A 72,089-nucleotide genomic window follows, 5' to 3' on the forward strand; every position below is an offset into this window, starting at 1 on the left:
TAAAAATTTCATGAGTATTGGGTGAAGTATGAGTGAGCTATTGGTTTATCTCGCTCTCACATGAATTCTTGCTTTAGCAACTTGTTCTTTTCATAGAGGTTGCTATACATATTCAAATGGAGTAAAATTTGTACATTAGACTATTGAGAGTATATGTGAGCCACTGTAATTTTTGTAGAAGTTATTGTGCACTTTTGGTATATGTTCATTAAGTCACCTTGTTATCTAAAATAAATTAAGAAATACATTAAAAGAATTTATTTGGTCATGGACACTAGGTTTTCTGGTGTTCTTTAGTCATGTGTGAAATGTTGGTAAAGTTGGTATTGCCCAATTATGTATTTGCAACATAAGTTAATAATTATTTTCTTGCCGATGTGATTTATGGACAGATCTGGGAACTTAGCAAAGTTCTTCATGACAATGTGCTTTGTTGTGAAACTTGTTTATACAAAAGTTGTAGATAATTCATGTATCTAGATTCTATTAAAATTTGGTGTTATTTGGCCAAGTAGTTTAAGAGTTACAGCTGTTTAAAGTTGGGTTTCAGAAATGGCTGCTTTCTGTCAATTGTGGACCAGTTTCTGTAAATGGATATATTTGACTTAGTTAACTTGAGAATCATGCTAATATGATTAAAGATGAATTGTAGAAAATTCCATAAGCTTTCCAGATTGTCTTGTTGCATGTCTTTTGGATTAGTACAACTCCTGTCATGAGTAAAATTAGCTGCTGCTGTTTGTAGCCTTGACTCTATGATTGCCGTGAATAACTGGTTTGTCTTGAATGCTTATGTGATGCATCTTGTGTTACCATTCATCACATTCATACACTTGCATATTGCATCTCATCTAGGCATGCTAGATGCACCACGTGAAGGATGAGATGTTGGAGCCAAACCCGAAGACAGTGTTTAATGGATCTATCCCGAAGATGGAAGGACTAAGCGAATGCTAGGACCTAAGACGTCACCAGGACGGTGCAAGCTAACTGAACTGACTTGTGTCGGATCCCAGGCAAGCTCCGGAGCATTCTAAGTCTCCTACTTTATAAAAGCAATTCTTTCTATATATATATATATATATATATATATATATATATATATATATATATATATATATATATATATATATATATTGTTGCATTAAGTTGTAGGAGTTGATTGAAACCGTTGATGCATTTATTACTATCCATGCCTACCTTATTACCTTATTACCTTATTACCCTGTTAGGTCGGGATCGAATAACTGCTTAGCCTTGCTTAGACCGGTAGCGATCGGTGATATCCGGTCACCTACATTATAGGTGGTTACTAGAAGAATTTAGCTATGGAAAGAATGATATCCTGGAATTAACCATGTGTGATGGATAATTGGAGACCGGACGGAAAAAGTTGGAGGCAACAAGACAGGGTTTTGGGGTGCTGTTAGTTTCTGTCTGTGTCGATTAAGGACCGACCGTTGTTGGGCCTTGAGTCATGTTGAATGCATGCCTTACATTTAGCTGGCCGAATAAAGTACCTTTCGACCACGAAGCTGGGAGATTATTCGGGCCGAGTAGATTGCCCGCAGCGCACTATGCCGAAGCAGGTGTGGTAGGACACGGGGGCACGAAGATAAGACCAAAGAGCAGTCGGTCGGCCCCCGGGTACATGTAGTTCCTGGCAAACTCAAGATTCATGGATAGTTGACTCGGTGATCAATATCTCATTTTAGCGGGTGAGTGAGGTTTGTGTAAGGAATAAATCACCAGCTGGTTAGGAATCGATTCGAATCGCCATCGCTCCTGGATAGTGAGCACTTGACTCGAGTTACGGCATCGTAGTAATTATTATGGAACAAGGATGGTTATCTGGATGATATGGGATATGCTAAATCTAAGTTGGTAACTGGATGTTATTGGTTAATCAAGTGATTGCTATAGTACAGGTGCTTACCTAGATGGATAGGTCATAATAAAGATGATGCAAAGTACTTAAAATGGTTTCTTCATGATAGCTTATGCTTTTCGCAAACGAGTCAGCTAGCCCACTAAAGAAAGTCTTGCATAATCCTTGGTGTCGCTTTATTTTAGTTTAAGACGGGTAAGTCTGGCTGAGTATATTCGAGTACTCAGGGTTTATCCCACCTTGTTGCAGGTGATGTTCTCAACCTATTGATGATGGTGGCTAACCACCGGTGGGCTCGGTGATTCTATACTTACTTCTCATCTATATGCTTTTGTCGGATAATGTCACTATGCTAGCAATATATTTGGAACTTATATTAATGTAATCATTTGAAAGCTATGTTGTTTTCACTAAGCGGTTTTGAAACCCAAACTTGTACTATTATTTGTTAACCCCTTTGTAATATTATTTCCGCTGCAACGCGGTGTATGTGATGTGTATTTGCTTGATCATGTGATCTTGGTTGTGATGTTGATTTACCGAGGTCTTTTGGGGACACTCGGCGGACTACCGGGTTTATATGAGTGAAAGTATGGGTGTGTCAACGTGTTAGCGGGGACAACCGTACTTGATCTTGTATAAATTGGGCGGTTCTGTCACAGCTGGTATCAGAGCGAGATTAAGCATAATACTGTCAGGTACATAGTTTTAAAAGCCAAGTTTTGATTTTAAAAAGACTATTTTAACTAAAACTTTAGCTATAGACAAATTTGTCAAAACTTATTTGTAAAACTATGCTAGCGACATCTTCCTTTATGCCCAGTTAAGGACTATTAGGTGGCTATCTAAGTACTAACTTTAAGGGATGTACTTTATTGCAATTTTTCTTTCATCATCCATACGGCGTGCTATTGTATGGATGCCATTCGCTTGAATGGTAATGTATGGATCAATTGCCTCTACGTCTAGGTAAGTGTGAGTTGTGAGAGCATGACCATCCAACTGTCGGTCTAAGGGAGAGTTAGCTGTGACTACTAGAATATTTACATGTTACACATATGTATATATGAAGGTACTTAATTGCGGGTATATTTATCGGGTAGCTATGGATATCGAAGTATATACATCTAGGGATGTATATATGGAGAGTATCTTAGTTCACTGTTTTCATTGTGCGCTTATTTATCTCTTGTGTGGATGGGCTGCAATGAATTTGCCTACAAGTACGCTAACCACGAATGCGTAGATTGAATGTAGCTGACGACTAGCTATATATCGAGAGAGTACGTGTTATGCCACCGACATAGAACGTGATTGCCACCTTAGGCTGGCAATTTCATGAGGACGAATAGGACAAGCATGCATCATGATTGTGCTTGTGCATAAATATGCTTCCCTTCCTTTGTTCTAAGTACTAAGTAACTTGTGATCGATGTATTGCACTATCTTCCTTGTGTGGAGTTAAACAAAAATGCCTTATTCCATGTTGCTTGAATAGGAAGTGCTTGAGAAAAGTGTGTGCTTAGCCTTGCTAGAAATAATTGTGGTTACATGCTTAACCTATAATGTCCTCTAGTTTAGCCAAGTGGTGGGTATGTATGCTTGTTATCTAATTAGTGCCATAGTTATCACCCCTTTTATCCTCGGTAAGCATACGAGTGTTGAAGAGCGTTATCCTAGAACCATGTCCAAGTTTTGGTAATCTCATGGTTGTCATTTTCAATTAAGTTCTCTCTTAGGAGCCTGAGCCTGTACATGTGGTTGCTAGCCCTTGAACGTTGCGCTACGAAGACCTTTATCCCAGCCTTTGCTTGACCTTCGACCCATGCACTTGCATGTGTCGTGGTTGTCCCACTCTTGTGTGGAAGGACCTTGCTCAAAAATCCTTGTTAGATCTCATTGCTCCTTCTTCTACTGATGAGCTGGTGCAACGCTAATCACTATCTACCCTGCTTTGGAACCTTTTCCTCGTAGATCATGTCGTTGCTTTCTCAACTGAATCCTTAGTCAGTGCCTTGGCTCTGTCCCTTGAATCTTGTTTATCTTGTCTCCAACCTTCCCATGTCTCGGGACGTCTATCAGTCTTGGTCTCATGTTGTTGCTCAACATGACCGGATCTTATGATAATCTTTCATCTGGTAATCACCTTGGTAGACATGAGGCGTGCGTGGAATTTAATCAAGAATATCATACTTAGTTGTCTTTGGCAATTAAGCTATGTTCTCTTGCACTGTGTTTTGATCTTTAGATCACCTCCTTGTTGATTCCTAACCTTGTGACTATCCTTGTTTGCTATCCCTCTTTTGCACAATGCTTGTTCTTACAATCTAATTGGTGCCACTAAAAATTTCACTTTGGTTGTCAGTTCAGTAATGGTGCCATGATTAGTGATCTATGGTGCTGCGACGAAACCAAGAGCCCCTGTGGGTGCACACACAAGGCTATGCTGCTCGGCACGCGCTGGTATCAAGGTTTCTAGTCATAATCCATTATAGAACTACACCGATATGTTATTCTCACTTGAGCTCTTCCTTGGTTATCTCTCCTTATCATGTCAAGAGATCTATATGTCAAACTAGATGCAATAGGACTTCCTTCTAGAGTAGTCCAACGGTTAACCTTTGAAGAACAGGTCACTAACAGGAACATAAACAGACTGCAAGAGGGTAGACAAGTGACTCTACTCGATGTGACTGTCCCTGTAATGACATCGATCATCTAGTGAGCAACTTATGTCATTTTCATTGGATCAAAAAGGTGCACCACACTTAAGGTTGAACAAGTTATCAGTCGGATGATAAATGGACCAGGAGATTATGTGCTGTAATAGGTCACCTGGTATATATGAGATTCCTGTCCAAGTTCTCAATCTTTAGGTGCATAAGGATGACGTAGATGAACCGACCTTCTTTGGTGTGACCCCTTTCTACTGACTTCAATGGCGACCATCTGTAGGCTTCGACCAAAATTTTTATTATCAAGAGTGAAGATTTGGAACCTTTTTAAGTGTTGAGGGACAACTGATTTGTTACCAGTAGGAAAGTTAGTCTTCAGTTAGGTAACGACTATTTGGTAACTATGAAGGCCAGATCTCACAAAACAATGTTGATCAAGGAAACAGCAAACCTGGCCCCACAATGCAAGTGCTACTTCTTCTCCAAATGTGCTATCAAGTCAATTCCATCTTGGACAATCACGTATATAGTACAAGACGTGGTATCGGCTAGGTAGGAGCTAGCAAAAGCACGTCCCTAGTTTTTAGGCAGCATCTTTGTGCCCCAAGGTGCCCCTAACACATGTGTCCAGACTCTATTGGATGAAGTGCCGAAGGATATATAGGAATGGTTCCTTGTCAATGTAGAAATGCCCTACATGTGGAATAATGTTTTGTGCCCTGCGAAAACAGCCCACAAGTCCAATGCTTGTGCACAGTCAAGTTGGTGTCTAGAACGATGGTTGAAGTGTTACTAGAGAAGCATGTAAGGAAAACTCTAGCCTCCATCCTCAGCTAGAGAAAGACTGCTGCTGCTATGAGAAAGGTTAGAGAGTGCCAAACACACACCTCAACGTGTGGAGCGAAGAAAAGGGAGGACACGAAATCTGTCCAGATTTTGTGGCACTAAACCGGTTATCTTCAAGCCGGCGATTAGTGACTCAAACGAAGTTGAATTGACCCCAAACTTGGTGATCTCATTCTTTGCTTAGGACCCTTCAATGTCCTAAGTTGGTTTGAGTATTGGTTGAGTAAAACATCGGATTTGAGAGATACCTTGTCGGCTCGGTTGCTGCCATTTTAGAACACAACAGTTTTGGTAGATGAATTATTTGGATGGTCAAACAGTGTCCGTTTGAGTTGATTTTTGGTGAGTAGTTAGAAGACCCATGGATCTATAAGCCCACCAAATTTTGTGCATATTGGAGCAGTAGTTTGTGAGATATGAATAGAAAACAAAAGGGTATAGAATCTGCAATTTCGCTGTGACTGCGATCATCATTTGCGTTAGACGGTTGTGTTTGTCATTCCTGCCAAGAAATTACAACTTGTAGGTTTATCGCTGTTAGACAACCCTCCATGCCCTAGAGAAGACTCCTTGCACCCATGTTTGTGCTGTACCTTTGTCCTCTCGTATCGATAATAGTTGAGTAGTCAAGATGTTCTACAAGTCAACTTGTGCCGTTGCAAGTCAAAAATAGATTGGAAGGGTGTCAAACCACAGATTTTTGGATTATGGGTTTTGAGATATTGATTGGCCTTAGAATGGAAGCCTCAACGACAAATGTAGTAAGAAAGCTGGTTTTGCTATGATGCAAGTCAACCCAACTTGCTGTGCAACTGCACCATGAAGGCAAATTGTACTCAACCTGCTTGGTAGTGAACTAGTCCCTAGTTTTGCGATTACTTGCAACTTGTGTTGTCCTCCAAGCCTCGCTAACATCCTTCTACGTCAATGGTTCTCCAATGCTGATATGCCTTTGGTACCTTATAGGTGTTTTTACCCAAGAGGTTGCATTAGATTCAACCCAGATCACTGTTGCAACTTAGATACAAAAGCTCCCTAAGGAATGATCATCGAGAACGTTGAGCCGACAGAGTCAGCTACTACATTTACCACTCCCTCAGCAGACTCAAACCATACAATATTGTTATCAAAGAAAGAGCACTGCGCACATGGAACATTATGTAGCTTTCCATCAGTTGACATTTGAGTGATTGCACCGCTACAACCAGTTTGGATATTGGTTAACTAGCTTCTCATACCCTCAAAGGACATTTACCCATTTATGATCACATTCTTTACGAAAAGTTGTGCTCAAGCCACTTTAATAGAGAACTGCTTTTCAAACCTTGGGAGCAAATATAGCACCGTTGCAAGGAATATCCATCAAACCGACTGCGGTCTAGTGCAAAGTCCATAAGGTCTGTGCTATATCCACTAGGGAAGTAGATGCTACAAGTATTTAGTCTATGTTTGTATCGCTCTTCGTACATCAAGGACGAAGTACGTAGGGCATTGCTATCTTGGATTCCTCCCAAAGTAACAATACTTCATGAAGACCAACGAAGGAAATTCTTCAGACAAAACTTACTACAAAGGACAAGTATCAGAAAGTGTCTTGACCAAATTAGCCTCTCTTATGCTTGAAGCTATGTAGCCTAAAGCTCTGGTTGATATTGGAAACTGGTAGCATGTCTCTCTTCCATTAAAGTCTTTTGTCCTGAATCTCGGGACGCAATTCTTTTAAGGGGGGAGGGCTATAACACCCCAGGTGTTTGCCACCAGTTAAGCAATGGGTTTGAGCTAAAACATGATATATTAAGTGATGATGAAGATGTCAAGGTCAAACCTATAGAAACGAGCCCCAACCTAAACTTGGAGATTGCACCTTTGCTCGCCTATAGACCCCTTTTCAAGATATATGCTTGGGTGGTGTGATTGGGATATCTTCATGTGTCTCACATCAATACCCATCTATATTGGACACTCAAAAAGTTTCATGAAGTTTAGAATCAAAAAGTCACATGAAATGATAAGTTATATCCTTGTTGGAATGATTTTACTAAGTGCTTGAATTGCACTATTAAGTGAATGAGAACATGAGATGTCAACCAAACCTTGCAACCTTGCCAAAATGACTCTAGATGAACTCTACAACAAAAGTCATGAAAGGTTCATGTTGGGCAAATGCCAAGAAAATGCTCCAATGGATCAAAAAGGATAATTTAAGCTTCATCGTGATCCTACTTTGGTCAAAGTAGAATAGCAGGTTCTATACCAGTTTTGAGGTTGGACCTTAAATAAAAGTTGTAGTCCATATCATGTAGAACAAACTTTGTTTTTCGACTAAGAGCTAGATCAGCTTGGAAGTAAGTCAAATCAAGGTCACAAGATCGAATTTGCTGTTGTTTTCAGCACAGAAATATTCTAAGTCTGGAGTTTCGCTAAGCAATGATGTTGGCATTCCGCGTTCTCCGAAATTCGTTAAGCAACTTGAGTTGGTCCAAAAATAAAAGTTGAAGGTTATATTATGGAGAAGAGCATGCAAAAGGTTGCACTGAGTTTGACCGAGTTTTGACTTCCGAAAGTGAATTTCCGTGACCGTTATCAAGGCGCTGACACTGATAGTTTGTGGCTTAATTACCTGCTATTGAGGAGCTCTAATGACCTTGGTCTCTAAATGAAAAATGTAGAGCAGCTCGCGGGCTTCAAACTTTGTTTTGGGCCCGAGGTCTAAATCAGCCCAGATCTGGCCCAATCCGACGTCCACCTCGCCCACTCCGGCGCCTATCACCTATTCGACGGAACGCCAACGTGGTCGCCATGCAGCAGTTCGCGCCCCACCATTGCTTGCCCTGCTGCCACGCGCCCCTGTGCCTTGCTCGACGTAGTGGAGCACCAGAGCACTCGCCGAGCTTCTCTCCCACTCGCCCTCACTCCCTCTGGCACTCTCTCGCGCTGCCTCTCCCTCTCGCTCGGAGCTGCTGCCATGGCCGCCATGGAAGCTCCATGGCCACCGCTCGTTCCTTCACTACAGCTCAGCGCATAGCCCGCCGCCACCACCGAACCTTCCTTGACCCATCCTGAACCTTACCGCACCCTTTCCCAGTCTTGTCTGCCGTCGGCTGGCTCCGCCGATGGAGCAGCCATGAGCAGCGCTGCCTCAGCACGTGGCCGGGCCGCCTTGGACCGTCTCCAGCCGGGATGTGTAGCTCGGTGGGTGTGCACGACTCCCCTGGCCATTCCACGCCACTCCGTCGCCGCCGACGAGCAGCCTCCGGCCACAACAGCAAGCTCCGACGACCTCCCCTGCTCTGATTCACGTGAGGGGCTGCGTGCAACAATTAGAAGAAAGGGGAGGGCCTAAGTGCATAACCACTGACTCATATGAATAGTGCCGTAAGGACTGGTTTGTAATTATTTTGTAGGAAATTTGGAAATTCATAGTAAATCGTATAAAATTCGTAAAATAGTAAATGAGGACTTTTTGGAATCCTTGTGAAATTGTCTATGCAGTGGATCTATAATATGGCATGTTTTAGTTTAAATATTTTGTGGTAAAAATAGATTTGTGCAGTAAGATTGTAATGCTAGTTGAATTTGTTATTTTTCATAACTGTAGATCTAGGGCTCCAAATAAAGTGAAATTTTTGTGGCATGCTACTCATGTGATAGTTGATATGTGATAAAAATTTCATGAGTATTGGGTGAAGTATGAGTGAGTTATTGGTTTATCTCGCTCTCACATGAATTCTTGCTTTAGCAACTTGTTCTTTTCATAGAGGTTTCTATACATATTCAAATGGAGTAAAATTTATACATTAGACTATTGAGAGTATATGTGAGCCACTGTAATTTTTGTAGAAGTTATTGTGCACTTTTGGTATACGTTCATTAAGTCACCTTGTTATCTAAAATAAATTAAGAAATGCATTAAAAGAATTTATTTGGTTATGGACACTAGGTTTTCTGGTGTTCTTTAGTCATGTGTGAAATGTTGGTAAAGTTGGTATTGCCCAATTATGTATTTGCAACATAAGTTAATAATTATTTTTTTGCCGATGTGGTTTATGGACATATCTGAGAACTTAGCAAAGTTCTTCATGATAATGTGCTTTGTTGTGAAACTTGTTTATACAAAAGTTGTAGATAATTCATGTATCTAGCTTCTATTAAAATTGGGTGTTATTTTGCCAAGTAGTTTAAGAGTTACAGCTGTTTAAAGTTGGGTTTCAGAAATGGCTGCTTTCTGTCAATTGTGGACCAGTTTCTGTAAATGGATATATTTGACTTAGTTAACTTGAGAATCATGCTAATATGATTAAAGATGAATTGTAGAAAATTCCATAAGCTTTCTAGATTGTCTTGTTGCATGTCTTTTGGATTAGTACAACTCCTGTCATGAGTAAAATTAGCTGCTGCTGTTTGCAGCCTTGACTCTATGATTGCCGTGAATAACTGGTTTGTCTTGAATGCTTATGTGATGTATCTTGTGTTACCATTCATCACATTCATACACTTACATATTGTATCTCATCTAGGCACGCTAGATGCACCACGTGAAGGATGAGATGTTGGAGCCAAACCCGAAGACAGTGTTTAATGGATCTATCCCGAAGATGGAAGGACTAAGCGAATGCTAGGACCTGAGACGTCACCAGGACGGTGCAAGCTAACTGAACTGACTTGTGTCGGATCCCAGGCAAGCCCCGGAGCATTCTAAGTCTCCTACTTTATAAAAGCAATTCTTTATATATATATATATATATATATATATATATATATATATATATATTGTTGCATTAAGTTGTAGGAGTTGATTGAAACCGTTGATGCATTTATTACTGTCATTGCCTACCTTATTACCTTATTACCCTGTTAGGTCGGGATCAAATAACTGCTTAGCCTTGCTTAGACCGGTAGCGATCGGTGATATCCGGTCACCTACATTATAGGTGGTTACTGGAAGAATTTAGCTATGGAAAGAATGATATCATGGAATTAACCATGTGTGATGGATAATTGGAGACCGGACGAAAAAAGTTGGAGGCAACAAGACAGGGTTCTGGGGTGCTGTTAGTTTCTGTCTGTGTCGATTAAGGACCGACCGTTGTTGGGCCTCGAGTCATGTTGAACGCATGCCTTACATTTAGCTGGCCGAATAAAGTACCTTTCGACCGCGAAGCTAGGAGATTATTCGGGCCGAGTAGATTGCCCGCAGCGCACTGTGCCGAAGCAGGTGTGGTAGGACACGGGGGCCCGAAGATAAGACCAAAGAGCAGTCGGTCGGCCCCCGGTACATGTAGTTCCTGGCAAACTCAAGATTCCTAGATAGTTGACTCAGTGATCAATATCTCACTTTAGCGGGTGAGTGAGGTTTGTGTAAGGAATAAATCACCAGCTGGTTAGGAATCGATTCGAATCGCCATCGCTCCTGGATAGTGAGCACTTGACTCGAGTTACGGCATCGTAGTAATTATTATGGAACAAGGATGGTTATCTGGATGATATGGGATATGCTAAATCTAAGTTGGTAACTGGATGTTATTGGTTAATCAAGTGATTGCTATAGTACAGATGCTTACCTAGATGGATAGGTCATAATAAAGATGATGCAAAGTACTTAAAATGGTTTCTTCATGATAGCTTATGCTTTTCACAAACGAGTCAGCTAGCACACTAAAGAAAGTCTTGCATAATCCTTGGTGTCGCTTTATTTTAGTTTAAGACGGGTAAGTCTGGTTGAGTACATTCGAGTACTCAGGGTTTATCCCACCTTGTTGCAGGTGATGTTCTCAACCTGTTGATGATGGTGGCTAACCACCGGTGGGCTCGGTGATTCTATACTTACTTCTCATCTATATGCTTTTGTCGGATGATGTCACTATGCTAGCAATATATTTGGAACTTATATTAATGTAATCATTTGAAAGCTATGTTGTTTTCACTAAGCGGTTTTAAAACCCAAACTTGTACTATTATTTGTTAACCCCTTTGTAATATTATTTCCGCTGCAACGCGGTGTATGTGATGTGTATTTGCTTGATCACGCGATCTTGGTTGTGATGTTGATTTACCGAGGTCTTTTGGGGACACTCGGCGGACTACCGAGTTTATATGAGTGAAAGTATGGGTGTGTCAACGTGTTAGCGGGGACAACCGTACTTGATCTTGTATAAATTTGGCGGTTCTGTCACACCCCCTTCTTCCTTCGTTCCCCACGTCTCCTCTCCCAACTTCGGCGAGCTCCTCCCCGGTGTCCGCACCCGCGCTCGCGCCTGCCCTACCCCCTTCTTCCCCAACTCCAGCGGCTTAGAAGAGAAGGGGCTCGAAGGGAGGCAGGCCAACCAGGTGGGGGGGGGAGGGGGGGTCCCTAGCGGCGGTGGAGGCGACTGGGTCAGGTCGGGGCAGGGGCATCGCGGCGTGCTTGCTAGCATGCTGCCCTAGGGTTAGGGTGTGTGGAGTCAAGGGGTGGGGGCAGGTTGTGGGTGGTGCGGCGTGGCAGCTCGCCATCGGGCGTCAGTGTGTGGGGGCGGGGTGGGGCGAGGACGAGGTTCGCCACCAGGGTGAGGCGAGGACGGCAGGTGGGCGTGCCGGCCGGCGGGGGAGGAGGCGGAGGTGGGAGAGGAGGGGCTCGGAGAAGAAGACGACTGGGAGGAGGGGGTGGCGGCGGAGCAAGAAGTTGAAGATGACTAAAACATAGGGAAAATGTCACGCAGCTGCCCTTCAATTTATGGGATCTAAACGTGTCAAGATTTGTTGCACACCCCCACGCTTCCGCAGACAACAGCACTCCGTTCACGAGCCGTACGCTACGAATGCAGGGACCGGGGTCCAGGGAGGACGGAGGACCCAACCATCACTGCGCCCAAGCGCGCGGCCGCGCCTTGCCGACAGCCCAGGCGCCGATGCACCACGGCACCAGTTCGCGACCGCGAGAAGTCAACCAAGCCCTCGTTTAGTTCAGCGCGGAATCGGCGCCGTCAGGTTTACTGTAGCCACAGCAGCTACTGTAGCATTTCGTTTGTATTTGGTAATAATTGTCCAAACGTTGACTAATTAGGCTCAAAACGTTCGTCTCGTAAAGTACAACCAAACTGTGCAATTAGTTTTTGATTTCGTCAACATTTAGTACTCCATGCATGTACCGCAAGTTTGATGTGACGGGGAATCTTCTTTTTACATAGTGCCAAATTCTGGAAATTGGGGGAACCAACACCCCCCCACCCCCCCCCCCCCCCCCCCCCCCCCCCCCCCCCCCCCCCCCAAATGAGCCCAAGGTAGACCTGAAGCCGAAAGGGAGCTCGGATGCGGCGGCGCGCGGATGTGGCCGTAGTGGGCGCGGTCCCGGCGGGGCTGGTGGTCGCGCGCGAGCTGCTCCGCGAGGGCCACGCCGTGGCCGTCTTCGAGAAGTCAGGCCGCGTGGGGGGCACCTGGGCGTACGACCCGCGCGCGGACGCTGACCCGCTAGGCCACGACCCGGGCGCCCCCGGCGCCGTGGTGCACAGCAGCCTCTACGCGTCGCTGCGCACCAACCTGCCGCGCGAGCTCATGGGCTTCTCGGGCTTCCCGCTGGCGGGGCGGGTCTTCGCCGGCGATCCGCGCACGTTCCCGGGCCACCGGGAGGTGCTCGCCTTCCTAAACGCCTTCGCCGTGGATACCGGCGTCGCCGCGCACGTTAGGCTCCGAGCCGAAGTGCTGCGGGTGCGGCCGCTCGGGTGGGGACAGGGGCAGCAGTGGGCGGTGGCGTGGCGCGGGGAGGACGGCGAGGTGGTGGAGGAGGCATTCGACGCCGTCGTCGTCTGCAGCGGCCACTGCTCGGTGCCTCTGCTGCCCAAGATCCGAGGTGCCTTCTTCTACTTTCCCTTTTCCAAGAAGTGATATCAGATAACAAGATAATCTAGCAATGCCTGTGTGTTACAGGAATTAACAAGTGGCGGGGAAAGTAAATGCACAGCCACAATTATCGCATCCCGGAACCATTTCAAGATGTGGTACTTGTCGTCTGCCTCCTTTTCTTGCAAGTTGTCCTCACCAGTTCCAGTCTGATACACACTCGTTGCAGAGTGTCGTAGTTGTAGGAGGAGCCAGCGGAATTGATATTGCTAGAGAAATCTCACATGTAGCCAAGGAAGTGCACATCGCAGCTAGATATTCCGAGGACAGGCTTGGAAAGATTGAACTCTACCATAACGCTCGGATGCATGGCGAGGTTCAACTCTGAACTTTCTTAGCTCCTCTGCTTCAAATGAACTTTCTTGCACATGTGGCAGTCTCTGTTAATGTACTAATATGAATTTATGATAAAGCAGATAGAGTGCATCCAAGATGATGGCCAGGTGCGCTTTGCCGAAGGTTCATCTGTAGCTGCAGATACCATTCTTTACTGCACAGGGTACGATTGCACACAAACTATGGTACTCTATGTTTTCTCCTTTGTAAAGCCTCTATTTCAAATTACAAGACGTTTTGGTATTTCTAGGTACATTGATTTTGCTATGTATTTAGATATGTCCTTATGTCTACATACATATTAAAATCAATGGATCTAGAAAAACCAAAACATCTTATAATTTGAAATGGAGGAAATACATTTAATTACCACGCATGAAACTGCAATGCATGAAATCACCTTCAGGTACCGCTACCATTTCCCGCTCCTCGACCTGGATGGGTTCACCGTTGACGACAACCGCGTCGGGCCACTGTACAAGCACATCTTCCCACCCACGTACGCACCCAATCTCTCTTTCGTTGGGCTGCCATATAAGGTACAAAACCCAAATGGATATGAAAATTCAAATACCTTTTAAGAGCATCGTTGTTTATATAGCACATTGAAGTCATCTATGTCGACAATTCACACAAAACTTCTTACATGTGTTTTTCCAGAGCATCATCTTCTCGGCACTTGAGCTGGAATCCAAGTGGGTCGCCGCTGTCCTGTCGGGGCGTGCCAAGCTGCCGAGCGAGAAGGGCATGATGGCTGACGTGGAGGAGGACTACCAGCGTATGGAGGATGCCGGGAAGCCGAAGCGCCACACCCACACACTTTGGCCTCAATGGGTAAGAGTCGCTCATTGAACTCTCGGCCTAAACCTCGACTGGGCAGTGTGACTGAGCTTGCGCGAGCATGTCTTGCTACGGGCAGGTGGAGTACCTGAACTGGCTGGCGGACCAGGTCGGCGAGCCACACCTGGAGCCGCGGAGGTGCGAGATGTACGAGAAGGCGCTCAAGTGCATCTGGTCCCTGGACGAGGGCTACCGTGATCGATGGGAAGAAGAAAGCATCGGCAGCAGCTCACCCTAGCCAGGATCAACACGAATCAAGCGTAATCCCGTCATTATTCTAGATGACTACGGAGAATACCCTACGCATTATTGTGGGGATTCTAGATAATTTAAAAATAAATTAGACTATTTATATTTATAGTTATATGAATGAAACTATCTTAAATTAATTTTGGTGATTGGTTTGACACATCGATGTGGACAGCTAAATGCATGTTAGTGGATGAAAAGATAACTATCATAATTACATGTGCTAGTTGGCTATAATTGCAAGTTTTAGTGGATTGTTGATGTGGATAACTTACATGTTGAGAGAAATCTCTAGTGGGGTTTAGCTTTATAAGAGTACAGGATTACTTCACTGTAAAACTGCGCACTACTCGCATACTATTATTGGTTTTGTGTCTAATAGGTACTGGCTGTAGCAAAATAAAATTTTGAAAAAAAATATATAACGCCCAATATTCCCAAAGGAGAAATGCTACTTGTCAGACGCTTGAAGTTTTCGATTAAACATGCGACGACGTGGAACCTTACTGTCAGGACACAGAAGGAAGAAGGCGCACAGGTTACTATTGGGCGTCCGACAACAGGCTGAAAGTAGTATCGGCGGTATGTTTGCCTGACGGTGGACCCTGTTGTATCGGTCATTAGTGGAGTCGGTTAGCCTTGTGGGCCCGTGAGATTAGCTGCCGATGGTTGTCTTGTAACCGCTAGCGGGTATATAAGCCAGGCGGAGCGTATCGGAGGGGCATGGAACATTACTCTGAACATCTGAATCCTCCCTCTGTGTTCCCAAACTACTTGTTGTTCATGCTATCAATCCTGAATTCCATGCTATTCTCCCTTTGATTCTTTCCAATTCTTCAATTATCATTATAACTGGTATCAAAGCCGCCGTGATTTGGTTCTCCTTAATCGCGCTTGTAATCCCCGTCGGCTGAACTCGCTATTCCTTATTTCGGTGGGGAATCGTTTGAGTTTGTAGGCCCGAGCCGAGGTTGAGCGGGTCGGTGATCGATCACGGTTTGTATCGCGATTTCGTCGGACGAATGGACAAGGCTGGCGCCGAAGCGTGGACCGAGTATGTTGCAGCAGGATATGGCGAAGACGGTGGAGGAGTTGGCGATGCAGTTTGAGACCATAATGAAGCAGTTGGCGGGATTCCAGAATATGATGCAGAACTCGTTGGACTCCTTGAACGCGATGGGATCATGGCAGACGAGTGCAGACCAAGCGTTTGGTGATTTGCGTCAGCGGGCGGAAGGAACGGCTACATCCCTGATGCCATTTTGATGCGGGTTGATCTCGCCGCGTCGCGCGTGGATGCTCTGGAGGCACGGCTGATGATGGCTCCCGCACCGATCCTGACTACGCACGCGACACCAGGTCCGAAGCTCGTCGACCTCAACCTAGCTCCGGGTTCGTTTTCGAGCGGCCATGCTCGAGACGAGGAGCAGCCCACGGGGCCTGGTGAGCACTGCGGCGGGCTCCTCGGACCCCAGCCGCAGGACAGCGCCAAGGGTACGTCCCATGATCCACCTCCCGTGTTCGTTCCACCTGACGATGTTCCTTATCCGCGTTCCCCACCCTTCCCTCAAATGGATTTTCCGAAGTTTGATGGTGAATTTCCCCGTTTATGGCGGGATCAATGCGAGGTATACTTCAAAGTCTATGCGGTTCACCCATCTCTGAAGACTCGTTTTGCCACGCTTAACTTGAAAGGGGCTGCTGCGACTTGGCTTCAAACGGCTCAAAGGATAGAAAGAATCATGGATTGGGAAAGGCTCTGTGAGTTGGTGATGGAGAAATTTGACAAGCATTGGTACCAGCACTTACTGAAGAAGTTTGAAGCATTAAGGCAGAAGTGGTCCGTTGAAGAATATCAGACTGAGTTTGAGAGATTTGCTCACAGACTCGTTCTGTACAACAGTGGTTATGATGATACATATTTTGTGACTCATTTTGTGGTCGGGCTCAAGGATGAGATTCGTTCTGCTATTACGCTGCATCGTCCAAAGGATGTGGACACCTAGTGCTTTGGCTTTGATTCAGGAGGAAGAGTTGTCCCTGAATAGATCTCGTTCAGGTGGTAGAGAGTTCAGTAAGGGCTCATGGAGGCATGGTTTGGAGAAGCCAAAAGCCAGGGATGTGGAGAAAGGCAAGCAGAATCAGCAGAAGACTGAATTTGAGGATAAACTATCTGCACTCAGAGACTTTAGGAAAAAAAATGGGCTCTATTTCAAGTGTGGGGTAAATGGAGTAACACCCATAAGTGTCCAGCCCAGGTGCCAATACATGTTATTGAGGAACTGTTGGAGGCCCTGGAAGAGGATGAAGAGTCTACTATTGAGGAGGGTGAGGTTGAAGAAGATGAGCAGGATGAGACAGTGTTAGCAGTTGGTCATGCTGTCCCAGTTGGAGCTCCCAAAAGAAGAACCATGAAACTGTGTGGCAAGATAGGTAAAACTGAGGTGTTGATTTTGGTTGACTTAGGGAGTGTTGGCACTTTCATTAGCCAGCAGTTGGCATCTATGATTCCCAATAAACCCATTCAATGTCAGCCCACCAATTTTTTGCAGCAGATGGAGGGCCAATGACATGCTCTCAAAAGACTGAGGACTTGCAATGGACTATGCAAGGTTATGTGTTCATGTCAACAGTAGGCATCCTACCCTTGAAATGCTATGATATGATTTTGGGTCAGGATTGGCCGGAAGAATGCAATCCTATGTGGATTCATTGGGCTAAGAAGGTGATGAGGTTTAACTTGCATGGACAGAGTTATTTTGAGAGGAGTATCTCCTAATCTGGGCAGTTGTACTCCAGTCAGTGGAGCTGGGTTGAAAGCGTTGTTGAGCAGGAAGGCTGTCACTCAATGTATTCAGTTTCATACCACTGATAGTCTTTTATACCCTATCTAGGTGCAGCAGTCTGTCAGTGCTATCATTAGTCCTTCTGGACAGAATGTGCTACCTGACATTCAGTAGATGCTTGATGTGTATGCAGATCTTTTTCAAGAACCTAAGTCATTGCCACCTCCAAGGCAATTTGACCATCACATTCAGTTGGTACCTGGTACTCAACCAATTCATGTCAGGCCATACAGTGTCAGCCCATATGCTTCTCCTGTGTTACTTGTTAAAAAGAAAGATGGCAGTTGGAGATTTTGTGTTGATTATAGGCAGCTTAATGCTCAGACTGTTAAAAACAAACACCCAATGCCTATTGTGGAGGAGCTTATTGATGAATTAGCTGGAGATAGGTGGTTTTCAAAACTGGATTTTAGGGTTGGTTATCATCAAATTTGCATCCAACGTTCTGATACTTATAAGACTGTATTCAAGACACACAATGGGCTTTATGAGTTTCTAGTGATGCCATTTGGTTTAACAAATGCTCCAGCAACCTTTCAAAATATCATGAACACTATCTTTGCAAAATTGCTGAGAAAGGGTGTATTGGTATTTATGGATGATATATTGATCTATTCATCTACTTTTGAGGAGCACATGCAACTGTTGCACCAGGTCTTTGATATCCTCCGAGCCCATCAGTTTTACATCAAACTGTCAAAGTGTTGTTTTGCCCAATCTGAAGTGGAATATTTGGGGTCATTGCATTTCAGCTAAGGGAGTTTCTACTGAGCTTTCTAAGATAACAGCTGTTCAATAGTGGCCTCAGTCTAAGAATCTCAAAGAGCTGAGGGGCTTTCTTGGTCTCACTGGCTATTACTGGAAATTTATTAGGTATTATGGTATGATCAGTAGACCATTGTCTGATTTGTTGAAAAAGGGAGTGCCCTTTGTCTGGACTTCAGTTACTGCTATAGCTTTTGAGCAGCTCAAACAGGCATTGACCCAAGCACCAGTGTTGGCTATACCATATTTCAACAAGCAGTTTGTTCTTGAAACTGATGCCATTGATCAAGGTTTTGGAGCTGTTCTGATGCAGGAAGGTCATCCTGTGGCTTATTTGAGCAAGGCCGTTACTAGTAGAAATCAAGGATTATCTACCTATGAGAAGGAATACATGGCCATCTTGTTAGCTGTGGAGAAGTGGAGGCCATATCTTCAGAATCAGGAATTCTTGATTAAGACTGATCACAAAAGCTTATTCCATTTGTCTGCGCAAAGGATTTTGACCAAGCTGCAACAAAAAGCATTACTCAAATTAATGGATTTGCAATTCAAAATTATATACAAGCAGGGAATGCATAATCAAGCAGCTGATGCTCTGTCCAGGTATCCTGCTGACAATTCTGTGATGGCTTTGGCCTCTTGCAGTCCTCTTTAGTTGGAGAGAGTTAAGTATAGTTATGTTGATAATGCTGAAGCTCAGGAGCTTATCCAAAAATTGCAATCCTCTGATCCTAGTGATTCATCATTTTCATTGCATAATGGTCTTATCAGATATAAAGGCAAGGTTTGGTTGGGAAACAATGTTGTAGCTCAACAGCGTGTGTTGCAAGTTATTCATTAGTCTGGTGTTGGAGGTCATTCTAGTGTTTTGGCCACTTATCACAGAATTGAGCAATTGTTTCATTGGCATAGGCTCAAACAAGCTGTTAAAGAATTTGTGGCTGCTTGTGCTATCTGTCAGCAAGTCAAAGTTGAGCATATTAGGTAGCCTGGCTTTCTACAGCCCTTGCCTGTTTCTGATCAGGCTTGGAAGACTGTGTGCATGGATTTCATTAAAGGCTTACCTAAATCTCAGAGATTTAACACTATTCTAGTGGTGGTTGACAAGTTCAACGAGTATGGACATTTCATTCCTCTACTCATCCATTCACAGCTCAGCAGGTGGCTCAGGTATTCATGAATCAAGTGTACATATTACATGGATTTCCTGAGAATATTGTCTCAGATAAAGTTTTTACAAGTGCTTTTGAAGGGAGCTGTTCAAACTTACTGATGCACAGCTATTGATGTCTTCCTCTTACCATCCACAGTCTGATGGTCAGACTGAACGTCTGAATCAGTGTCTTGAGAATTTTCTTCGTTGTGCAGTGCACTCTTGTCCCAGGCAGTGGCACCAGTGGCTTCCAGTGGCTGAGTATTGGTATAACACAAGTTACCATTCTGCTTTGGGCTATACTCCATTTGAGATACTATATGGGCATCATCCAAGGCATTTTGGGATATCCAATAATGTACTGTTCATGCTCCAGATTTGGATCAGTGGCTTACTGAGCGTTCCTTGTTGGAAGATGTGGTGAAACATCATTTGCACCGAGCGCAACAAAGTATGAAGCTGTATGCTGATCAACACCGCTGTGAGCGTGAGTTTGCAGTGGGTGATATGGTGTATCTAAAGTTACAACCATACATTCCGTCATCTGTTGCTCCTCGAACCAATGCTAAACTAAGCTTCAGGTTCTATGGACCATTCAAGGTGCCGGAACGAGTTGGGCAGGTAGTGTATCGGCTTGAGCTCCCACTGCAGTGTCGTATACATCCCGTGGTTCATGTCTCCCAGCTTAAGATGCATGTGCCATCAACTGCAATTCTGGAACCTGATATCACTGAGGTTCCGATGGACTATGATGATACTGTCAGTCCAGTCCAGTTTCAGAGTACTCGAGTTATTCAAAAAGGGGCTACATCTATAGCTCAGATTCATGTACGGTGGTCGGGGTGCTCGCCTACCTTACTTACTTGGGAGGAGGTTCATGATATTCGGCGACGGTTTCCAGATAGTCCAGCTTGGGGACAAGCTGGATTCCAAGTGGGAGGGAATGTCAGGATACAGAAGGAAGAAGGTGCACAGGTTACTATTGGGCGTCCGACAACAGGCTGAAAGTATCGGCGGTATGTTTGCCTGACAGATGGACCCTGTTGTATCGGTCATTAGTGGAGTCGGTTAGCCTTGTGGGCCTGTGAGATTAGCTGGCGATGGTTGTCTTGTAACCGCTGGTGGGTATATAAGCCAGGTGGAGCGTATCGGAGGGGCATGGAAAAATACTCTGAACTCTGAACATCTGAATCGTCCCTCTGTATTCCCAAACTACTTGTTGTTAATGCTATCAATCCCGAATTCCGTGCTATTCTCCCTTTGATTCTTTCCAATTCTTCAATTATCGTTACACTTACATGGAGATAGCACCATTGCCATTGTGTCTTCTTTCTTCCTCCGCAGTGCTGCAAACTGTTCCCGCCCAGGCACCCACCAACACTTCGGCATCGCCCACGAGACTTGAGTAGCAAACATATCCATATATGTTCATATGTTATAAAGAAACTTTCACGTATTACTGCTCTAATTTTATAGTTACTAGTGAACATGCACGTCCGACACGCACGTGTCTAGAAAAATTCATACACAAGAGAATAAGTACATATTTTATTAAATAATTTTTGAAAATTTTAAAAATTAACTATACAGCTAATAAACAGTATTGAGGGCAACTTCAGCGAGGGGTTTTCAAGAGGTCACAAAAACTTATTTGATTTCTATTTTCATATATAGTACAATAAGTTACCACATGCCTTGTCAGGATTTGGACATCCTTTTTTTTTAAACTGACATCCTATAGTTCTTGGTCAGCATTCAATATTAGCTGCGGTGATCAGCGGAAAACACCACCTCCCCCCTCTATTCTTATAAACTCGTTAATATTTAAAATTTAATTTCTGTAGCTAAAATTTGTGCTGACTAAAAGCAATGTTGCTACTTAGCTTATTGGGTAACAACTAACAACCAATGAAAATGAACATACATATATCATTTATACTACATGAATATATCATTTCAGTCACAAGTGAGCATGCTTTTCTAACAATGCATCCAAATATAAATATTACTTTATAAGCAGGCTAAATCTTTGCTAACATAGGCTCCTCTGATCTATATTCCAAGAGATGTAGAAGAAACAGCTTCGCGGGGAAGTTTGTTGTCCTGCATATTTTTTTTGGCGCAAGAAATTAGTAATTACAGAATAAAGCATACATATTGTGTCAAGGCCAAACCCGAAGACCTGGAAAGCATATTTCAAAACTGCCCTGTAGATGAAACTAATCCATCTTCTTGGATTCTGGTGCCTTTTCATATCAACGAAGAATACAGCCTATATTCGTTGCAATCATAGTGTTTTCCTATAAAACATAACAAGCGAGTTAGTAAATGGCAAGTGTAGAGTATCATAGCTGCAAAGTGGAAAGATAAAGTAATTTGTTTTACGGTTTTTAATCTGAAAGTCTACTCCATTGACTACATTAGATCATAATAATTAAATAAAAACTTTACCAGCTTATCCCCATCTCCTTGCATTGTGCAGGTGATGCCTGAAGGCATGCATCACCCGTCGACCTTGCTCTTCTGCTCCTGATCCAATTTCATTTCCTGTCAATATCATTTGTTCATGAAAGTGAACCGAATAAAATAAAGTCAACTAAAGATTAAAGGGGCAGGCCCAGTGCCGGAGGCTCCCACATGAGTGGGGTCTGGGGAAGGGAAAAACCGAGGCAAGCCTTCCCTCCGCAAGGGTCTGCCCCTTTAATCTTTAGTTGAGTTTATTTTTATTCGGTTCACTGTCATGAACACCCATCTAAATCCCTCAACACATGGCCCAAGGAGCATCTCCTTGTGCAGGTGATGCCTGAAGGCATGCATCACCCGTCGACCTTGCTCTTCTGCTCCTGATCCAATTCCATTTCCTGTCAATATCATTTGTTCATGGTAGTGAACCGAATAAAATAAACTCAACTAAAGATTAACCCATCTAAATCCCTCAACATTAGAGAAGGAAGCCCTCTATGGTTCACTTCCGCATTGGAGTTTCAGCTGAACTGACAAAAATCGGTAATCAAGTTTTCCTCTCCCGAAGAATAAACTAATCAAAACACGGAATGACAAGGTAGATTTGGTTAAATTAGCACAGCTACCATGTAGCAGACATTGTATATCACTGCTCCATGGCGAGTTTTTTTTCACATTAAATCTCAAGTGAGTAGATCTAAAATTGCAGATTCACAGGCAAAAACTGAAGGCTAGCAGGAATGGCAGCTCGGGTAAATCTTTTGCCTTGTAAAATAATGTTCTCCAACCTTGCTAAGACATACTGAGTTTTGATCAGATGGAATCATGAAGTTGGTGTGTAGATTTTTATTATTCTTTGAAACCCCACGCACAGCATTTAAAAAAGTTCAACAACAATAATAGACAAATAACCTGTTGCATTATCAACCATATTGATAAATAATGTCTAGAATTTTGGATGCAAATGAGCAGATTATTAGTTACCTGGCACAAATCATGTCGATGTAGACAACAAAACCTGCAGTAGACAAGCATCGAATGGTCAGCACTTGATCGTGGCAATCATCATCATCAAGAATCAAATCAACTCACTTGCTGCGAGACGTCGATTTGTAGCATGAGTCACTTGCTGCTGAGCCCCTGCACCCTCTGCAGGTCAACCACTAACAGCGCCTGCATCACCCCATTCTATTCGGCCTGCATCGCACACGAACCTCATCCAGTAAAAAAACACAGGTATCATTATACCAAAAGAGGAAGCGAGGGTACTGAGCGTCTAGGCTAGATGGTAGGAGATCACCAAGACTGGGTGGTCGATGAGGTTGTACAGCACAGCCAACCTGCTAATGTAAACGCCACCGCACGCAAACAAGTTGGAGTCGCATGGTTCTGATCTGCCGTTCCGTCATCCCTCTCTCGTGGGCCATAACCTTTAGCGCTCGTGGCCTTGCGGGCCTGATGACGAGCTCCAATCTCCAAGTCTCAACGGTTCTCTCTCTTGGGCAACAAACAACTGAATCAGATCACTTTTGTGGGCCTCTGAACCAGGGAAAAACACTTCTGCACTCAACTCTTTCCCACCATAAAAAATAACTCTTTCCCGCCTCCGGGAACAAATAGAATTTGTTTCTGGAGACGAACTCCAGAAAGCATAGTCGCATAGATGAAAAATGGCTTGTGAACCTGCCGGCACGATATAGGCTTTGCTTTTTCTCAGGGGCAGCAGCACGAGAACCACGCTTCTGTTTAGTTTATTATTTATTATTTATTATATATATACAAAACCTATTATTGTCTAGTCAACAGGAACAACGGCCGTTACCAGCATTTTCATTTTTATAAAAAATATTTATATGAGTAGTGTGAACCCAAATTTATAATAATAATAAAAGCTTGCATTGGATTAGCCAGCTCCTTTTTTTTAGAGGGATTAGCCAGCTCCTTGTAAGCACGTCATGGTCCTCCTCGATCGTCTCATCCTTAGGACATGGGAATACCACTGTCGATACGGGACCCATGGAATACCCCACAAGGAAGGGAGAAGATCTAGACTAACTAGAATTCTTTCCACGTAATCTTAGTAGTAGAATTATTCCGTAATCCTACTAGGAACTCTTATTGTAAACCGACTAGGACTCTGACCTCCTGACTATATAAAGGAGGGCGGGGTTCCTGGGAGAAAACAAAACACTTGACAATCAATCCAACGCAAAGGCTAACGCCGACTGGACGTAGGGTTATTACTCGATCACGGTCGAGGACTCGAACCAGGATAAATCGACTGTCTCTTGCGTTTACCGTCGAGTTCTGCATACGCTGAAGCCCGAACAAACTGCCCCGGGTACCCCCATAGCAGGCTATCGGTGGTGAAACATCGACAACCACCATTGCATCCAATCAAGAATCAAACACCAACAACTCAAGGGGGCAACGTACGTGTATGATCTATGATGCATATAAGCCCAGTGGATCGGCTGTCTTAACTAGGAACTCCATGTCTCCATGGTCATGGATGTGTCGGTCGGTCTTGTACGCTCGTTTCTATCCTAATATAAACTAATTCAGGTAAACGGCGCAAATGAGAAAAAAAGTAAACGGGAGAATCGATCTGTAACACGTAGAGGTGAGATTTTCATGTCGTTTTGGATACTGTCCTCTAGACACACTAGGCATATCAAGCCGTGCTGCTACGTGGCACGGTAAGCCTTTGCTTCGGTCCAAACACGATCTATGGCACACTGTCACACCTCATTATGCCATGACGGTCCAAGCACGACTCTCAGAATATTGCTAGTTTTTTATTTTTTGTCTGATATAAAAATAATATGTTTTGTATGTACTATTTTCATGAAAGTTTTAATAACATTCATAATCATTCCAGAATATTAGATGAGATGTAGTATAGTAAATATTAGAAACTTGCATTGTAGCATTGTAGATGTGCTAACATGCTATTTTTCATATTGTGTCCGCACAAGCATGACCCAAAAATATGGACCGGACTGGACAATCAATTGTGCTGAGATCCTAGACGAATATTTAGTTGCGTGTATAAGGTCGAGCCAGACTCACGAGATGTAGTTTTCAGCTATTTGGTTGCCTAGACAAAGGCCTGAGCCTGTCTCGTGGGATGCAAAAGAGCTCCCTCAGCCTGGTGTTCCCGAGAAACATGTTTCATTTTTTTGCCGCGGGCCTGGCTCGCTAGATGCTAGGTGTCTCTCAGCTAACGATGTGGTTATTACAAATTAGTTTGTATTAAGGGATATCAGTGCATTTAAGAGCTAATTAAGGCTTAATAAGAAAATTTAAGACTACTAAAAAATACTTATATACAATAAATATATTCACTATTTTGGTCTTATACAGTTTTTCTCATGCGACATACTCTCATACTACAGACAACCAAACACCGTATCTACCTAGTCAGGATGGCCAAATACGAGCAGCCAAACAAAACGACCTTATATGAGTCTAGTTCCGGTATGGCTCAAGTCCTAGCTCCGGTAACACGTGTAAATCTGTGATTGAGCCAAATATAGCTAATCAGCCTAGTTACGACTAAGCAAAACCATACACATTTGCATGCTCCCTGTTATTATTGACGGGCTCGCTAGTTAACATGAGAAGACAGGCAGAGATAGAGGCGGCAGAGTTAAGAACTCGATCAGCCTAGTTACCACTCGTCTGTCTGAAGCTCGTGTGCATGTGAATAATGCTGCATGCACATGCATGTGTCAGTCAAACCGAAATACGTATACGTACAACTTGCGTCCAAACTAATACGTATATGGAGTATCTACGCTAGTCAGTTTCTACCCGTCACCGTACCCATCGCCGTCAGGGTGTCACTCCTCCATAGGGACGAAAATAGTACGGGTATTTTCTACTGGAGACCGAATCCGTTTAGAGAGTTTTAGATCTATCCGTATCTGGATATTCAATATTCGATACAGTATTCATGTTCGAATACTTAAATCACATATTTGTGATGTCGACATCTAATCGTATCCTATCTGATATGATTGACACTATTTGTATTTGAATCTAAATCTGATAAAAAAATATAAAAGCAAATATAATATCACACGTATCCATCTGTATCCGATCCGTTTTCATGTCTACCCTGGTGTAGCCACTCAATAATTGACCGGTACATGCATGCATACCAACTTGTGGCTACCTTTATTGGTTTGTTTCCGTCCTAGTATATGTGTATATATATTGTCAACGTATACTGATGTGCTGTCGCTTGACGCTTGGCGTTTGCAGAGAGGCGAGACTCGAGAGCGGAGCCGGACGCGACGTCTCGTTGCCTTACCACGTTGACACTTGGCCAGCGGCTTTATCATTCGTCGATCGGTAGCTGCTCGACCACGCTGTAATTCCGCGACCCGGCCGTCAGCCACACGGATTAATTAGTTTGTACTCGATCCGAGTGCTGTACGTACGTCGCCGACTCGATCACCGTCCAGCCGCGGAGCCACCTTATCTAAGCTATCAACACTTCTTGTTTCTTGTTTCCCAATTCAAGCAAGTGCTCACACAACCGCGCCACGTATACTCCCAGAATCCCAGGTACTACTTGAAAAATCCGTTTCCGGTGTTAATGACATTTTTTGAATATCGGTAGTCAAAGCCTCCGATCCCTCCGTCCTCTTCCCTCTCACTTGCATTATGCAGCGTAAACAAAAGGCAAAAACAGTGGCACCGAGCACGTAATAAACCAGGCCAGGCCACCTGATCGCTTATCATGTGACGAAAAATAATGCACGGCCCTAGCCCCTAGCAGCAATATTATATATACCAGGTCTAACTGGTGTTAGATTGATCTCCACCAACGGCTAATTGGACCATTGGATCTATGTCCTGATCGGAGGCGTCCAACCATTTCATGGTTGGTAGGCCCCCGTCACACAGCATCATAAAAATAAGGGTGGGGCCAGGGCACAAGGCACGCGAATCACATGAGCCGCCAGACGCCCCACCTGCAGTCCCTAAACCCTAAGCCGATCTAGTGAGAGGGCGTTGTCAGCGACGGGAAGACCGCCACCGACCACCGGCGCCTCTACACCGCCACCACTGTGTCCGTGACTTTACCGCCAGACCTCACCACGCCACCGACAAGCACCCCATGGCAAGCTCGTCTTCTACGAAGGCGGCCGATGGTTTGCACCTCCGCAACCCCTCTCTCCCTCTCTCTTTCTCTCTATTTCTCGCATTAGCATGTTCTAGGGTTTGCTATTCAATCAGATGTCAGTATGTATAATACATCTATGGCTAGATGATCTAGTCAAGTCTATCAATGGTATCAGAGCCTAACTAGGCGTAGATCTAGCTCATCAGGGTAGAAAACCGAGTAGAAGAGTAGAAGGAGGGGATTCGATTTGAAGAAACGGATCGGACCTCAACCCGAAACCCTAACCCTAGAGTAAGGACGAAGGAGGGGAGGATCGACCCGGACTCTCCGCCTCGCGTCACCACCGCCGTCGCGCGGGAAGGAGCTCTGCAGCCGCCTCGCCGGCGCGCTAGGAGAAGCCGAGCCGCGCTCGCCGCCGTGAGCGCGAGCCCGGCCAAGGGCACCATCACAGGACCACTCGACGGCGGCACGCTCACCCATTGGGGAGCACGCGCTCCGGTGAGATGAGCTACGGCGGCACTGGTAAAATCTAGGGTTTTGGGGTCGTGCTCCACCGCAATACGTGTGGGGGCGCAAAGTGCACCACCGCGGTGCCGCTCGACGGTGCCGCACGCGGATCAAGCCGCAACCGTGCACCGGCGAAGCGCGCCACGGCGGCGCCACCACGCTTCTCTGTCGGGCCGACAAGGTTCAGAGTGAGAGTGGGAGAGAGCCGACGCCGCGGCGAAGAGAGAGAAGAGAAAGTGAATAATGACCTAGGGTTTGGGCGCGCGGCCGCGGTCGGCGTTTTTATACCCACGAGAACGACGGACGTCCATCGGATTAAGATGGACGACTCTGATTGAACGGGCCACATCTAGCCCAGGCGGGGAAGGAAAATCTCGGCCCAGGCCCAGTTGCGGCCTAGGCACGGGGGAGCGGGCGCGTGCGCTGTGTTGGGCTGCTGCTGGGCCACGAGCGCGGGCGCGCGGGCGGCATTTCGCCGCTGGGCCGAGCACTGTTTCAACAGGCTGGGCCAAATGAACAGTACAAACTGAGTTATTGTCTTATTTATTTTCTGAAGCAAATTTTGATGATTTTTTGTCCAGTTTCAATCTCTGTCAAAATTTGAATCAACGGGATAATTTTTTCAAAGAGTAGATTAGTACAGTAAAACGCTTCTGAAAAGTAGATAAAGAATTTTTCCATGTTTCCGCTGCAATATTAAAGTTTATTATCTTCTAATTAAATTCGAATCAACAGAAGAATTTAATTTGAAGAGCAGTTGAATTTTATTTAGTAAATTATAATATTGTTATTTTTCTGACCAACATTGATAATAGAAATACTATAATGATTATTCATAAGTTTTTCCATGCATTAATTCTATTTCTGCCCAACGGTGATGTAGAATTAGTGTATAAGAAAGTTGTATGTTTTAATTTTAACCAACGTTAAATTAAGACATGCAATTATTATGACATATTTTCTCACTATCTCTGACGGTGTTTTCAGGACTCAATCCAATGGCATTTATCTCGCACATACCATCTCTTGAAGGGGGCAACTATAGGGTATGGTGAGAGAAGTATGAACTATCACTTGCGCTGTCTGAAAATAATCTAGCGTTAACCTCCTCGTGTCCTACTGAGCTAGTGGACCCGGTGAGGGAAGAAAATGAGTCTGATGCTGATTTCACTGCTCGACAGCGAGATCATGTAGAAGTGCGGATGAAAAATGATCTCGAACGTAAGAAATGGGACATTTCAAATCGCAAGTGCTTGATGGTGGCTAAGTTCACAATTTCAGATGCTATAAGGGGTCTATCCCAGATTGTGATACCACCACACAGTATCATAAGAAAGTGGAGAGTTAGTTCATTGGCTCTTCAAAGGCTTATGCCAGTACTTTGATCAAGAAATTGTTCAATGAAAAATACACTGGTGGCGGTATCAGAGACCACATAATGAAGATGAGCAACACGGCTTCGAAGCTGAAGTCAATGAATTTGGGGCTCAAGGATGAGTTCCTAATTCATTTGGTTTTTGCTTCCTTACCCAAAGAATATGAAACTTTTGTTGTGAACTACAACATGCAGCCCGATAAATAGGACATAGAGAAGCTCATTACAATGTGTGTTCAATAAGAGGAGAGGCTAAAAAGCTCACAGGGTGACTCTGCTAACCTTGTGAAGGACAACAAAAAGAAGAACTTCAACAAAAATGCCAAACCTCAAGGGAAAACTCGTCAGAATGACCACCATCAGAAGAGCAATAATGCTCAAGTTAAAAGAATCAGTGTAAATGGTGCAAGAAGTATGGACATTACCAGAGGGATTGTCCAGACTTCCTGAAAAGTTTTCTGAAGAGAGGTGAGGATTTTATTACATTTATAGATGAATCCTTGTATTTAAGTTATGCAAAATCTACTTGGTGGATTGATTCAGGTGCAACTGTTCATGTTGCAAATTCATTACAGGGATTCCGTATGAGGAGGACCCTACAAAGAGGAGAAAGAAGAATTAAAGTTGCAAATAGAGTTAAAGCTGAAGTTAAAGCCATTGGAGATCTTTCTCTAGAATTAGATGATGGTTTTAGACTTCAACTTTCAGATATTCTTTATGTATCCTCTTTACGTAAAAACTTGATAACTGTTTTAAGATTAGATGATGATGGATATAATTGCCATTTTGGTAACGTCAAATGTTGGATTGTGATTAATAATAAGTGTGTTGGTCTTGCCTTCCGATAAGACAAGCTTTATTTATTATCACTTTCTGAGAATATGAATGATGTGAGCACTGAGCATGAGAATGTCTCCTCGTCTATGAATGCAAGTAATAAGCGGAAAAGAGTTCATGATACATCATCGAAATTATGACACTATCATTTAGGTCATATTTCGAGGGAGAGAATAGAGTGATTGATCAAGAAATTAATTCTTCTGCCTTTAGAATTTTTAGATTTAGAACAATGCATAGATTGCATAAAAGGAAATTACGTTAAGAAAATAAAGAAAGATGCTAAACGAAGCGCAAGAATTTTAGAAATAGTTCACACAGACATCTATGGTCCTTTTCCTGTAAAAAGTGTGGATGGTTATGATTTATTTATAACATTCACAGATGATTATTCTTGTTTTAGCTATATTTATCCAATTAAGAAAAGATCGGAAGCGTTGGATAAATTTAAGATATTAAAGGCTGAAGTAGAAAATCAGCACAACTTAAAGATTAAGGTAGTAAAATCTGACCGTGGGGGAGAGTACTACGGCCGACACACCCCATATGGCCAAGTTCCTGGACCTTTTGTAAGGTTCTTATAGGAAAATGGCATAGTTGCCCAGTATTCTACATCGGGAGAGCCTCAGCAGAATGGAGTAGCTGAAAGACGCAACTGTACCTTAATGAATATGGTGAGAAGCATGATAAGGTACTCTAGCCTACCAAAAACTTTTTGGACAAAGGCATTAAAACCGCCATTCATATTCTTAATCGAGTGACAAGCAAGTCGGTGCTCAAAACACCGTATGAGTTATGTACTAGAAAGGAACCCTCACTTAACCATTTATGTGTGTGGGGTTGTCTAGCTGAGGCAAAAGTCTTTAACCCAAACATGGGGAAGCTAGACTCCAAGATAGTCAGTTGCCATTTCGTTTGCTACCCAGAAAAGTCAAAAGGTTATCGCTTCTATTGTCCTGACAGACAAACGAAGTTTGTAGAAACAAGACATGCTATCTTCTTGGAGGATGATATGATTAGGGGGGGCATGGTAGCGCAAGAAATTTGTTTTGAAGAGAAGCGGGTATACGTGCCCACTCCTATGGTTCAGGAGCCATTCTTCATGCTACTTGTTGTTGCTGTACCAACAGTGCAAGACATTGTAGTAACAGCACCTATCATTAGTTCTCCTGTGGCAACAATGAATGGACATGAGGAACCTGTTCTTCAAGATCCCCTAGAACCCATTGTCACACATGTGGGAGAGGAACAACAACCTCATATAGAACAAGCGTCATCTAACGAGGCCTCTAGAAGGTCAGAGTCAGGAGATCAGTCATTCCTGATGATTACGAAGTTTATGAATGTGAGGAATTTCAAATGAGGGTGATCCCACCTTATTTGAAGAAGCCATGAGAAGTGCTACTCATCCAAGTGGCTTGAAGCCATGGAAGATAAAATGAAATCAATGAAAACCAACGGTGTTTGAGACTTAGAAATAATTCCTAAAGGAGCCAAGACAGTAGGCTGTAAATGGATCTACAAAACTAAACATGACTCCAAAGAGAACATAGAAATGTTTAAAGCGTGACTTATGGTGAAAGGTTTCATGTAAAGAGAAGGCATAGATTACAATGAGACATTTTCTCCAGTCTCATGTATGGATTCTTTTAGAACCATAATGGCGCTTGTAGCACATTATGATTTAGAATTACATCAGATGGATGTAAAGACGTCGTTCCTAAACGGGAATTTGGAGAAAAATGTTTACATAGCACAACCGAAAGGTTTTGTTGTGGAAGGAAAAGAACATATGGGATGCCGCCTGAAGAAATCCATTTATGGATTAAAACAAGCTTCAAGAGAGTGGTATTTGAAGTTTAATAGTACAAAAAGAAAGTTTGGGTTTCAAAAAAATATAGAGGACAATTGCGTTTATGCAAAGTTTAAGAATGGGAAATACATTTTTCTAGTCTTGTATGTGGATGACATCTTGCTCGCTAGTAGTGATGTTAATCTACTACTAGAAATAAAGAAGTTCTTGTACTCGAAGTTTGATATGAAGGATGTCGGTGAAGCTACGTTTGTCCTAGGAATAGAGATTAACCGAGATAGAGAAAAGGGGGTTTTAGGATTATCACAAAAGGCATACTTAGAAAAAGTTCTAAAGAAATACAGTATGCAAAATTATAAGTCTTCACATGCTCCCATAGTCAATGGCGATAGATATAGGGAATTTCAATGTCCTAGGAACCAATATGAGATCGATCAAATGAAAACGGTTCCATATAGTTTAGCTGTCGGAAGTTTACAGTATGCTCAAGTGTGTACTCGCCCTGACTCAGCATTTGTTACTGGGTTACTTAGCAGATATCAGAGTAATTCAGGAATAGAACACTAGAAATTAGTAAAGAAAGTTTTATGTTACCTGTAAGGTACGAAGGGTCTCATGCTAATGTACAGAAGATCTGATTCCCTACACTTAGAGGGGTATATAGATTTTGATTATGCGGGAGATGACGGAAAATCCACATTAGGATACATATTCACTCTCCAGGAGGAGCTATATCGTGGAAAAGCTCAAAGTAAACCATCACTATATCGTCCACAATGTATGTCGAGTTTGTAGCATGTTATGAGCCTAGGTTGTAGCATCGTCCACGTGGTAGGTGAATTGTCCACAATCTCATGCTAATGTATGCCGAGTTTGTCCACAATCTCATGCTAATGTATGCCGAGTTTGTAGCATCGTCCACAGGGTAGGTGAATTGGCTGAAGAAATTCATGCCTGGGTTGAAAGTGGTACACGACATACATAAGCCACTCAAGTTATACTACGATAATAATCCAGCCGTATGTTATGCTCACAACAATAAGTCAAGTGGTGCTGCCAAACACATTGACATAAAGTATTATGTTGTGAAAGACAAAGTCCGGGATCATATAATTAGTCTTGAGCATATAAGAATAGAAAAGATGCTCGCGGATCCGCTTATAAAAGGCTTATCACCCAGCGTGTTCAGAGAACACTTAGCCGGCATGGGTTTAAGGGAAAGCCTATGATTCCTGGATAATAAGGGCCTAGTTGAGAATCTGTTTCAAAATAGAGAGGTGCATTGTAGCTGTTTAATCTAATGGCGACTGACCGTGATGATGAGGCACGCTCTATGCACTGATCTGTGATGAAATGGGAACAAGATAAAGTAAATAAGTTAAGTTTAAGTCATAAGATGAGATCAAGGGGGAGAATGTTAGATTGATCTCCACCAATTGGACCAATTGGGTCCTTGGATCCACGCCCTGATCGGGGGCACGCCAACCGCTCTATGGTTGGTGGGCCCCCGTTGCATAGCGCGCATAAAAAGGGAGGTGGGAGCTGGGGCACAAGGCATGAGAATCACCTAAGCCGCCAAACGCCCTACCTACAGTCCCTAAACCCTAAGCCCATCTAGTGAGGGGGCGTTGCCAGCGACGGGAAGACCGCCATCGACCACCGCCGCCTCTACACCGCCGCCACTGCGTCCGCAACTTCACCGCCGGACCTCACCACGCCACCGACAAGCACCCCATGGCAAGCTCGTCTTCTACGAAGGCGGCCGATGGTTTGCACCTCCGCAACCCCTCTCTCTCTCTCTCTTTCTCTCTGTTTCTCGCACTAGCATGTTCTAGGGTTTGCTATTCAATCATATGTCAGTATGTATGCTAGATCTATGGCTAGATGATCCTGTCAAGTCTATCAACTGGCCCTTGGAGATACCCAAAAGAGAAGCTAGGGAGGAATCTTGCCGCGGATAGAGATTGTGAGCAAGCCATCATCCATCCCTAAGCCATTTTTTGCGCAATAATTGTGGGGGCGTTGACTTGCAGAGATTATACTTGTGATATAAAGTATAATTAAATTATATTGATCAGGGGCACTAATCTTCGCCGGACTCTTAACAATTATTACTTCCTACGCTTATTAATGCATGTTTCTAGCTCTAATTTTCTCGACTTGCTGATTTATAAGAGTGCAACACATCTCATTGAACAGTCAGATCAGCATCAGACTCATTGGTGCACAGTACACACAGAATTATCTGCCTATTTATCTATCTGATTCATTTATTTATGCTATATATTAAGCAGAGTGATATCATACTTGTGCCTCGACCCCGAGCATCCCCTATGGGCGTCTCGGGGGCGCTCGCCAGCACCCCTCCAGGCTTCCTCCTTCCGCCTCCTCTCCGGCCGCAGCCGCCGTGCGGCAGCGACGACCCGAAAAAAGGTCACCATTGCAGCTTCCCTTCCTTCCCCCATCTCTCGCTCCACCCATCTACCAACATGCCTCTTCCGCGAGCTTCTCCGGTGAGTCGGTTGTCTAGCGGGCCAGATCCGGGCCACCTGGGGCTAGATCTGCGTCGACTGTGGCTACTGCTTTGGCTGGTGCGTCGGATCTGCCCGACATGTCGGTGGTTCCAGCCCCCCTCTGTGTGGCCTATGGTTATGGCTGGTGTGAAGCTCGGCGGCCTCTGCTGGCCGAGGACAGCCAGGCAGCGGGCTGGGGAGGCCCGGGTCGCCCCCTCACCGGATCTACGCCTGTCCACGACGCGTCAGGAGCCGGCGACCTCACCTCGCCGGCCCGTGGCGGCGGCTTCAGCAGTTGCTTTTGGCAGCGGCGGGCCAGCGCCTGTCGTGTCCGTGCCTCCCCTTACCGAGCGCCCATGGTTGTTGACGGCTGGTGCCTAGCAGCTGAAGCGTTGCCTGTCGGCGCGCGGTGGCCGGCTCTAGCGGCCAGAGATGCTGACAGGCGGTTCGTGTCGCTGCTGTGGGTGGCCTGCTCCTGTGGACGTTTAGTATTTGGGTGAAAACCCTGCTCGATTTCTTCGGGCCGACGGCGGTGGCGCAGCTGTGTCATCTACCTTCCTTGAAGCGTCGTCGAAGTTCCTGTTTGTCGGGGCAGGCTGGGTCGGGTCGAAAGACCGACTCATGTGCTTCTATCAACGTTGTTGGCGTCTGCGGATGTCAAGGCCCTTCTTGAAGGCATCGTTTGAGCACTACTGCAGCCCATCTCTCGTCGCTCTCGCCGGAGTCGCTTTTTGTGCTGGGCCTGTGTGTGCTTCATGCTCGTCTTCGCATTGGTCTATCTAGCCTGCTTGGTGTTGCCGTCGTTGATTCATTCTCCACAGCGGATGCTTTGCCGTTGTAAATGCTAGGGCGGATACTTTGTCGCCTATGTTGCTTCATGCACCCCCCTCATGCCTACCGCTGAGGGCGTGTTGGCCACCTTACCTTCGCGGATACTTTGCCGCGTTTACTTTGGCGGATACTTCGCCGCCATAGTCTTGTCGCTTCTCAGTGGATGCTTTGTCACCGCGGCTTCATCTCTTTTGCTAGCGGCCATGCGTTGATGTTTGTTTCTCCTCTACAGGTCTAGTCGTTTAGGTTCTTGGTAGAGGGACTCTCCCTAACGCCTTTTCTTTCATTTATGTTGTTGTTAGGTTCTTAACCATTTTCTCTGTAGTTCTATAACCGACACTATGGGTTCTCCTATAGCTGCTCTGTGTATGCCGTTCTTTCGGTTCCCCTTCTTCTTAATGAAATACACGTGAAGTCGTGTTCTAGAAAAAAAAATATTAAGCAGCTGGTCTGGTAGAAAGTACGAAACTTGGTGGGTGATCGAAAGCTATGTTTAATTTAGACATGTCATTACTGTAACACGGATAAGTTAGCGAAGAATTAGGTAGTAGTAGCTAACAAAAAATAAAATTGGGTGGCGGTGGAATAGTATGTACTAGCTAGTCATGTCTGGCTCATCAGGGAGGCTCTAATCATATTTTTATTCTTCACCTCTCTTTCACAAGAAGAGAAATGAATTAATGGAACTCGTATCGTAATCTAATCGAAGATTTTGCAATCTCCAGTTTGGAAGAGCCATGATCGGTGATGAGAATTACTCGACCCCGCATGCAGGAGTATCTTTTTCTGTCAATGGCTTGTTGGCTCTTTGAATCTTCTTGGGGTGCAGTGCACGCAGTGGATTAAAAACACTTGCAGGCTAGCAGGATACTACTATATGGTATAAGCATGCTTTGGTCATAATAATCCGTAAACATTTTTGGTAACCTTGTATTCTCGTTCATTTCCCATTCACATGCATTTCAGAGACGACGAACACGGGATTATAGCTAGCTAGCGCTGTTTCAAAAATACCAGCATGCAGCTGGAATAATCCTTTGGTTGGGATGATCGCATAAATGAGAAACAAGAAGTCAGCGTTGTCCAATAACTGCACAGATGAGTGAAGATTGTTTGCTGGGCTCCTGCTCCCTAAGCAGGGATCAGGTCGAGCTTATTCTCCGAATGATTATTATCACCAGCAGATTCCTATTTTTTTTCACCCTGACAGCTTTATTCCCAGTTTCCCACACCATGTGAGATTCTCATTAAGCATCTACATGGAGGAGATCGCTGCGTAGATAGTGTTTTGGCTGTTACGACTTGCAAGTAGGGGCCTTTGAGCTGTCAGTTTGGGCTGCAACCTAACAACAGTAGAAGTGCTGGGGAAATGGACTGATGATAATTGCATGTTGAGCGCATAGGGATTGGAGAACGGAGACGCCTTTTATTGTTTCCAATCTCTAATTATTGGCACAGGTTGTCCCATTTGAAAGACAACATGCCATGCTCTTTCATCGGAGCTGATCGAACTGAGTTGACCTGACAGTCTGACACCCATATGATCTAATTGTACCTCTAAAACGTAGATCAGGGGATAAACTGCTCTTAGATGGGGAAACTGGTTCCTGTACCTCGCCCCAGCGCAGTTGCGTCCATGGCGCCGCAGCGATGTGGACGCCGGTGTCGTGGCAGCGTAGGCGCGGTGGAGTCCAGAGTCGGGGGGCTGCCGACGGCGCTTCCCGTCACTTGCAGCGCTGCCCACGATTGGAGGGAATTCTAGGATTCTTCGGTAGGGTCTAGTGACGGCGTCGAACCTCGTGTCTAACGCCCCGGCCCCCACCTCCTTCTTATAGCGCGGTGTGACAGGGGCTCGTCGACCAGTGGTCGATTGTGTGTCCCCGATCAGAACACGGTCAAGGGGTCCGTCTTAGTCGTTGGATTGAGTAGGACGAGATCAATCCTAACATTCTCCTCTTTGATATCACTTTATGACTTAAACTTAACTTACTTACTTACTTTATCTTGTTCTCATTCCATCACAGATCAGTGCATAGAGCGTGCATCATCATCACAGTCTATTGCCATTAGATTAAACAGCTACAACACACATCTATCTTTTGATACAGATACTCAACTAGGCCCTTAGTATCCAGAAATCATAGGCTTTTCCATAAACCCATGTCGACTGTGTGTTCTCTGAATGCACTGGGTGGTTAGTCTTTGGTAAACGGATCCGTAAGTACTTGCTCGGTACTTATGTGCTCAATGCTTTCAAAATAATTCTGGATTTTCTCCTTTACAACATATACCTTAGCATCAATGTGTTTGGCAGCACACTTGACTTGTTGTCTTAGGAGTTAACTTACTTTAAATGGTTATTGTTGTTACCTACCATTATTAAATTCGGGTACAAATTTCCTTAACCTTCTTTTGCCAGTTTCTTAAGCCTCATGACAAGCTATACTATGGTATGCATCACTGATGACACCACAACTGTTTCATCAGAGCTTTTCTATAATAATATTCCAACTACGAGTGTTAGCAACTGCTATAGATTTCACTACACATCTCAGCAAGACTTAACATTTATACCCTCAACTATTTAAGAGTACTTGTTCTTTCTTACTCAGCATGAGACATATGATACTTTGCAAAATTACAAGATATTTTCAACTGAATTTCAGTGATCCATATCTGAACTGGACTTCTGCCAAAATATCTCGGAAACGTAAACTACGTCAGGATAAGTTCTTACTTGTACTTGTACACTCATCAAGCTTCCAACAGCTGAAGCATATGGAACCATGTTCATTTGATCGATCTTATATCGGTTCCTAGAACACTTAGAGTTCCTAAATCTATTACCCTTGACTATAGGAGCAGGCGTAGGCTTACTCGCATGCATACTTTACTTCTTTAGAATATTTTCTAAGTATGCCTTTATGATAGTCCCAATACCCCATTTTTCTTCTATCTCGATGAATTTTAATTCCTAGAACCAATGATGCTTCATCAAGATCATTCACATTGAAACTTGGGGACAAAACTTCTTCTTCTCCAATGATAGATTAACATCACTACTAGTGAGTATAATGTCATCTATTCACAGGATGTGGAAAATGAATTTTCCATTCTTGAACTTCGTATGAACGCTATTGTCCTTATCATTTTCTTTAAAACCCAAACTTTCTTATCATTATTTCATCAACTTCAAATACTATTATATAGAGACTTACTTTTGACCCATAAATGGATTTCTACAGGCGGCATCGCATATGTTCTTTTCTTCCATAATAAAAACCTTTTGGGTTATGCCATGTAAACGTTTTCATATAAATTTCCGTTTAAGAATGCCGTTTTTACATCCATCTTATGTATTTCTAAATCGTAATGTGCCATGAACACCATTATGATTCTAAAAGAGTCCTTACATGAGACTAGAGAGAAAACTCTCATCGTAATCTTTTCATTCTCTTTGCGTAAAGCATATTGCTATAAGTCGTGCTTTATATCTTTCTACATTCTCTTTGGAGTCATAATTTATCTTGTAGACCCATTAATAGTCTACTATTTTGGCTCTATTGGGAATTACTTCTAAGTCCCAAATATCGTTGGTATTCACCTAATTCATTTCAACTTCCATAGCTTCTTGCCATTTAAACGAGTAAATGTTTCTCATGGCTTCTTCAAATAAGGTGGGATCACCCTCTATTTGAATTTCTTTACTAACATAAACTTCATAGTCATCAGAAAACTAGTTTACTAATTTTTTGAGACCTTCTAGGGCCTTAGCTACTGACACTTTCATATAGGGCTATTGTTGCTCTTCATTGCTAAGAGACAATTGATTCTACAGGCTCCTATATAACAAGATCCTCATTATTCATCTTCTTCAAAGAGCTAACAATATGTGTCGTATTGGTCATACAACATCAACATGTATTGAGAAACTTGTTGCTCCTAAGTTACTGGAGTGGGCACACGGTCCCTCTTCTCTTCAAGTCTTAGGTCTCTACATACCTCTACATACCATGCTCCCCCAGATCTTCCTATCTTTTCAAAAGATAGTGTATCTTCAAATATCTTATTTTAGGTTTAATCCATTAAACTCTCGTATGGTGCTTTAAACACCACCTTAACACCTTTGACGCTGACTACGCTATCTTCCTGTTAAAACTTTAAAAGGTCTAGGAATTTACCTATTTCTCTACTTAGGGGTATTATTATTATGACCGTTGTACTCCTCCAACGGTCGCATACATCTTAATTAATCTTTATCTCACTCTTAATAAAAAATATCTTTCTTAATTAAACTTGGTATTCTCTCCATCGAAATATGACATGAACTTTACTGCCATAATTTTGATAACCATTAAGAAAACCTGTGAACGAGGAGAACCATATAACTTACTTCATTCACATAATTATGTCATGCGAACATAGTTATTTCTTTATTAGTATAGGAGTACAATTTCCTTATTTCACTTTAAGAATTCAACGAGGTCTTACTTTTGCAAGTCACGCTTGTATCTTTTTCTTATCCTTTGCTTAGTATTGACCATGACGATGCATTTCTATTATGCCATGTTCAATACTAGGATAGCATAAGATCTACCTAAACTTCTCTTGCTATGCGAGATACAAAAAACAAATGAGTCATCACAAAACTTCTCTCGCCATGCTGGATGGACTAGCATAATTATTATGCCAAAACTTCTCCCCATGCGAGATATATCTATACGAAAACTTAGTCATGACAACTAAAACATTCACTTATACTTTATTTTCTTATTAAGTCTTCCCGTTGGTTCCAATTTAATTAGAAAATTAGTAAACTAACAAAAAATGTCCTGAACTGGCTTGATTCAAGCCTTTTCATTCACATACCGTAGCATTGTAGCCCGTTGACATACAACCGAGTGATCTCATCAAATTAAAACATACAAGGTGCTTCTGCATCAATTCTACATCACCATTAGGCAGAAAATAGAATTAATACATAAAACTCATAAATCAACTTGAAATACATATAACTACTCTTCAAAATTAAATTCTCCCGTTGATTCGAATTTAATTGGAAGATAATCTACATCATTGCGGCGAAAACTTGATAATGAAATACATTCTATTAGTTCAGGAGTATTTCTTGGTCCTTATCTACTCTCTAAAAAATGACCATGTTGGTGTGAAATTTATCAGAGATCTAAAACTCAAACTTAAACTCATTATGATATTGTTACCATCAACATAGGTCAGAAAATAACAATATCATAATTTAACATAAACAAAAATGGACTACTCCTCTAATTTAAATTTTCCGTTGGTTCCAATTTAATTAGAGGATCAACATAATCATAATTTACTAAATACAACTGCTCTTCGAATTAAATTCTCCTGTTAGTTCAAATTTAATTAAAAGATAGTAAATATTAAACTTTGCAGCAGAAACTTAAACATAATTTGGGAATTTAACCCACAAAAAAAATTCTTTTGCTAATTTTCTTGAGCTATTAATCATTTTCTAGGAAATAAATATTTATTGAAAAAAATAATTAATGCATAAAACTCATAAATCAACTTGAAATACATATAACTACTCTTCAAAATTAAATTCTCCCGTTGGTTCGAATTTATTTGGAAGATAATCTACATCATTGCAGCGAAAACTTGATAATGAAATACATTCTATTAGTTGAGGAGCATTTCCTGGTCCTTATCTACTCTCTGAAAAATTGACCATGTTGGTGTCAAATTTATGAGAGATTTAAAACTCAAACTTAAATTCATTCTATTATTGTTATCATCAAGGTTGGTCAGAAAATAACAATACCATAATTTAACATAAATAAAAATAGACTACTCCTATAATTAAATTTTTCCATTGATTCCAATTTAATTAGAGGATCAACATAATCATAATTTACTAAATATAACTGGTCTTCGAATTAAATTCTTTTGTTAGTTCAAATTTAATTAGAAGATAATAAACATTAAACTTTGCAGCAGAAACTTAAACACAATTTAGTTATTTAACCCACAGGAAAAATTCTTTTGCTAATTTTCTTGAGCCATTAATCATTTTTCAGGAAATAATATTTACTGAAAAAAGAAAAACAAAAAAAACTGATTCATTCTTTACTGTACGCCCGGCCCAGCAGCAAAAACCCGCTCAGCCTGCTCTGCTTGCGCGCGTTGTGCCTCCTAGGCCGCAACCTAGGCCTGGGCCGGCAAAGCTGCCCGCCCGCTCACACCCGCCTGGGTCGGCCTCTGGCCCGTTGCTTCTGTGCCGTTCGATGGAGATCAACGGCTGAGCGCTCATTTCGGATGAACAAAACCCGGCGATAGCGTCGTCGCCCCCGAACCCTAAGTCATTTGCTCTCTCCCTTGCCTTCTTCTCCTAGCACAGCCGAGCGGCAGCAGTGACCGAAGGTGCCCGCAGCGGAGGAATGGTGCCATCGTCGGGCCCCTCATCGGCGCATGCGCTCCCCAACGAGTGAGCATGCTGCCGTCGAGCGGCCGAGGGCGGTGCCCTAGCGCAGCATGGAGCCCTTCTCGGAGTACTCCGGTGAGTGGAGGCCAGCGAGGTAGGCCGCCTCCCTAGCCCTTCCCTTTTCCCCTTTCTTCTTCTCTCTGTTTGAATCTTCTTTTCTCTTCTTCCCGGAGCAAGTCCGATCTAGGGTTAGGGTTTGGGTCGGGTCGGGTTAGGGTTTGGGTTAGACGCAAAACCTCTGCTACTGTTTTTCTTCCCTGAATGGATCTATGCGGGTTAGGATTCGGGTAAGAGTCGTTTCCTCTTTTTTTTAGTTGTTCTTCCTCTTCTTTCTTTCTCTTACCCCACGCGCCCACGGCGGCTCAGGGTGGCTTCCTTCCCGCGCGCACGTCATTGAAGCGGCGGTGCAGTCTTCTTCCCGCATGACGGCGGTCTTCATCCTTAGAGTTAGGGTTTCGGTTCTAATTCTATTTCACTTTTCTACCCCAATCTACAGTCTACACAGTAGGATAACCTGGCTCTGGTACCATTGATAGACTAATTGTACCTCTAAAACGTAGATCAGGGGATAAACTACTCTTAGATGGGGAAACGGGTTCCTGTACCTCGCCCTAGCGCAGTTGCGTCCATGGCACCGCAGCGATGTGGACGTCGGTGTCGTGGCAGTGTAGGCGCGGTGGAGTCCAGAGTGCGGGGGGCTGCCGGCGGCGCTTCCCGTCACTTGCAGCGCTGCCCACGATCGGAGGGGATTCTAGGGTTCTTCGGTAGGGTCCAGTGGCGGCGTCGAACCTCGTGTCTAGCGCCCCGGCCCCCACCTCCTTCTTATAGTGCTGTGTGACAGGGGCCCGCCGACCAGTGGTCGGTTGTGTGTCCCCGGTCAGGACACGGTCAAGGGGTCCATCTCAGTCGTTGGACTGAATCGGATGAGATCAATCCTAACACCATCATCAGATAAAAGTGCTGGATTAGGATCAAGTGGACTGATATGTCTCTGAATTCGAGTTCACTTTATCAGCCCTGTTTGCTGGTTGCTGATAGAGAGGTGTCACCGCGTCGCCCTCCTTTTCTCTTTGCTCTAACCAAAGCTATCAGCGGTAATTGGGTTCCTTGAAAAGATGAAAGAAACACCCGGGCTACTCAATAATTCATCCAAGAGCTAGATGTCAAACAATCTTTACTACCAGCTTAGAAACAAGGAAATTTAGATGCGCAATGTTCCAACCAAGTTGCTTGCAACTTTTGATTGGCGTGTGGTTTATCTGAGCTAGCTTGTCTAAGGGCTCAAAAAATAGAAAACAAACAGTTAGTTATTTGGATTATATAGCATGAAGACTAGCTGGCTATGATAAATGCCACGACCGGCGTGGAAGGTTTTCCCTAATTTTCTAGCTCAATTATTGGCCCAGTTGCATGATAACTTATCTCCTGTTCCAAACTTTTTTCAAGTTATTACTCTTGTGTAGGTGTAGGTGCAGGCGTATGAAACTGCACCACCTTAGTTGGGTTGTCCAATCGCAGTACGTACCTATACTTTTGCGGCAGATCGCTGTCAGAACATTTTGATTTCTCGGCTGAGTTCCTACCAGCATGTAGCCTCATACTACCATGGAACAGACCGGATGGGATCAGCATGCGTGTTGGCAGATAAGCACCGGCATGCATCAAGCATGATTGCACCATCCGATGGAGAACACTCAGCTGCTAGGGTGTCCTCACCTGCAGTATCTTCTGCAGATAACTCAATTCACGTCTATTTCCCTATAACTGTTTCATATTCTGTACTTGAACTCAATTTCTTGGTAACAATGCAAGCAGTACAGATGGATAGGCCTGGGCATTTGGTTTTCGGTTCGGTTTTGGTTTGGCTTCTCTTTTCTCGAAGAAATATGCATGGTTTCTAGAAAATAGGAGCCAAGCATTTTATTTTTTTGGTTCATTTTGGTTTAATGAACTCTAATTTTCAGTAGAGGTTAAGCCAACAAAAAAACGTATGTTCTAAAGCAAATTTGAGTATCACTTCCTCTATTTTAGATAATAATAATAATTGATAAGAGGACAATAGCAATATAGTAACACAAATCTATAACAGTTCAAATACGAGACATCACATATAACCAAACATGGTCCTGCAAAATGCAAACAAGTGAAGTACAATTTATGTAATTCAACACTTTTGGTTAGTTTGGTTAATTGAGAGTTGAGACTAGGAAGTGAAATAACTATAAAAAGTTCGGTTCCTTATTGTCAAATAGGGAACTAATTTTTTCAGTTCCAGTTATTTATGATAGCCCTACATATGGACATAAGAAGACTTGAAAATAGACTATAACTACCTAGACAAAGATAATATATAGTGATGGGCGATAACCATTATTAGTGATGCTTATCAACCGCAACTTATGATTATCTTATAAAATAAGATTGAAACAAAATTTGTCACTTTTGATTGGATTAAAAGTGGCATATTTCATTCTTTATTACCATCATTCGACCCAAACTCCGTTGTAGTAATCGAAGTTTCGGTTGTCAGACCTTTGGGGTTATTTGAACTTGACCTTTTGGGGTCATTTGAACTTGTTTTGTAGCGGGTGGTGTGATCTAGCTAGGCATCTAAGGCCATAAAGCGTGTTTGGATGGTGCCTTGGAAGGCATTGCCTGGCCAAGCGATGGCCATAGGCATCCGAAATCGACGTTTGGGCATGATGCTTGGCTCAGACATCTTGCCTATGCAGGCAACCAAACATGCCCATAAACATAAGACTACTTTTCTAATTAGCACCGATCTTTTACTCACCAGGCCCACCATATACGTTCACTTGTCGGTTTCACCGTTCTATATCCCTCAGTCTCTCCCATCCATGCTTAGACTACATTCTCTCTCCCGATGATGTAATAGTAACCTATACGTGAATCTAACAACTGCAAAAGCTCCTAAGGTAGCCTCTATAAGTGAATCTTAATAAGTTTATACAGTGTCTCAATTTTGGTTCATTTGACTTCGGTTCATTATGTCGGATCAAACTAAGGCCTCGTTCAATGTTCGGTTCTAGGAACGATTCCCGGCTGAAATGGTTCCTAGGAATGGTTCGCTAATTTTTATAACTTTGATCAAGCTGGAATGGTTCTAAACGCATTCCGGACCTATTCCTAGGTAACCGAACGTTGCCTAAGCATGTATGATTGCATACTCTAGGTCTTGGGGTCGGTTGCTGATGGTTGGTCCAAATTTCGCTGCCGCGTACAGCCATGCATTTCCAAAAGTGGTTTCGTCCATGGATAGCTGGAATAGCCTTTGCGATTTCAGAAGGGCGGGATAGCTAGACCAATATAATTAAATGCTAGATTCAGACAAGTAATCAACACACATACGTCACATTCTCCTGATGTGTCAAAATTCAAATCAGATCGTCCGGGGAGGACGAACAAGTTAAAGGACCCAATTGCCTGTTTAAAACGACACTTAGGATAGAGATGCATGGCATTGCCTGAGGTCATCTTCAGACTTCAGGGTTTTGTGGCCTGCATATTCACTCACACACTATACAGACCTGTCAAATGGTATTCGATGACATAGGCCTTATGATACGTATATACTAGTGCCGTTTTCCTTAATGCTGACTATGCATGGATCCCGCGCTGGGTTCTTGTGCTGTCGGTATTGCAGGAACTGCGTTGCCTGAAAAAAAAAATTAAAGCAAGTGCTGACGCTTGCGATGCTGTGACTGTTAGTACATAAGGTTAATGCTAGTGGCTGCTACCTGCTAGTAATCTTTGGTATTTTTATTTTACATTTCTGATATTATATCGTGTAAACGAGATTGATGACTGAACATTAGTAGCTGTAACAATTGGAGAGGAAGAAAACCCGCGGTGAGTTTCCGAGCGTGAATTTTTTCACAACCATGCTTGGCATGTATATCATTAAGTAGGAGAAGGACGCGAGTGGCACGCTATGGCCAAACAGAGTTAACCGAGCAACCAGAAGCGATAAGGCTAGATTGCTATGGCCAAACGCGAGTGGCATACTATGGTCCAACTATGGCCAAACAGAGTTTCCCGGCGTGAAGACAGTTGATTGGTCAAATCATGTCGATTATGCAGTTAACACTGTACTAAGTAGTCTAGCAGCTGTAAGTATGCTAGATTGCTATCACCCACTTGCAGTATAGATTAAGTGGTGAGTAGAATCCAACTGCTACACAGGTCAAAATCACCATTCTGAGAGGCAAAGTCGAAAATGCGACAGCCGGTGGCGGACAAAAGAGTCAAAATATTTGAAAATGGCTTCAACCTGGGAGAAGACTCTGTTATCAAAAAAAAGAAAGAAAGAAAGAAAGAAAAAAAAAAGGGAGAAGACTCGGAGGAATAAAACAGCCCGAGGGAACTCGAAGACGCACACACCCTGATCTGAGGGAAACTCGAAGATGCATGCAAACACCCCCCGGGGAGCTCCAAGAGGTGGTTGCCGCGATCAACGAACTCGAAAATGATTATATGTTTTTGTATACATTTGTAATAATTCGTATGACGTTTCAGAAGTTGAATTGAGTTATTTGTTTTGGGGAAACAAACCATGGGCATCTAGACTTGGTCGGGGGCGCAGCAAATTTGTTGTGAGTTGTGACGTACTCCAGTACATCTGAAGAGTGTCTTAATTTACCTTTTTAGGGCGGGTATAGTTTTCCTGTTATCAGTCGTCACAACAGGGACTCTTCATTTCTGTATAGTGTAACTGGGCACTGGTGCTGGCCCTAAGGTAGGGCACGAGGTGCGATGGCCGAGGGCCTAAGCGGAAGAGGGGTCCAAGCTCAGTATATAAACCCTATGTCATATAGTCCATTAATCATTAGCAAATTAATAAGAAGAGAGACATAGAACTGGCTAGGTGGTCCAAAAAGATAACATCGGTATTTCTTTTCTAGTTTTCTTTCCCCACGGCCCTCGGGTAGAGAGGAGGCGAGGAGTTACGCTGCACACAGCATACTCTGATCGTGAGTTCGCGATGTACGCCTAAGGCTGGATAACGAGCCGGCTCGGCTTGTTCTGGCTCGGCTCGTTCTGGCTCGTTAAGATAACGAGCTAGCTCGGTTCGGCTCGTTATCCTAACGAGCCAGAAAGCCAGCTCGGCTCGACTCGTTAAAAGCTAGAGCTGGCTCGTTAAGCTCACGAGCCAGGTATAAAAAATACACAAAATATAATATTTGTATTTATCTAAAATTTGAGAATAATAATAATACAAAAGAAATACATCTAGACCAGTTACCAGTCAATTTATAGGGTCTAAACCAGTTACCAGTCAATTGTAAAGTGCAAGACATGAAGTAATATAAAAACTAATATAAGTTTTGATACTTTTTTTCCTAAAAGCTTGGCTCGTTTAGCTCGCGAGCTGGCTCGAGTTGGCTCATTATAGCTAACGAGCTAAAAGCTTGGAACGAGCCGAGCCAAGCCGAGCCGAGAGCTGAGCGAGCTAACGAGCTTCGAGTTTTTCGTCCAGCCTTACGTGCACCTTACACACGCGGAGCTGGCGAGCCGCGCCGCCGCGAAGAGCTAGACTACCGGAGACATGGACACGGCGCACGAGGACGGCGACCAGGCAGGGCTCCACGACGACGACATCTTGATTCTTGGCTTCTTACGAATTGCAATCACCGATCAGTTGTTTAGGCCCAAGGTATTTTTTTCTTTTTATTTTTAATCCAAATTAATTATTTGTATAATATTCTAGACTCCTATTACTTTGTACCCATATAGTCATATTTTTCTTCTAATTTAGGTCTTAGAATTTTAGAATGTTACCTAAGAAACATTTGTCATTGGTGAGAAAAGAAAACGAATATATTGCTTTTTAATCTATATTGTTCCTCGATAATTATCATACACCTATAAATATATTGCTTAATCTATATTGTTTCTCGATAAATATCGGACATGTTAAATTAAAAATACGTTATTGAATTTGCTTTCATTTTGTAAGTAAAATTAGTGCTTATATATTATAAGATTTTATACATGGTCAAGAGGGGCCGTTGCGACGAGCACCTTGTTTATTTAGGCTTGTTTGGCTTATAAGCCGTACTTTTTCAGTCAAGGAATAGTATTTTTCTCTCATACCAAATCAGCCAATAATACTTTCAACCATGACTTATCAGTCAAATGAGCCCCAAACGAACAAGGCGGAGACCGCGAGGGTCCTTAAAATTCTATGACTGGCACCGCTGGGTAGCAAAAGCAGGAGCCGAGTACGACGAAATGCGTAGAACAGAGCAAAGATTACAGCAAGGGATTCACCTATATTTTTCCTTTTTCAGAAGGGTTCAGTTTAGAAAATCATGTACCATGCATGAGATAACAAATATATGCAATTTTTTATTAGCAATGGGCCCTAAGTTTATCACTTAATTCGTAGCACTTACCTCTCTTAATTTACTAGACCATGCAGGAGCATGTGTTGATGTGGACTTGTTGATCTAATAGCAATAAGTTTGCACCTTAAGTTCAAATAAACTTTCAGTAGATATATGAACTAGCTTTTTTTTTTGCGAATAGATATATGAACTAGTTGCACATAGTACATAGGACGTGTCGTGGAGGACCAACAATGTGCACTGCAAAAAAGAAAAAGAAAAAAAAAGAAACTGATCCTAGATCTACCCCTATTTCATCATGTGATCGTCAGAGTTTAAGAGAATCCATCTGAAGAGAGATGAACTAACTACGGATCCGTGGCATCCTATGCATGCTGTGAAGCTGCTCTTCTTCTGTATTTGTCGCTTAATGTAAAAAGTCTCTCAATATATGCTCATGGTGGTCGGCTAGAGAGGTAGCTGCCTGCCATTGCTAGCTCAAGCAGGAACGAGCGGTCCACTTGACATTGACGCAGCCAGAGAATATGTAGAATCCACTCTGGCACTGGCACGCCGATCTGCAACCAAACTTCAACATGCATGATCCACTCTTGGAGCTCTTGTTGTCTGGATCCAATTATTAGACAGCGGAACTGTGCGTCTTCTGTCTCCATGCATATGCATAGCCCAAGAATTATAGAACGTTAAGACTGTGGATTACGGGCATAATGAGTACACAAAAAGAATTCCTGCTTCTAATCTCCATGATGCCGTGAGCTCGTGACCTTGTCCGCTGTCCCGTAGAACCGTACCCTGCCTGCCTCAAGTTCACTCCTGGCTCCTGGCTATCATCAGCTTGGCGTCAACGGTGGGCGCTCGCTAGCTATCGCGGAGACCACCAGCAGTCAGTCAGTCACCAGAGAGCAGGTCGGCACACGCGGGCAAGCACAGGAACTGTAGGTAAGAAGACCCACAGATTCCAAGTCTTCCACGACGGTGGATTTACATATATATATTTTTTCCGGAATCTTTTCCGGGCCGGGGTCCCCTTTGATCGAGTGCACCGATTTTTCCTGATTCTGACCAGTTTCTCACGACACTTTTGAACGATCTCAGAATGAAATTCAGGCAGTCGGATGGATATAGCTAGTGTCCTGGACCTGTTGGTCCATTGAAAGCGCACGGGAAGAAACGTGGACTGTGTGCTGTGCTGCTGGACGATTGATCGACTCCGAAGCTAGCTAGAATCTCCCATAGATGGCTCGTCGTTCACAGACGCAGCATCTGATAACCAAGAGAAATAACTAAAGTCAACGAGACATCAGCGTAGTACGTGAAACTCGAGCGAAATGTCACTAGACAGCCGCTTTTGCACTAGTACTATCAAGCACAGGAGTTTCTAAAGATGTACCATTTATTATATATAGAAATATTTGTCAAAAAGAGGATGGCACCATATAGTCTGGCTAGCTCAGGAGTCAAGAGCGAGGTTAGCATTGCACCGTCCATTGTGAGACAGTGAAAATTATTGTTAGTGCAGAAAGTGATCAATACGTAAATATTTATAGTTTTGTTGTACGTTGTGATCGGAGGTGGCCTAACACTCAATGACACAGGGTTTATACTGGTTCAGGCAACGTGCCCTACGTCCAGTTTGAATCGATCGGTGACTTTATTCCTGAGCCCAGGTGCTCGAAGTTTGCAGTGGAGTTACAAACGAGAAGGAGAAAGATGGGGGTACAAGAGGTCCGGTCGGACTTTGGTCAGAGGGGCCGAGAATGATGCAGCTCGATTCCATAGAATTTGTCCTTTCGGGGGCATCGTTGGCATCATTGTCCTTTCGGGGGACGTGATGCAGCTCGATTCCCTAAAATTTGTCCTCGAGCTTGCGCACCTCTTAGCAGTATGCTGCCATGAGGGGGATTTTGCATGAGGACTCCTTCATGACCTGATCGATTACCAGCTCCGAGTCGTCGCAAACGCAGAGTCGCGCAGCACCAAGTTCGATGGGGGTGCGTAGTCCATTGATGAGGGCCTCGTACTCCGTGACGTTGTTTGAGGCTGAAAAGTGGAGGCGGATGGCGTAGCGGAGCCTACTCCCGTCTGGGGAGATCAGAACCACTCCAACCCCGAGCCGGGGCGCCATGACGGACCCATTGAAGTACATTGTCCAGTACTCGTGGGTGACATCTAGGGTCAGTAGCTGGACCTCCGTCCATTCGACAACAAAATCCGCAAGAGCTTGAGACATAATGGCGGTATGGGAGATATACCTGATGTCGTGGCCCATGAGTTTGAGTGCCCACTTGGAGATCTGTCCTGTGGCGTCGCGGTAGCGGACGATGTCTCCGAGCGGGTACGAAGTGACAACCACGACTACGTGGTCGGTGAAGTAGTGTAGGAGCTTCCGGGTCGCCATTAGCATGGCGTATAGGAGTTTTTGCACCTAGGGGTACCGGACCTTGGGGTCGGTGAGTACCTCCCCGATGAAGTATACAGGCCGCTGGACCTTAAGGTGGTGTCCCGGCTCCTCCCTTTCGACGACCAGGGCAGCGCTCACCACATGTTTGTTTGCCGCGACATAGAGGAGGAGGGGTTCTCCCTGTTCGGGAGCGACAAGGATTAGGGCCTATGTCAGGGATGCTTTGAGGCTCTCCAGAGCCTGTTGAGCTTCCTCAGTCTAGACGAAGGCGTCCGTCTTTTTAAGGAGCTTATAGAGTGGCATCCCCCGTTCGTTGAGCCAAGAGATGAATCGGCTCAGGGTAGCCAGACAGCCGGTGAGCCTTTGTACGCCCTTGACGTTGCGTATAGGGCCCATGTTAAAGACGGCCATGATCTTTTTGGGGTTGGCCTTGATGTCGCGCTTGGACACAATGTATCCTAGCAGCTTCCCCTTCGGAACCCCGAAAACACATTTCTCAGGATTCAATCTGATGTTGAACCTTCGGAGGTTCGCGAACGTTGCGGCCAAGTTTGCGATCAGGTCGTAAACTTGAGCCATTTTGACCACTATGTCATCAACATAGATGGCGATTGTTGGTTTTGGCCGCTCGGCTTGTTTAGGCTGATCGAGCGGGCCGATTTGGTCGGTGAAGCATTGCTGCATGCACCTTTGGTAGGTGGCGCCAGCGTTCATTAGGCCAAAAGGCATGGTTATGTAGCAGTATGAACCATACAGGGTGATGAACGAGGTTGCGAGCTGATCGGACTCTTTCATCGTGATCTAGTGGTAGCCCGAGTAGGCATCCAGAAAGGAGAGGATCTCGCAACTCGAGGTGGAGTCGACTATCTGGTCTATGCGTGGCAAAGGAAAGTGATCCTTTGGACACGCTTTGTTGAGGCCAATATAATCAACGCACATTCTCCATTTCCCGGTCTTCTTTTTAACAAGAATAGGATTGGTAAGCTAGTCGGATTGGAATACCTCTCTGATGAATCTGGCTGCCAGGAGTTTGGTGATTTCTTCACCTATATCCCTGTGCCTCTCGTCGTTGAAGCAGCGTAGGCGTTGCGTAGCGGGCTTCGAGTCCGGGATGAGGTGTAGTGCATGCTCGGCGATGTCCCATGGTATGCCTGGCCTATCAGATGGCTTCCATGCGAAGACATCGCGATTGGCGCACAGAAAGTCGATGAGCTCGCATTCCTATTTGCCCGGGAGCTGGGTCTCGATCCGTATCGTCTTGGTTGGGTCAGTGGGGTCGATCCCCACTGCCTTGGTTTCCTCGAGCGGACGGAAGGCCATCGAGGAGGTTGGTTTGTTGCAGTCTGGGACTGCTAGGGTCGATGACTCCCAGAGCCACGGGAGCTCGAATGAGTTGATGACCGTGGTGGCGAGCTCGAAATGCTCGCGGTCGCACATGAAGGCGTGCGAAGGCACTGCTCGCGGTGATGACGTCGTTCGGTCCTGGCATCTTTAGCTTGAGGTAGGTGTAGTTGGGGATTGCCATGAATTTGGCGTAGCTTGGCCGCCCCAAGATGGCGTGGTAGGACCCTAGGAAGTCCACCACTTTGAAGGTGAGGACCTCCGAGCGGAAGTTGGCACGGTTGCCAAATGTGACGGGCAGGTCAATCTGCCTGAGTGGGTAAGCCTACGCTCCCGGGATCACCCTGTGGAAGGGAGAGCCCGCTAGGCAGAGTTCCAACCGAGAGATGTGCATGGCGTCAAGGGTATCGACGTAGAGGATGTTGAGGCTGATGCCTCCATCCATCAGCGCATTGGTGAGGTGCTTCTTGCGGACGATGGGGTCAACGACGGGCAGGAAGCGTCCTGGTCTCGTAACATGGGAGGGATGGTCTCTCTGATCGAAGGTGATCAAAGATTTTGACCAGCTAAGGAAGGAGGGGACGACCGTCTCGGTGGCGCATGCCTCCCTATAGTGCAAACTGTGCTGGCGCTTGGACCAGATGGCGTTAGATCCGCCGAAGATCATGATGCATTCCTCAGGGTCAGGGAAGCCATCTTCGTCCTTGCCTGTTGTGCCTCCTTTCTTGGCTGCCGCCTCTTTGCCGTCTTCTTTCGGCCCACCGGCCTATCGTAGGAAACGTTTGAGGAGCTCACAGTCCTTGTAGAGGTGCTTGATGGGGTAGGCGTGGTTGGTGCATAGGCTATCCATGAGCTTGTTGAAGTGGTCAGGCAGGCCCTACCAGGGCTGCTTGCCCACGCGATCAGCTACGGTGACCAACGTGGTGTTGTTCGGTCGGCGCTGATCCTTTTTATTCTTCTTTCCCCTCTGTGTGGAGGGGCCCTCATCTTGGTCCATGTGCTTGGCATTGCCTTTGTCCTGGCCTCCGTTGAAGACCACTCTGACCGCCTCCTCACCGAAGGCGTGGTTAGTGGCGACATCGAGCAGGTCGCGAGTGGTACGCGGCTTTAGGCAGCTAAGCTTGTGGATCAGGGACTCATAGGTCATCCCGGAGAGGAATGCACTGATGACGTCCATGTCGATGACATCAGGGAGGGAGTTGCATCTTTGGGAGAATGTACGGATGTAATCCCGCAGGGACTCGCTAGGCTCCTGCTAGCAGCTCTTGAGGTCCCAGGAGTTACTAGGGCGGACATACGTCCCCTGAAAATTTCTGACGAAGACCATCTTGAGGTCCGCCCAGTCATGGATGCTGTCATGCGGGAGGAATTCAAGCCATGCCTGAACATGTTCCTCCATGCAGATAGGGAGATATTGAATGATGAAAAGGTCATCATCCACCCCTCTAGCTCAGCAGGCGAGCCAAAAATCTTTGAGCCAAATACCGGGGTTCGTCTCCCTAGTGTACTTGGCGATGTTGGTGGGTGGTCGGAAGCATTGTGGGAATGATGCTCTCCAGATACGCCGACCAAAGGCCCATGGTCCCAGGCCCTTAGGGCTAGGACTCCAGTCGTCTGGCCGGCGGCCATGCCTAGGGTGCGTTTTACCGCTCCCCTCGATGGTTCGGCCTATGCCTGTGTCGTCTGCCCTTATCGCCGCCCGATGGACATCATCAGCATGTCGAGTCTGATGCCGGTTGTTGATGTCGCTGCGAGCGTCATGGTGCGGACCGAGCCATTTGCGTATCGACGGTCGGTGTGTAGCAGACTCTAGGTCGGACCGTGGCACAGTCGCGGCCTCCCGAGCCGTGCTTAGTAGCTATAGCGGTGAGCGGATGGAGCGATCCGTCTAGTGCATCCCCACTCCCCCAGTTGGGAGAGAGGGCGCGTGCCGGAGTCGCGATACGGAGCTTTCTGCTTGTTGAGCGGCGGCGGCTTCTACCAGCCCTCGGAGGTTTCGGTAGACCACCCGCTCCTAGGGGTCGATGGGCTCGGGAACGCCACGCAGAAGTATTGCCACAGCGGCGATGTTCTGGCTAGCCCAAGCGAATTGTGGGGGGTCATTCCCCTCACTCATGATGTCGCGTTGGACCTGACGGGCGCGCCCCTGGGTGCCGCCCGCGGGGTCATGTGCATGGGGTGCAATGGGCTGCACCGAGCACACTAGCGTAGGCGGCGGCTGGTTCTACCGCCGTCGTCGTAGCTCCTTGTCATGCTCTTGTGCAAGCGCGAGGGCCCCCGCACGCGGGTCCGGAGGGGTGTGAGTCTGCACAGACTCCGCTACCACCACGCGGCTGCCCCGAAGCGTCCACCATAGTGCACTCTCGGGACGGACGGTGGCTAGGTGCCACGTCACCAATGCTGGAGCCGTCTCTCTCAACCTCGTCATCCAGGAGTTCATGAAAAGTGGTGGGAGCATAGCTCACCGTTCCCACGAATTCGGATGTGATAGGGGCGGCGCCAGCGTCCTTTGGAGCCCTCGAGCGCATGCATCCGCGGGGGGACATGAGGCCATAGGGAACCGGTCGTGCGGTGTTTGCGGTGTGGACAATACGGTCCCTCCGGATAATCAGCGGGAGAAAGTAAATAGAGAGTAAATAACAATATGCACATTACTCATAGCGGGGTTTGAGCAGAGAGTTTGCTTGGAATGAAGAGTGGGCGCCTCATCGTTGAAGTCGTTGTGCGTCCCGGAGCCGATGGAGGGTGCCCCTCCGACGGGCGTTGGAACAAATGCCTCCTCACGGAGGTGTAGTACGCCGAGCCGGTCAGCGATGAAGTCTAGGTTTCCAAAGAGGAAGGCCGGGGACGGCTCGAAGATAGGTGGAACCCACATCCCAACAGGTGGGAGTGCAGGAAACTCTAGTGAGCCGAAGTGAGTCGTATCGCTTGAGCCCACCATGGCGAAGGTGGCGAAAAAGTGGGCCATCTGATGACCAAAAAGTGTGAACGTACAACGTCTTCCCCGCGGACACCGCCAACCGTCGACGCAGAAAGTGACCAACACGTAAATATTTGTAGTTTTGCTGTACGTTGTGATCGGAGGTGGCCTAGCACTCAATGACGCAGGGTTTATACTGGTTCAGGCAACGTGTCCTATGTCCAGTTTGAGTCGGTCAGTGACTTTATTCCTAAGCCCAGGTGCTCGAAGTTTGCAGTGGGGTTACAAACGAGAAGGAGAAAGATGGAGGGTACAAGAGGTCCGGTCGGACTCTGGTCAAAGGGGCCAAGAGTGACGGGAGCTTCGCTATGTGCTAAATGTTCAAGCGTGTGCTTGTTGTTTGAACCTAGTGGTTTCGTTGTTGTGTACTAGTGAACTTATCGATCTCAGAGAACTGATTTGTTTTGGGAGAGAGCGTATCCCCTTTTATAGATGAGGGGATAGCTTTACAAGTGAGAGGGAGAGAGTGTACGAATGCCTAGTCTTGTTGCCCACGCTATCGGGTACGGGATGATTGTAGGCGCCCATAACACTGTTAATGCCAGATACATGTGGGAGGTTGCGTCGTCTTCTTCAGGTATGACAGACGTTGGTGCCTGCCACACTATTGATACCCAGAGGCATGCAAGGGGTTTTATCATGTTCGTCTGGTACGGTAAATATCGGCGCCCACAACACTGTTGATGCCTCAAAGGCACGTGGGGGAGCCTTACCGTGTTTGTCTGGTATGGAAGTTGATGGCGCCCACAACACTGTAGGGGAAAATATCGGCGTCTGCAACACTGCTTCAGTTCTATCATGCCAGGGAGGTCGTAGGGTATTGTCCTGCAGGTGTATAGGGTACGGTCCTTGGCATTGCGGTTGACTTGAGTGCCCTGCCTTACTTTCTCCGTCTGTTTCTTATCCTTACCGAGTGGGCGTCCCCGGTCGGTTGGTCCCAGTCGGCTCTGATTGCGTCAGTCGAAGAGGAGCGGTAAGTAGGGGTTCGGCGCGTTCCCGGTCGGAGAAGCTGGTCGGAGTCGGAAGTGGTGTTTGGCCAGGCCTTCCAGTCGGAGAGGCCGTCCGGAGGTGGGCCGGAGTTGGGATCGAGGGCTTCCGGTCGGAGAGGCGGACCAGAGACGGAAGCGGGCGCCGTTTCTCCTCGGTCAGGCCTTCCAGTCGGAGATTGGATTGTCCTTCTGGCATGTCGTTTAGGTGTTTGGGCCGGCCCTAGAGTTGCACGTCGTTCGCAACGTTGTCTGCTGGTCGAGCCATTGTTGAGAAGTCGATCCATAGGGGACCCCGGATTTATGAACCCGACAATTACTGTCTCGGTCACTTTCTAACCAACCTAGGCCCAGCACCCAGCAGCTAGGAGAGGCACCCGTCAGTCCACAGAGTCATTGGAGCGGAATGACCAGGGGAGATAGTGGCTCGTGGTTCCCCCGTATGGCTCACGGGTTTAGTATTTTTAACTAATCGAATTTTCCACCTAGCTCGCTTAGCTGCTGCTGGTAAAGGTTGGAATTGGAAAGGCGTGTCCCTATGTCTTATGTATTGTGTGTGAGACAGAGAGAGGGGTATGGTGTGGGAGGAGGATATCTCAGATCCGGGGTAACGCAAAGATCCACCACCACCACCAGTCCACCACCACGCGCCCTCGCCTATAAAAGCTGCCCCTCGGCAGCGCAGGCTTGCAGCACAGCATCGTTCGTGCCCCGATCGAGCCGACGAGCCCCTCACACAACCTTTGCTCGTTGCCAGACCACCTGTGCCCGGGCTTGTCCATCTGCTGAGAAAGACAGGTGCGAGATGGCCTCCGTTCTGCCGGATACCGCGTCGGATGGCAAGGCCCTGACGGACGCCTGGAACTACAAGGGCCGCCGCGCCACCACCGGCGGTTGGGCATGAATCTGGGGAGGAGCTGAGCTGATCATCATCGGTGGACCGCTGTGCTGACTGCTGTATGAATCTTGGCACGCCAAATAATTCTGCAGTTTTCAACTCTCTGCTGCTCACCTCCGTGCACAGTAGTGTAGCCAGGCCACAGCCCACGTCCGTGTGTGTTCGTCACTGCTGCGCTCCGTGCCTGGGACTGACAAGACTATACTAGTAGTAGTAGCAGCAGCAGCATTTTTGCGAAGGGATATGATGCACCACTTGCATGTATGTACATGTGACGACACCTCTGTCTCGTACTGTCGTGCTCGCATCATGACAGCAACCGAAACCTCTCAACGACTTCACATATACTAGACCTTCTTTACATGTGCGAGCGAAAATCATAAATACTGCGTACCCAGTGCAGAGAGCTTCCGCCCTTTGGGGAAGGGTGTCAGTGGCAAGTCTTATCCTCACCTGTGCAATGCGAGGAGACCAGCGAAAATCATAAATACTGCATGGACGAAAAACCATAGAAACCATTCTGGCCAAACTAGATAAGCAGCTGCTTTCATTTTGAAATGTAGTAGGAGTATAACCAACAACGGCCACGACCACGGTCAGCGCCTGCTGTGCTGAGCCAGAACCACAAACAAATGAGCTAGCTTTCCAGTTTCTGTTGGATTTATTATGGGCTAGGCCCATTTATATATCTAATAAATCAATAACTCTATGGCTTGTAATTATGTGTATTATTATTTGTATCGGATTGGAAGTTAAAAGAACGTTGACTCAACTTAAATGATTGGAATGGATCCGTCTAATTTGAGAAGTTGAGAAACGGATAAGGGCGTGCCACACGCGCGTGCGCGCGCCGCCGCCGCCGCCGGCCGGGCCGGGCTCGGGCCGGGGCGTGGCGAGAGCACATTCCAGAAACGAGTTCAGTTGTTCGATAGCTTTCCTCATCTCGTAACTCTGCGCGCACGGAGGAGCGAGAAGGCAGGTGCCTCCGAAGCCCTTGTCGTTCGGGACCTTGCACGGGGGATCGGCAATTAGGTTTTTGGGGAGCGTCGACGCGACTGCCCAAGAGTCTCTCCGTACATCGTCTTCTTCCCGATCACCGGCGTCTCCTTCCTCAAGTACAGCATGTCGACTTCGGAATCACGGACAGGAGGGTATGATCGTTTCATCTTCTCTCAGTTTGTTCCATATGTTCAGACTTGTCTTATGTCTGTTTCTGTCAAATTTATGCTCTGCACATATGCTATATTGTTACAGTCATGTTGCTTCATATGTACCCTTATGGTTGTTGCAAATATGAGATGTATATCATGCCAGTTTCTTTCTGTTATGATTTATGAATCAAGTTCACATGTTTCTGTTTTTCATATGTTTCACATGATACATGATCTAGCATGTATTTTCACCATGGATATAAACGATATCATGATTTCAATGATTAATATTTCTTTATATGTCATCATCATGCTGTTAAATTATGGAATTAAAATGATATGGAAATTGCCTATTATTCTAACAGTTTCCAGCCACCTACGTAGCCACGCCCAGCCCAGGTAGCGTCACATTACCATCCTTGAGCTAGGCAGATGCACCGAGCGACAGCAGCATTAGAGGTCACGTTTGACTTAAGCCCGCAACTGATTGTACTACTACAGGGTAGGGAGAAGTGCTACTACAGGTCAAGTAATTAGCTGCCCTTTGAAGAAGGGTGTATGCAGGGGGCCGGAGTTGAGCACTGGGCGAGGGAACGCCTCTCACCACAATAACAGGTGCATGCACCCCCTGCACGATTGCTGCTTCAGTGACCGATCGGCCATTCTGAAGTTTTGTTGTTTAGTCTTTAGTCCCCCAACAGATGCTTTGTCCTGTGGAGAACAACCAGGAAAGCTGAGGGCCTGAGCTAGCCAGCCGCCCAGCTCTGGGACTTGGGCGGTGCCTGTGTATGCCTGCATCGTGCCCCCACATGCCACGGGGTCGCATCGCCGATTTGCTTGCCGGGTCACATGTCTGCCGCGTAGCCACGCGACGCATAGTTCAGCAGCAGCTACCATGCACGTACGGTTGCAGCAAGGCGCTCACGGTCTCACGCGGGCGCTGCCAAGATGGCCGCTCGTTCGTGTGTATTCGTTGCCGCCCCAACCCACAGCGACTCTTGATCGGACGACGTGCACAGCCTCGATCTCGGTCCAAACCCCACACGAAGGCAAATAACATCACGTGCACAGGCCCCATCACGAATCGGCTAGTGCTGATCGATCGAACCCGGTAGTTTCACGATCGACTGTTTTTTTTAAGTGAAAACAAAAACAGCCGATCGCGAAACTGCACTTTCAATCGATCATAAATAAATGTACGAAATAAATCTAATTTTAATTTATAAGAAAAAATTTCAAACTTTTTTGGATTTTTACTCCTCACGCCCAGGATTACGTCCTGGGTCATTGGATTATTTAGATAAGAATCCAAAGATAAAGAGAGAAACAAAGAATATCACTACTGTATAAACAAAAAATTTAAGAGTAAGCATTACATAATCTCCGAAAAAAATTTGTTAAGGAATAGATTACCCGTTTTTCCTTACCACACGGATCCACTAGGATGGGTTTTCTTTATTTTGACACCTAAAAATGCTAGACGATCGACTGTGACGCACAAGTGATCCATGATCGGACTTGCAAAGCTCCTTGCATTTTGAGTCGCCCGGCTCGCCCTCTCCTCAGATCGAATCGACAATAACTGTGGTGACCTGCCAGCCAAGTGGTATGGTAGCCCGGCCCTCAACTGAAAGGCTCTGTTCCAGATTATTCGCGATTGTTACTTACCAATAATAATCAATTTGGCGTTGAAAATGATGTGCTCTCCACGTACAGGAATTGACTATACAGTACACACAGATGACTTATTGTGATGAAACGGATGACGCAGGTTCCTCGACCACGCGGAAATCATCGACAGCGGCGACAGCGAGCAAGTGGGCGCCGTGCACCCGGACGGATGTGGAGGAGGTGAAGCAGGTGGTGCGGATGCTGCCCATCTGGGCCACCACCATCATGTTCTGGACCATCCACGCTCAGATGACCACCTTCTTGGCGCGTCTTCATCGGCCTCCTCCTCTCCGTCTCCGGCATGGCCGTGGCGGCGCTCGTCGAGCGCCACCACCAGACGGCCGCCGCTTCCGAGCACGTGTTAGGTTGATCTCCACCAATGGCTAATTGGGCCCTTGGATCCGTGCCCTGATCGGGGGGCCCAACCACTCTATAATTGGTGGGCCCCCGTCGCACAGCGTCATAAAAAGGGAGATGGGGGCCGGGACACAAGACATGAGGTTCACCTGCGCCGCCAAACGTCCCACCAACATCCCAAACCCTAACCGCCAAGCACCTCTGCACCGCCGCCACTGCATCCGCGCCTTCACCGTCGGACTTCACTGCTTCATCCACAAGCACAATGATGGCTTCCTCCTCTTCCTCCAAGCCCGATGGTTTGCATCTCCGGATCTCTCTCTCTCTCTCTCTCTCTCTTTCTGTTTTCCCATTACCAGTACATATTCTAGGGCTTACCATGTTCTAATTCAAGTATACACCCGGCTGATCTACAACTAGTCAATCCTATGCACTAACAATGGTATCAGTCGCCTGGTCTAGATGTAGATCTAGTCTTTAGGGTAAAAATCACAAAGAAAACAGAAGGAGGGGACTCGATTCGAATCGGATTGAAACCCCACCTGAAACCCTAACCCTAACCCTAGATGGATGGACGAAGAAGGGGCAAGACCTACTCGGTTTCTCGCCGCCGTCGCCACCGCCGTGCGCGGGAAGATGCACCCGCCGTTGCCTCGCCGGCACGTGGGGCGAAGCCGAGTCACGCTCGTCTCCATGCGCGAGCCCCGGCCGATGGCACCATCACAGGACCGCTCGACGACGGCGCACTCACCCACTGGGGAGCGCGCGCTCTGGCGTGGGGACCCGCGTGTAACACCTCTGGTGAACGATCTCGTTTAGCACCGCGATTTAGGCCTAAGTCAAATTTTTGAAACAAGTTTCTCAGAATTTTTAATCTAAAACATACTCTGTGCGATAAGTGAGGCCCGTGTATGACTTAGTTTTGTGGACTCGAATAAACGCCCAAGTTAAATTACTCAGTGCGTAAAGATATTTAGGAATGTCGAACGATGATGCGAGCAAACAGTTTGTTCTACTAGATTAAGCATGAAAAGCAACTTTTATAAATAAAATAAACTGATGAGAGAGGGAGCGCAGCAGCTTTATTTATTTTTCTAGCGTACAACGTACTCGTTGCATGGCATTTATTACCGTCCATCTGTCCGCTTCATCGCATCACCTCTGCCTGCTTTGCTTGTTCTGTCTGACTCTCCCATCGCCGTGTCGCTGCTCCCTCTCCCTCGCGTCCTTTCTCTGAGAGCGTCTTAAAAAAAGTTGGCCAGGCTGCTGTTGTCGTGTACTGTTTCGCTTGAATTTCCCCCAGGAGAGCACGTGGCCCTGCTCTGGCCACGTCGTGTCCTTTCGCTGCCCTGTGCACGTGCAGGTGCGCCGCTGCCGGCCACGCCATGCTGGTCCACGCTGTCCCTGCGTTCCCGCTTCCGTGTAGGCCGAGCTTTCACGTTGTCTCCTCCCTTTTTCTTTCTCTGCTACCAAAGGGATGACACCCAGTTCCTGCTCGCCCTCCCCACTGGCCCTCCCCACATCGCCTTGGTCTGCTCACTGCGTCCCTTGCTCGGCACTCCCGCAGCTACCGCACCTAGCCCCGCCGTCGCCGTGGTCCGCTGCCGCCGTGGTGTCCCAGTTCTAGTCCGCCGTTACTGCCCGCCCGTCCTCTGTCCCCTTTCCTCGTGCGTGCGCGTCTTCCCTTCCCCACGCTGGAGTCGCTGCCCCAGCGCCTGCTCGCCCCTCCTTTGGTCTGCGTTGTCCTCCCATGCCTCTGCACTTGCAGCGCGCCTGAGCCACCATGGCTCCTCCTGTTCCCCCCGTGTGCGAGCCCTGAGGCCCCGCGCTGGATCCCAGCCCCTGCTTGCCCTCCCCGTTGCGGACCATGCCGCCCCTCCCGCACCATCTGCACCAGAGCTAGGGAGCCGCCCTGCAGCGTCGACCTCCGCCTTCATTGCCCAGCGCCATAGCCACGCGCCGCTCTGCCTTGCCTCCGTCGAGCACCAAGCACCGCACGCGAGCATGCCGCACCACTGCGTGGCCATCCTTGCTGTCGTCCACGCGCGGCTCCGTTTCACCTCCGTTGCAGTGCCATGGGTCGCCGCGGGCCATGTCGTCGTCGACCACGTGCCAGCCAGGTCCGCTGCGCAGCCCCCGGTGTGCCATGGTCGCCTGCCGCTGCTCCGCGCGTCCTCCGGCAGGCCTTGCCGGGTTGCGCCGCCACAACCCGGTGGTCACTCGCGTGGGTGCGTGGCCAGGCTGCCTCGGGCCACCCATGGTCAAGCCACCAACACCCACGGGAGCGGCTGGTGCCTCGCTGCCCCTATGCGTCACCTCGCTTCACCTCCGCCGCCAGCGAGCCACCGATTGGGCCAGCGGATTGATTCCCCGTCCGTGCTCTATTTTGAAAATGAAGAGAGGCACCCCGGGGTAAGGAATGAGTAATTCTAGGGCTCTTATTGCAAATTACGTGACCCATATGAACAGTAACGTACTAAATAAGGAGAAGCGCAGGGTCGTTTTTGCATAATCACCAGGCCGGTTGGGCAGGCCACGCGAGGGCCGGCTTGTTGGGCCGCTTGCGCCCGTGCGCTGGGCCGCCCGCGCCACGTGCTGGGCCGTCCTACTTGGCGCCCCGCATGGGCCGTGCGCCCCGCCTGCCTAGGCCACTCGTTGGTCTGGCCTGCTGTGAGCGTCTAGGCCGCGCATCTGCTGGGCCGAATAGGTGGCCGCTGGCCCATTTAGTTTTATAAAGCAAGTGTTAATTAGTTTTAGAAGCAAACTTGTAAACTTCGTAGTAAATCATAGAAAAATCATAAAAATGCCAAACTAGTTTTGTTGTATTCCTAAAATCATGATTTATCTATTAGTGTAATTGGTTCATCTAATTTTAAAATGTTTCCAAGGTTGCGCTAATTATTTTAACATGCTTAATATCATTAAAATGTAAACTTTTAGGAATTTTAGTGATAAATCGGTGAAAGTGTTAACTCTAAAACTTTATAGTAAATTACTAATATTATTAGCTGCTTAAGATAATTTTTGTGGCACCAGAATAATTAGTTTACTAGATAGATAATGGTGCCCTGTCGAATAATAAGTAAATCGATAGAATGGAATAAAGAAACAACTTGGACTTGTATAACTAAAACAATTGTTAGGAAATAACACCTTGTTCGACAACATGGATATGTAGCTTAGTACGTTAGTCGTTAGAACTAGCTCGTTAACTTAAAAGGCGTAAATCGTATTTTACGAGTCACGGTTGCAGTTGGTTATTTACATCTATGTATTTGCATCAATGCATACCATATAGGTACGATGATGGATCAATAGATCAATTGAAGGATGATTGGAAATCTGAGGATGGTGTAATGATATTCTCTCCAAGAGATGATGCAATGGGCTTTCTATCCAGTTGATGGTGGATGATCTGAAGATGCAAATACTAACTTTTGGTTATATTTTATACAGGCAAGCCCTGGTGCATAACCCCTACTTTTTTGCACTTTAAATTATATTTGTGCATTAAGTTTTCAGGAGTTGAATGGAATCCACTTGCATATATATATATATATATATATATATATATATATATATATATATATATATATATATATATATATATATATATATATATCCTATGAGTCTTATTAGTATAACAGGATCGTGTAGAATGCTATGCTACATGACTCCAGTAGAAGTCGAATGATTGCCTGCCACTCGCGAGAGATAGGAAATATATTACTGTATTATTATCACTTGGAAAATATAAATGGTGGAAAGAAAAAATGGTGACTAGGCAAGGATATAGTCTGGGTATTGGTGGGTGTAAGAGGTTGTGTCGCTGTGGATACGGGACATAGCTTGGTTACACTGCTTTCCCTATCTGTATCGGTTAAGGACCGGTCGTTGCATATGACTCGAGGCAAGTCACAGACTTATTATCCCGAGCACATACTTAGGTATGGGCCCTTGGAAGACTTGTTGCTCTCTTATCGTGGATCCGGCTCTTTCCGGACCGACTGTCTTGGTGGTTTTTGGGTTAGGAGGTCCTTGCACCGCACTGAGTTCGGGACTCAGGGGCGAGGGCTTGGAGTCTCAGTTTGGACGGGGACCTAGACACCCAGGACAGGAGGGTGATGGGTTGGTCCTGCTTGTGCCTTGGGTACAAGCGGGGCATGTGTTTTCAAGGTACCCAGCTGGGGGCATTGATTCACGAATCATCAGGCAATTCGGTACGACTTATTTTGTGTCTAGCATCGTAGTAAGAACTGGAAGAGAAAAGATGGAATGGAAAAAGGAAATCTAATTGCTTACCACCTGTTTGAAAGTAGCACAGGTGCTTACATAGAATGGTTAGCTAATGAACCAATACAGTGGTTAATAAAAATCGACTATAGGACACACTTTTAGTAATGCTTCCCGCCGATGCAATAAATCCACAAGACAGATAGCCTTGCATACCCTTGGAGTCTTTTTTTCCTCCTGTCGGGTAAGTCTTGCTGAGTACAATTGAGTACTTAGGGTTTTATTCCCCCTGCTGCAGGTGACAGGTGGAGGCTAGAGCTGACCTTGTGTGTGGATTTCTCCTGGTGGGCTCAGAGAGGATTTCCTTACGCTGCGATCGCAGTTTTTATTTATAACTCTTACTAAATATTTTTATAAATGAAAGTTTTATAATCTGTTGTCCTAGTTCACATATCAATGCTTCGTCATACCCTGAATAGATAATTATTTCCGCTGTAATTCTAATCACATGTTTATATTACGCTGTTACATTAAATTATTCATAACTCTGATAATATGATTATATTTTGCTGTTATAATAATAACTATTATACTCTAATGTTGTATTAAAAGTTATGTAAGAAATGGTTAAGAATGTCGTAAGCTTTATTCTCTCATTTGTGATCCTAATGGAAAAATGTGGATTTTTGGGTTCTCCCTTGGGGTGTGCCCGACGGAACTGAGTAATTTGATGTTCTTCTTGGAGTATTTAGTGTCTAATGGAAGACGAGCACTCTTGAGAGGCATTAGGTTAGGCGGTTCTACCACAGGTGGTATCAGAGAATAAATGAGGAAATAAAGCTTCGAAAACCTCTTTCTAAATAAAATTTGACAACAAATTATTTTCAAAAAGTTAGGGTGTTCAACTGCGAAGTTATATAGTAGCCCTATTACTATGGTTAGGTATCCATGATAGATGGCACTCTGCTGACTTAGGTATGCTTAATCAATTTTTCTGCAGGTACACTGACTCGAACATAGTCCGATAGTATCGACTAGCTACAGGGAGAGAACGATGTGCTAAAAATCTAAGAACGGTTGCCCTATATGTTGGCAACAGTGGAAAGACGTATAGGATGTGCATTCATGCATATCCTGTTTATGCATTATAGTGTTGTATTGCTGGCAAATACGCCATCCATAGGTGTCATGCATGTCATATTGTGCACGACTGACTCGTTCCTGTTCTAGAGTTAGGACTGCACTGTGGCTTCATGCTCCGCGTTTGCCCATGGTTCACGCCTGTCGTGACCTATGTTTTCCCCATACCTTTTTCTATGCTCTTGTCGGACCCTTGACCTACTATCATACTAGTCAGCAATGGCATCGCACGTCGCTCTCCTCGAACGAGTGGATTTTTTGTCGATTCGTTCATAGTGACCCCGTGTAGGAACCCTGGTGAACCGTGTTAGGATCACTGAATGCTCCGCCTTTATAAGTAGAGCCTGGCTTAGCCATTGGTATCACCACTTGACGCACTTTAGCTAGTCTAGCTTTTCCTTTGAGCAAGCTTTTCGCTCAGCCTTCCTCACCACCACCGCCAGAAATGGCAGGAGCCTAAGTTAGTAGTTACTGCCTGAATGTTGAGGTTTTTCTCAGAATCTTGCATGCCACCCTACAAAAGCTCGGAGTCAAAGATTGTCCCAAGTATGAGGGCCGTGAGTATGAGGAGCATGGCACCGAGTGGTATGAGGTTACCATCTACATCGAGAAGAGTGAAGAGTTCCCTGACCACACTGAAGCCTGGAGTGTGACCACAACTGGGTTTAGCTTCATCGACACCTACTAGGTTGTGGCCCGCAAAGCCTTGCGGTACCTTTGCTAGATCTATGAGGAGCCCATTGCCCGTATACCCATGTGGTTCTTCCCACCCTTGGACAAGAACCTACGGGCATGGAGGGCTCGCATGGAGGCCTTGCAAGGGCAAGATGCGCAAGAAGATAGTCCTACCGTGGTGCACTTGACCACGTACCTGCTTGCTCTAGATGAGCAGTATGACCAGTAAGCCTTGGAACTAAGGATCTATCTCCGTCGAGCCGAGGAAGCCAAGATCTTCACTCGGATGCTCTAGGTGCAGCTCGCCGAAGCGCATACCAGTGTTGCAGCTACTAAGAGCCAGGAGATTGCCATGTTGGAAGCTCTGAAGGAGGCTGAAGATCGGCATGTCCATCAGCTGTGTGAAGCCTATCTTGTCACCAGGGCCAAGCGGAGGACGCTTGTTGCGGAACGGCAAGATGCCCCAATCTTGGAAGGGATCCCTATCCACCCGCCAGAAAGAAGAAGAACTGGTGTTCCAGTGCTGCCAGCACCTCCACCCTCAGAAGTGTGAGAGGTAGAGCCCTTGGTTCCTCACTCAGCCATTGCCACGAGAAGATGCAGATCCATAGCCAGGGCGGTAGAAGAACGCGCCGAGCCTAGGAATGAAGATGCATGGTTCCAAGTAGATTAGTCGCCTTGGGATGCTGTACCATAGTAGTAGTGCTTTTTGTTGCTGTCCTCTAGTATTGTACTTTTTTCGTTGTTTTTCGTCCATAGTTGTTGAGATCATCCGACCAAATGTGAATGTTGTGTCGTGAATGGGAGCCTGAATGCTTGTATGAGGTACCCATATAAGACCGTTCGGAATATGCATTTTATTTATTTCGCTGCGTTTATTGCATTCATCTATCTTAAGTTTTGTTAGACGTGCTTAAAGTTTTCATGGACGATATGAATCGGGTTACAAGAGAAGTTGCCATTCAGATATCAGCAGACTAGCCGTGATTGGAACCTAGGACACTGTATCAACTAATTGTGGATGTCCTAGCAGAATACTTGAATCTCTTTAAAAATAAATCCACCATTGGATTTGAATTCCTTGTCCCTTGTTCTGAAGGGAACCCTTGTTGTTTGAATCTTCCCTTGCAATACTCCCCTTACTCTGTGGTCTATGACCCCAAAGCTTTCATGGCGTGTAAGTTGGTAATAGTTGTCTAGTTAATAGCTTATGGTGCCACGATGAAATCGAGGGCTCTCTATGGAATAGCTACCACATGGTGACGCTGCTCGGCACGCGCTGTTATCGAGGTTGTTAATCAAGTACCTTTACCAAGTTACACTATCGTACCGCTTTTGCTACAACTATTTTTCTTTAAAATATTCAGGTGTTCAAACGGGAAATCCACAACGTGTTGATGAAATAGTGTTCTCTCAAAGAAAGCATGAGAACATGGTTTTGGAGGAAGAAGGTATGACATGGTCTCAGTCTACATGAAAGACGGATGTGGTTGAGTAAAAGAAATAAAAAGAAGAGTGGTAAGGAAAGTTAGCCACGGGTAGTCAGGAGTGAGTGTAAAAGTCTGAGTGGATGTCATGTCCCAAGTCCTGTATTTAGTTGACCGCGCTAAGTATGCCGGGTTATTTTGCTACGTGCCCTGTGAATGCCATCTATGATGGGTCCCTTTAGCTTCCTGTTCTTGCATGGCCACCGCATCGTGCCACACACGCCGTCCTTGTGCACTGTGCGCTTTTCCTTTTCCTAGCATCCGGTCCGCTCTCGACTCTCACGCCCCATCCCCGTACCGTACCCCCCTTCCCCTGTCTCTTTTCTCTAGGAGACACGGTCGCCCGCACGCCTGCCTCGTCAAGCGGACCCCCTCTCCCCTCCTCTCCTTTATTTCCCCCTCTACCGCTCATGCAGGAAGCGCAACATGTTCGATCTTATCTCCACAACATGAACCGTCTGTGTATTCCATCCCTGCCGCCTCCACTTCTGGTGTGTTGTGCCCCACCTCTGTTCGCCTCTATAAAATACACTTGGTCCTTGCTCTTCTTTTTCCTCCCCATTCCCCTCGCATTCAGAGCAGAGCTACGAGATTTAGTCGTCATTCGTGGGACTAGGCTCGTCAATCAGAGGTGATGGTGTAATCTGAGAAGAAATGATCTGGTTTCCGAAGAAGTTCAAGTTCCCTTGGTCCGTTGGTCTTAGGGTTCATGATGTTTGAGTTATTAGAGTCCTATTTATGGATCTGTTGGTGCTACGCCATGTTTTGGATAATCATTATCTTATTGTTTCTCCATTGCCCTCATCTATCTCAACTTTTGGAATAAGTCTCGGTTGTACCAGGTTGCTCTTAACCATGTATCCCTAATCCCCATGTGGTTTAGTATTCAAAGTCGTGTAATTTTTCGTGTAATCCTTGATCTACAGAAATTAATCACGTTTCCCCTCTTGTGGTTCGTGCTTCGAATCTTGAGACAAGATTCTTTTTAAGGGGGGTTGGTTGTAACACCTCTGGTGTATGATCTTGTTTAGCACCGTGATTTAGGCCTAGGTCAAATTTTCAAAACAAGTTTCTCGGAATTTTTTATCTAAAACATACTCGGTGCGATAAGTGAGGCCCGTGTATGACTTAGTTTTATGGACTCAAAAAAATGCCCAAGTTAAATTACTCAGTGCGTAAAGATATTTAGGAATGTCGAACGATGATGCGAGCAAATGGTTTGTTCTACTAGATTAAGCATGAAAAGCAACTTTTATAAATAAAATAAAATCCATGAATAAATAGAACGATATATATATATACTCATGGGTTTATTTTGGTAAGCATGAACTGATAAGAGAGAGAGCGCAGTAGCTTCGTTTATTTTTCTAGTGTACAGCGTACACGTTGCATGGCATTTATTACCGTCCATCTATCCGCTTCATCGCATCACCTCTACCTGCTTTGCTTGTTCTATTCGACTCTCCCATCACCGTGTCACTGCTCCCTCTCCCTTGCGTCCTTTCTCTAAGAGCATCTTAAGAAAGTTGGCCAGGTTGCTGCTGCCATGTACTGTTTCGCTTGAATTTACCCCCGGGAGAGCATGTGGCCCTGCTCTAGCCACACCGTGTCCTTTCCCTGCCCTATGCATGTGCAGGTGTGCCGCTGCCACCCACGCCATGCTGGCCCGTGCTGTCCCGCTTCCGTGCAGGCCGAGCTTTGACGTTGTCTCCTCCTTCCTTTTTCTTTCTCTGCTGCCGAAGGGATGACATCCAGTTCCTGCTTGCCCTCCTCACTGGCCCTCCCTGCATTGCCTTGGCCTGCTCACTGCGTCCCTTGCTCGGCACTCCCATAGCTACTGCACCTAGCCCCGCCATCGCCGTGGTCCGCTGCCGCCATGGCATCCTAGTTCCAGTCCGCCGTCACCGCTCGCCCATCCTCTCTCCCCTTTCCTCATGCGTGCGCGTCTTCCCTTCCCCACACTAAAGTCGCTGCCCCAGCGCATGCTCGCCCCTCCTCTAGTCTGTGCTGTCCTCCCATGCCTCTGCACTCGTAGTGCGCCTGAGTCACCGTGGCTCCTCCTGTTCCCCGCGCGCGCGAGCCCTGAGGTCCCATGCTAGATCCCAGCCCTTGCTTGCCCTCCCCGCTGCAGACCATGCGACCCCTCCCACGCCATCCGCACCAGAGCGGGGGAGCCACCCTGCAGCGTCAACCTCTGCCTTCATTGCCCAGCGCCACAACTGCGCACAGCTCCGCCTTGCCTCTGTCAAGCACCAAGCACCACGCATGAGCATGCCGCACCACCACGTGGCCATCCCTGCTGTCGTCTACGCGTGGCTCTATTTCACCTCCACTGCCGTGCCATGGGCCATGTCATCATCGACCATGTGCTAGCCAGGTCCGCTGCGTAGCCCCTGGTGTGCCATGGCCGCCGCCGCTGTCCTGCACGTCCTTCGGTAGGCCTTGCCGGGTTGCGCCGCCGCAGCCTGGTGCTCACTCGCATGGGTGCATGGCCAGGCTGCCTCTGGCCGCCCATGGCCCTACCGCCAACACCCACGGGAGTGGCTAGTGCCCTCGCTGCCCCTGTGCGCCGCCTCGCTTCACCTTCGCCGCCGACGAGCCATCGATTAGGCCGACAGATTGATTCCCCGTCCGTGCTCTGTTTTGAAATGAAGAGAGGGACCCCGGGGTAAGGAATGAGTAATTCTAGGGCACTTATTGCAAATTACGTGACCCCTATGAACAGGAACATACTAAATAAGGAGAAGCGTAGGGTTGTTTTTGCATAATCGCTAGGCCGGTTAGGCAAGCCACGCGTGGGCTGGCTTGTTGGGCCGCTTGCGCCCGCGCGCTGGGCCAGCCTGCTCGGCGCCCCGCCTAGGCCGTGCGCCCCGCCTGCCTAGGTCGCTCATTGGTCCGGCTTGCTATGAGCGCCTAGGCCGCGCGTCCGCTGGGCTGAATAGGTGGCCGCTAGCCCATTTAGTTTTATAAAGCAAGTGTTAATTAGTTTCGGAAGCAAACTTGTAAAATTCATAGTAAATCATAGAAAATTCATAAAAATGCCAAACTAGTTTTGTTGTGTTCCTAAAATCATGATCTATCTAGTAGTGTAATTGGTTCATCTAGTTTTAAAATGTTTCCAAGGTTGCTCTAATTATTTTAACATGCTTAATATCATTAAAATGTAAACTTGTAGGAATTTCTGTGATAAATCGGTGATAGAGTTGACTCTAAAAACTTTACAGTAAATTATTAATATTATTCGTTGTTCAAGGTAATTTTTGTAGCACCAGAATAATTAGTTTACTAGATAGATAATGGTACCCTATGTCGAATAATGAGTAAATTGATAGAATGGAATAAAGAAACAACTTGAATTTGTATAACTAAAACAATTTTTTGAAAATAATGCCTTGTTCGACAACATGGATACGTAGCTTAGTATGTTAGTTGTTAGAACTAGCTCATTAACTTGAAAGGCGTAAATCGTATTTTACGAGTCACGGTTGCAGTTGGTTATTTACATCTATGCATTTGCATCAATACATACCATATAAGTACGATGATGGATCAATGAATCAATTGAAGGATGATTGGAAATCTGAGGATGGTGTAATGGTATTCTCTCCAGGAGATGATGCAATGGGCTTTCTATCCAGTTGATGATGGATGATCTGAAGATGCAAATACTAACTTTTGGTTATATTTTACCCAGGCAAGCCCCGGTGCATAACCCCTACTTTTTTGCACTTTAAATTATAATTGTGCATTAAGTTTTCAGGAGTTGAATGAAATCCACTTGCATATATATATCTTTATCCTATGAGTCTTACTAGTATGACAAGATCGTGTAGAATGCTATGCTACAGGACTCTGGTAGAAGTCGAGTGATTGCCTGCCACTCACGAGAGATAGGAAATATATTACTATATTATTATCACTTGGAAAATATAAATGGTGGAAAGGAAAAATGGTGACCGGGCAAAGATATGGTTTGGGTATTGGTGGGTGTAAGAGGTTGTGTCGCCACGGATGCGGGGCATAGCTTGGTTACACTGCTTTCCCTGTCTGTGTTGGTTAAGGGTCGGCCATTGCATAAGACTCGAGGCAAGTCACAGACTTATTATCATGAGTACATACCTGGGTATGGGCCCTTGAAAGACTTGTTGCTCTCTTATCATGGATCCGGCTCTTTCCAGACCGACTGTCTTGGTGGTTTTTGGGTTAGGAGGTCCTTACACCGCTCTGAGTCCGGGACTTAGGGGCGGGGGCTTGGAGTCCTAGTTTGGACAGGGACCTGGACACCCAGGACAAGAGGGCGATGGATTGGTCCTGCTTGTGTCTTGGGTACAAGCGGGGTGTGGGTTTTTGAGGTACCCAACTGGGGGCATTGATTCATGAATCGCCGGACAATCCGATATGGCTTGTTTTGTGTCTAGCACCATAGTAAGAATTGGAAGAGAAAAGATGGAATGGAAAAAGGAAATATGATTGCTTACCACCTGCTTGAAAGTAGCATAAATGCTTACATAGAATGGTTAGTTAATGAACCAATGTGGTGGTTAATAAAAATCGACTATAAGGACACACTTTTAGTAATGCTTCCTGCCGATGCAATAAACCCACAAGCCAGATAGCCTTACATATCCTTAGAGTCTGTTCTTTTCTCCTATCGGGTAAGTCTTGCTGAGTACAATTGAGTACTCTGGGTTTTATTCCCCCCGTTGCAGGTGACAGGTGAAGGCTAGAGCTGACCTTGTGTGTGGATTCCTCCTGGTGGGCTTAGAGAGGATTTCCTTACGCTGTGATCGTAGTTTTTATTTATAACTCTTACTAAATGTTTTTATAAATGAAAGTTTTATAATCTATTGTCCTAGTTCACATATCAATGCTTCATCATACCATGAATAGATAATTATTTCCGCTGTAATTCTAATCACATGTTTATATTCCGCTGTTACATTAAATTATTCATAACTCTAATAATATGATTACATTCCGTTG

At 45.7% G+C, this 72,089-nt stretch overlaps 1 protein-coding gene, 1 long non-coding RNA gene and 1 pseudogene across 2 annotated transcripts; 1 reads left to right on the top strand and 2 right to left on the bottom strand.

Annotated features, from left to right (window-relative positions):
• Positions 1 to 12,656: 12,656 nt before the first annotated feature.
• LOC136539395 (flavin-containing monooxygenase FMO GS-OX-like 2) lies at positions 12,657 to 14,917 on the top strand (annotated as a pseudogene).
• A 6,537-nt stretch (positions 14,918 to 21,454) lies between these two features.
• On the bottom strand, positions 21,455 to 23,172 carry LOC136539396 (uncharacterized). The gene is made up of 4 exons (XR_010779654.1): positions 23,026 to 23,172; positions 22,918 to 22,951; positions 21,922 to 22,017; positions 21,455 to 21,770 (listed from the first exon to the last, which is right to left on the bottom strand). It is a non-coding gene; the product is annotated as an uncharacterized lncRNA (long non-coding RNA).
• Positions 23,173 to 49,662: 26,490 nt separating this feature from the next.
• Positions 49,663 to 50,190, bottom strand: LOC136536890 (uncharacterized). Its single transcript, XM_066529034.1, has one exon. It carries the CDS (start codon positions 50,188 to 50,190, stop codon positions 49,663 to 49,665), a length of 528 nt encoding a protein of 175 aa, XP_066385131.1.
• Between the last annotated feature and the right edge of the window lie 21,899 nt (positions 50,191 to 72,089).

Source organism: Miscanthus floridulus, chromosome 2 (assembly GCF_019320115.1).
Source record: "Miscanthus floridulus cultivar M001 chromosome 2, ASM1932011v1, whole genome shotgun sequence".
NCBI lineage: Eukaryota > Viridiplantae > Streptophyta > Magnoliopsida > Poales > Poaceae > Miscanthus > Miscanthus floridulus.

Coding starts and splice junctions, on each gene's coding strand:
- LOC136536890 (XM_066529034.1), bottom strand. CDS start 50,190: ATGCTAATGGCGACCCGGAAGCTCCTACACTACTTCACCGACCACGTA.